This window comes from Hyla sarda, chromosome 5 (genome assembly GCF_029499605.1).
Source record: "Hyla sarda isolate aHylSar1 chromosome 5, aHylSar1.hap1, whole genome shotgun sequence".
NCBI classification, from domain to species: Eukaryota; Metazoa; Chordata; class Amphibia; order Anura; family Hylidae; genus Hyla; species Hyla sarda.
Genome location: NC_079193.1, coordinates 197,971,814 through 198,043,902, shown reverse-complemented (window position 1 = coordinate 198,043,902; position 72,089 = coordinate 197,971,814).

Here is a 72,089-nt window from a genome sequence, read left to right as displayed (position 1 = left end):
GAAATCTGCTGAAGAATATAATATACAAGTTATATAAAGGCCAGAAATAGTGTTGCTCCTTATGGTCACACACACATGGCAATGGGGTTATGAAGGGTGGCATATATGATGTACTGATGGGGTTTTGTAACTGAAATAGAGTTTGTGATGCCAGGAGTGTTAGCCACCACACTATCAAGTATAAGGGGTTGCATGTGCCAGGTGACGGTGAATATACACTCCTCAAATGTCAGGTTAGGGAAGTCACTTTTACTTTACTTTCAGAAGCTTGCTGGATAAACAGGAACAGTTCAACTTTAACCCCTTGCCGCAGAACGCCGGGTTTATACAGCGCTGCGGCACGGGAGGGTTATGAAGCGAGCTCAGGGGCTGAGCTCACATCATACCCGCATGGTCCCGGCTGCTATCAGCAGCAGGGACCCATGGCTAATGCCGGACATCGCTGTTCCGGCAGATGTCTGGCATTAACTCTTTTGACGCGGCGATCAAAGTTGATTGCCGCGTCTAAAAGGGAAAGTAAAAGTATCCCAGCAGCTCAGTCTTGCTGATTGGGACATCACGATAAAATTGCGATGTCCCGATCAGCTAGGACGCAGCAGGAGGGTGCCTTACCTGCCTCCTGCACGTCCGAATGGCGATTAATTGCTGCAAGCCTGAAATCCAGGCTTGAGCAATCAACCGCCGATAACACTGATCAATGCAAAGCTATGGCTTTGCAGTGATCAGTGTAAAAGATTAGTGTGTGCAGTGTTATAACCCCCTATGGGAGCTATAACACTGCACAAAAAAGTGAAAAAAAAAAGTTAATAAGTTTTAAGGCCTGCGCAGCTGGCCTGTATTTGTGGGAGGAGCCGGCTGCCTTTAAGAACTCACGGCCGCCGTGGGTTCTTCAGTCAAGGGTTTGTCACGTGATGTCAGCAGGAGGTGGCGTCACGTTCACACCGGTCAGCTGACTGGAAGGTCGCTCCAGCCGGCATGGTGGTGGTAAGTGGCCATGGCTGACCGGGGGTAACGCTGGCTGTTCCCGGACTCCGGAGGTAAGCCGGAGTTCAGGGAAACCCTTGGTCAGCCCGGCCCCAGGTTATTGTATTACATACCGGCATTCGGCCTCCTGCACATGCATATCATTACCGCATTATATCAACAGTCTCCTGCACATGCATATCATTGCCGCACTATGTGATAGGCCTCCTGCGCATGTATATCATTACCGCACTATGTGAACAGTCTCCTGCACATGCATATCATTACCGCACTATGTGATAGGCTTCTTGCACATGCATATCATTACCGCACTATATGAACAGTCTTCTGCATATTTTAACATTTCCGCACCACGTGAAAAGTCTCCTGCACATATATATCATTATCGCATTTTGTAGTTCTGTGCTGCTGGGAGGATCTATATGTGTCTCCGGCATACTGAGACTTGCACACCTTTACACTCAATCGGACTGGTCAGTCTAAGGCACGCTACATCAACAGCTGCGCTCACTTCCAACCTTTGTCTCTTAAACTAACTTCCTCACAGTTTTCTTTTCATTTATTTTATATTTATACTTCTGTGTTTCCGGGCAGTGTGCCTCCGCCTGTTGTGGAACTACGATTCTCACTTATACAGCGGTCGATTAAACTGCAGGGGTGGACGGAGGCATGCTCTTAGCAGTGCTAATACTGTCTTCCTTCATCCTTCCCCCCCCCCCCCCCCTTCCCCTGCAGTTACTTGCGTTTTCTCGGTGCGTTGCAAGTTGTCAGCAGTCAGGTATAATCATCTAAGTTAGAACTCCCTTTCAGGAGGGGGTTCCATCCTTAATAACAGGAAGGCGTATTGTTTAGCTTTGGTGCCTGTCAGGTTACAGAAAATTACGTTTTCATGCATTTCGCTAGTCATGCACATATTCTTTATACATAGACAGGTCACGTGGTTGTGCCGGGCACACATATAGTTGTCAGTGTTCACACTCTTATAACTTAATTTACATAACATGTGGTCCGCGTACGTAGTTGGTCAGTATATACTCAAATAATTTGTTTGCTCTTTCGGTCATATTCTTTGTTCTGGGTACATGCCCTCATAGTTGTCATACACACATTCGTAACATTTATACCATACACACACTTATGCCGTACACACGCTTGTAGGATTTAGGCTGTACATACGTTTGTATGGTTCATGCCGCATACACGCTCGTAGAATTTATGCCCTACACATGTTTTTAGGATCTATGCTGTACATACGCTTGTTGGATTTGTGCTGTACACACGCTGGAAGGTCTTATGCTGTACACACGCTGGTAGGATTCATGCCGTACACACGTTTGTAGGTTTCATGCTGTACACACGCTTGCAGGGTTCATGCCGTACACACGCTGGTAGGATTTAGGCCGTACACACGTTTTTAGGATTTATGCTGTACATACGTTGGTTGGATTTGTGCCGTACACACGCTGGCAGCATTTATGCTCTACACACGTCTGTGGGATTTATGCTGTACACACACTGTAGATTCTCATTATTCATATACTTGTAGGTTTCATACCATACACATGCTCATAGGATTCATGCGGTACTAGTAGGACATCCGCTTGTAGGGTCATGGTATACACACTCGTAGAGTCATACTGTACATACGCTTGTAGGGTTTTTACTGTACACAAGCTTGTAGAAATTAAACGGTACACTCACTTGTAAGATTTATAACCATACACTCGCTTGTAGGACTTATATTGTACTCACGCCCATGCACGTTGGTAGGATTCATGCTGGTAACATTTATACGCCACACACGCTTATAGGATTCATTCGTTCTCTACACGCTTGTAGTTTTATACCGTACACACGCTTTTAGGGTCATACTGTACACCCCCTTTGTAAGGTTTATACTGCACACACGCTTGTAAGATTCATACGGTACACACTTGTAGAGTTTTATGCCGTTTACTCGCCTATAGGTTTCATACTGTACACTCGCTTGTAGGATTATATTGTACATTCTCCCTTAGGATTCATACTGTACACTTGCTTGTAGGATTCATACTGCACTCAAGCATGCGCGTGTTTGTAGGGTGCATGCTTGTAGCATTTACTCTATACACGCTTGTACATGCTTGTAGCATTATGCTGTGTACATACTTGTAAGATTCATGCTGTACACACCTGTAGGATTTTTTCTGCCGTACACACTGGTAGGATATGCTGTACACACGCTTGTTGGAATCTTACTTTACACACGTTAGGATCATGCAGTGCATTCGCCGGTAGCATTTATACGGTACACTCGCTCGCATAATTCACAAAGTTCATGCGGTACATACCATTGTAGCATCCATACTGTACACTTGCTCGTAGGTTTACGTTGTATACACGCTTGTACACGCTTGCAGGGTTCATACTACACACACTCTTGTAGGAGTCATGTTGTACACACTCATAGGAATCATACTATGTACACGCTCATACGAGTTACACTGTACGCACGTTCATAGTATTACATGGTCCCCACGCTCGTAGGATTACTACTGAACATGCACTCATAAGGATTGTGCTGCACACCCGCTCGCAGGACTTGTATCACGCATGTTTGTAGGGTTATATTACATGGGTGCACGCCTGAATCAGGCTGCACGTGCACTCGTGGCATGTGTTCTGTACATGCGCTTGCGCTATTTGTGAAGTTCGCACGCCCGCAGTTTTTGTGCAGCGCTCATGCTCATACAGCACATGGGGTGTGGCCCCGTACGCAGGTATGTGGTCGTAATAGTTACTACTTGCCGGCATATTCTCTGCCATCGGTCGTGGTTAGCTACACGTGCGTTAGCTGGTGGTGTATACGCGTATATGGTTGGCCCGAGTATAGGTTCATCAAGTTGGTGGTACAGCCATGCATAGCGGTTCATGACAGTTTCACACGTAATCGTTCTACACGCATCTTTATATAGGCAGGGAGATATATGGCAGTTGTCGTTGCTGACACATCTTCAGAACGACAATTACACGACGCACAGGCGGTGCTTACCCATTAAACTGTTGCAGACGGGGTACGTTGCATTATCATTGTTACTGACATGCCTTCTGAACGACATTGACATTACGCACAGGTGGTGTTTACCTGTTAAGCCTGCCACCTTGCAGAAAGGGTACATTGCATTATTGTTGTTGCTGACACGCCTTCAGCACAACAATAATATGACACATAGGTGGTGTATACCCATTATGCCTGCCTCGTCTGCAGGGGGGATACATTGCAGTTGTTGTTACTGACACGTCTCCAGAGCAACGACATTATGACACATAGGTGGCGTATACCTGTTATGCATGCCACGCCTGCAGGAGGGGTACGTCGCATAATTGTTGTTACTGACACGCCTTCAGAACAGCAATAACACCACACATAGGTGATGTATACCCATCATACCTGCCACGTCAGCAGGGGGATACATTGCATATTTGTTGTTGTTGCTGACACTACTTCAGAGCAACAACATCACGACACATAAGTGGCGTATACCCATCATGCCTGCCACGCCTGCAGGGGGGTACGTTGCACGGTTGTTACTGACACGCCTTCAGAGCAACAGCGTTATGACACATGCGAGGTGATATACTCATTATTCCTCACACATATAAAAAAATAAAAAAAAGATTAAAAAAGTATAAATAGGTGTGTGTATATATATGTATATATATATATATATATATATATATATATGTAGAGAGAGTGCCTCACATTAGCAATTTCTAGTTATTGTACTGTGGGGTAGACACCGCATGTATAAATCCAGGTGTTGCTTCATATGTCAGTATTTCATGTAGTTGTATAGTGGTACTAGGCACATGTGTGGATTAGTCGTTCTGTGCATCTGGTCATATAGGTTGTTCAGTATATACGCTCACCCATGCAGTTCGTTCCAGCCACACGTTCATAGTTTGTTCGGTACATACGCTCAAAGTTTATACATACACTCATGTAGTTGATCTAGACCAGTCACGTCTACAGGTCAGACTGGTTACAAATTGAAAAGACTTAACGCAGCGTTAATGTCTTTGTATACATTGTATTCTTTCAGCAATCGGGTTATGCTACAGGGATAGCATGATGTTTCCATTGTTAATTGCCACGTCTTTAGGTATGTCATGGTCACGACCTGTTTTGTTCAGGGCGACGGTCATTCGGTTAGTTACAGATTAGTTGAGTCTTTCACGTTTCGGCCTATCACGTCTATAGGTCAGTTCAGTTGCGACCTGACACGTCTTCAGGTCTAGGGTAACGTCATCGCATGTCCATGTTTACTTAGCATCGGGGATATAGCTTGGTTCGGTGTGGTTGGTTTAGTTTGTCTTGGCTTAGATTGACGATGATAGTAGTCACATGTTGGGTGAGTCTCATTATCATGTTGCTGCACTAGGGGTCGCATTGCCGACACAGGTTTAGTTGGTGTTTACGTAGTCTTTGTGTATACACATGTTAGCACTCGGAGTTGTACATTCGGGCATAGGGTTATTCTCAGTCGAGGCTTTTCACGCCCACAGCTCACAGCGTACTTCCAACACGTAGCCGAGAATACTTATGTGATATTCATTGATACCTAGTGGATGTCTCACATGCCATTTCATTCTATTTGCATGCATCGGGTTTTGCCATTCTTCTTTGCATCCAGCATAGTACTATCGAAATATATCTGTCAGGTGTCCAGCATAACATCGCGTGGTTCCTCTGACAGGGAACCATTGTTTGCATTCCATTCCACGCCATCAAATCTACCTTGGAGAGCGCATGAAAAGGGAGGTTGCGAACCCTCTAGCAGCCGTCAGCTCTAGCAGCTGACCTAGTTAGTTGGTTGACTGGTGCTTAGGTAGTTCCCCATCGGGACCATCAGGACGGCTCATCGTTAGAGGACGTGCTGGCTTTCAGTTGTCGTCATATCCAAGGTTAGAATCACATGCGGAGGCATGGCCGTAGTTGCAATGGCTTGTAGGGATTAAATAATTACAGGTTGAGAAGGGACGGCTATGCTTTCGAGACGTTGGTTTGTAAATGTACTTTCATGCAATTATAGGGTTTTGCCCTCTTTTCCCCCAGGCATATTCTATCTGCAGCAGTTATGGCACACCTCAGACTGCTTGGTTAGTTAGGGGTTGGTATTCAGCAGTAGTAGGGTAGGTAGGTACGGTTCTCGGGCAGAGGCGACGACCACAAGTTTTAAGGCCTGCGCAGCTGGCCTGTATTTGTGGGAGGAGCCGGCTGCCTTTAAGAACTCACGGCCGCCTCACGTCCGGCCGCCGTGGGTTCTTCAGTCCCACCCACCCTCCCCTAATTTCCGTTTACTCAGTTACAGGGTATGCCCTCTTTTCCCCCAGGCATATTCTATACGCAGCAGTTATGGCACACCTCAGACTGCTTGGTTAGTTAGGGGTTGGTATTCAGCAGTAGTAGGGTAGGTAGGTACGGTTCTCGGGCAGAGGCGACGACCACAAACATCATTTAACCTCTTCCCTAATAAAAGTTTGAATCACACCCCTTTTCCCATAAAAAAAACTGTGTAAATAAAAATAAACATATGTGGTTTCGCCGCGTGCGTAACTGTCCGACCTATAAAAATATATCATTAATTAAACTGCAAGGTCAATGGCGTACACCCAAAAAAATTCCAAATTCCAAAAAAGCATATTTTTTGTCACTTTTTATAACATTACAAATGAATAAAAAGTGTTCAAAAAGTCTGATCAAAACAAAAATGGTACCAATAAAAACTTCAGATCACGGCAAAAAAAATGTGCCCACATACCGCCCCGTACATGGGACAATAAAAAAGTTATAGGGGTCAGAAGAGGACAATTTTAAATGTATACATTTTCCTGCATGTAGTTATGATTTTTTTTTCCAAAGTAATAAAAAATCAAACCTATATAAGTAGGGCATCATTTTAAAGGAGTAGTCCAGTGGTGACTCAGTGGTTTACAACTTATCCCCTATCTTAAGGATAGGGGATAAGTTGCAGATCGCGGGGGGTCCGACCCCTGGGGCCCCCCGCGATCTCTTGTACGAAGCCCCGACAGCCCGCGGGAAGGGGGCGTGTCGACCTCCGCACGAAGCGGCGGCCGACACGCCCCCTCCATACAACTCTATGGCAGAGCCGAAGCGCTGCCTTCGGCAATCTCCGGCTCTGCCATTGAGATGTATTGAGGGGGCGTGTTGGCCGCCGCCTCGTGCGGGGGTCGACACCCGCTATCTCGGCGGAGAGCCGGGGCCCCGTACAGAGAGATCGCGGGGGGCCCCAGCGGTCGGACCCCCGCGATCTCAAACCTATCCCCTATCCTTAGGATAGGGGATACATTTTTCACCACTGGACTACCCCTTTAATCATATGGACCTACAGAATAAAGATAAGGTGTCATTTGTAATGAAAAAAGTACTGCGTAGAAACAGAAGCCCCCAAAATTTACAAAATTTACTATTATATTTTGTGGCACAATGATTTTTTTTCCATTTCGCAGTAGATTTTTGGGTAAAATGACTGATGTCATTACAAAGTAGAATTGGTGGCACAAAAAATAAGCCATCATATGGCTTTTGAGGTGCAAAATTGAAAGGGTTATGATTTTTAAAAGGCAAGGAGGAAAAAATGAAAGTGCAAAAACGGAAAAACACTATGTCCTTAAGGGGTTAATGCAACATTTGCTGAAGGATACTTTTGGGAATCACAGTTGCTTTTAGGCACTATGTGACTTATAGTCCTCCTCGACTAATTTGTTGCTTGACTTAGTTATATTACAGATTTATTTGAACTTGAATTGGACAGACTGACTGAATGACTGGGACTTGACTTTAGTAAGTTGGAATTAGACTTTGGAGCTAACAATCACTGAATCTGCTCTTCACCCAGGGAATCCTGTGTTAGGGCTTACCGCCAGGGTGGGCATGTATGGACCGGAGCTGCCTGAGGCTTTCACTCTCGTAATCCTCTTCTTTTGCAATGGGGCCAGCTCACTGGCTCTTCTCCCCACTGCGGACTTGGGTCTGAACTTGAATGAACAGTCTTGATGGGCGATCTAGTCGGTGGCATCCTGTGAAGGCTCAGGAACAGATTGAAGAAGCAACTGGGTACTTTAGGCTTGTCCCCATGTGGTAAGTTATAGGTCAACTGCAGAGGTCTGAAGTTGACCTCCATTCTCCCTAACTCACTCCACTACACTAACCAGCTCCTCTTTGTCTGGGAATACCTGGGAGAGCAGGGCAGGAGCCCTGATTGGCTGAAGCAGTCATGCAATCCCTTAATCATCCTCCTGCACAGATTAGATTAACTCTTGAAAAGACAATAAGGCATAAAAGTGCATTTCACAATGAATATGACAGTGCAATAAATCATACAATATAATTCATATTAACCTGAGCAGTGGACCATGAGCAGACATATTAAAGTGACATCCACTGTGACAGGTAGACAGGCATGTTCTGCACCTGGACACCTCAGCAGCTTATGCTGAAAAGTCACCTGAAATAACAGGTACATTTAATTTTTTATTTATTTATTTAATTTACCGTATATATTTAATTGAACAAGTTTTAATAAACAAAATAAAAGATTCTCAAGAAAGTCAAAAATACAAAGCACCATGAAGGAGGTAACAGAAATCCCTAATAGTACAGTATTACTCCCCCCCCCCCCCCAACACACACATAAGCATTCACGTATGTAGTGTCCAAAAATAACAATGGAACAATGGATGACGCTCCAGGCTATGGCACAGTCTTCAACCATGCAATTGGCATATGCTTTTATTTTCATGTACTTTTGTCTTCTCATCTTTAGGATCCGGCAGCATTTAGTAGGCCTCTTGAGTATAAAAACATATTGAATGCAAGATGATGGTGTAAACTCAAATTTTACGGATGTTATTAATTTTAGTACATATCATATCATTGAAAGGAATTCTGGAGAAATCATTGAAGAGGTTTCTGCTCATAAGTCATTCATAATATAAAAATCTATAGTATGGAGATTTAGCAAACTGTTGGAACCTAGCCTTGTAGTTATTAATACAAATATTTTATTAGGGAAATATATTTAAGTTTATTAGTAACAACTGTTTTTAAGATGTGGTTTGCTCATATTTATGCATTCATCAATACATCTAGTTTATGATCTGTTATGTTCACTGCCAACCATAAACCTGTTATTACGTGTATAAGAATAGATTTATCTTCTGTATATGTCATTGCATGTCGTTAAATATGTTGTCCAGTATTAATTATTACATTCACATAAAAGTAAATGGTTTAAGGTAGTAAATGGGTCAATGGATCAATGTTTACTAAATTAAGGAAAGTCTTTAAACCAAGTGAATTATTTTATACTATCAAAAGTAGATAAATTAAAGGTATAATATATAACATAGAGCTTGCAAAATAAAATATCTATTTATTTACCTTTTGGTTTGCTAATTTTTTTAATGTATAAATCATATCAGAACAATGTGTCCATCTTGGAAAAAGAGCCAACTTAGTTTACTGGTAGCAATATATTTCCACATTTATTTTCATGGGGTCATAAAAGTAGTGATATAAAATCTGATTTTATGTATGCAAGAGAAATGTACAGAAATCAACTCATTGGTAATATATTTTCTGGGTCCATTTGAGAAAAAAAATATTTTTTACTACCTCAAGAATTCTTAAAGGATGAAATTTCATGAAATGAATGTTTTTATGAGTATCATTTTCTTTACCAATGAACACCATTTGTTCAGAGTAATGCAAAAGGAAGTAGTGAACATAAATACTCAGTCTTCCATGGGTATACTGTACATCTTTAATTTATTTTCAACAATGTATTACCCACATAAATGATATGCAATTTGGTAATATTTTTTTAAAATTATTTAATAAAAAAAATTATGAAAATAATAGTTAAAATGAACACTTCTCTCCCCATATCTCCTTGCTAAAGTAAACAGGCTCCAAACATTTTCTATAGAATTTGTCACCTGCAGCAAGGAGAGAAACTAGAAAATAAGTGCTTAGTTAAGCCTTTTTGTTAGTCGTTCTACTAATTGGTAAAGGCCTCGGCACCCAGGCCCTGACTTTTAACATGTCTCTATGACATGTTATTTATTTAATTTTAAATAAAAGTAACACTTTAAATTTAAACTTTTAGTTTGATCATGTGATAAATTAGTTTCATTTAATAATAATTCAATAAACAAATAAAACTTGTTAAAACTTTAAAAAGCTGATTGTAAGTTGCTTTATTATATAGAGATAACTAGACATGAGGTAGCTGATCTCGGCAAACATGGTTTTGTTCAAAAATTTGGGATGAGAGCGTCTCGCCAAACTTTTGAACATTGCCATGCTTGCACAAGCATGACACCATAGTAATAATAGAAGAAGGGTGCCTCAATGAAAGGAGTGTACTGGGTACACTGAGATGATGTCAGCATAGCTTAGCATACCTTACAACTAGCAGCAAGATCACATGACCCCAGGTTATCCAATCATTGCTTTGAATTATGTGCCATACAGCTCCCAGACCAATGAGAACCCAGCATAAGGGTGGGATTAAGAGGATTTTTGCATTGCAGCCACCATTTTTGGAACTACTGAACCCTTTTACAAATCCAATAAAATTTCAAAGCATGCTAAGTAAAGCATTATTCAGTGGACTAGAGAAAAAAGGCTAAAAATAGACAATGGCGGCTCACTCACACTTATTGCCATATTTATGTATAAACAGAAAAAGTGGTGTTAGCCCCTCTAGGCTACACAGTCAGACTTGTATAGAGATGTTTGGTTATATCTATAGTGGTATATACTACTATTGTATGTGTATGTGCGCAATATCTTTACGGCATTGCAAAAAGATTTGGTAAAATAAAAGATCAAAATAATAAAATGTGGCAGTATATAATATTTGCCCCATTGCAATAGAGCTATATCCTCTTTATGGTGTGTATTTAGATATTTCACACACACTTGTGATAATAAAGAATCTTTATTTATTACTTGTTATTTTTTTTTATTTTTTATTACAGTTTAAAAGTATACATGCATTGAAGAGAAAGGACAGATTTATCAAAAGTAAGAAAAAATGTAATAATAAATGTGCCAAAAGTGAATCTATATATATATATATATATATATATATATATATATATATATACAAGCAAAAAGAAAATTAGCCAGCACAACAACCTAATACACGGGTGCACACTGCTGTGGCAGATACAGAGTATACAAAAAAGAAGATTGCAGCAGCACACATTGGTCAAAAAATTGAGGCTCTTAGCGCACTTTTTTGATCAAAAACGTGTCCCCCATCCACCACGGGGAGGTGGCCTCATTCAGGATGGGACCCTAACACACATTCTGAGCCTAACACTCAGATACCAACCCACCTCTGCTGGGCATATAGCCTCTGACTGGGTGACATGCTGGATCCATATACAATTTAAAACAACACCTGGGAGAAAGGGGGAGGGGTGCACAGCTAAAGAGGGTGCCATTCCCCCTGTGTAGTAAATACAAGCAAAAAGAAAATTAGCCAGCACAGCAACCTAATACACGGGTGCACACTGCTGTGGCAGATACAGAGTATACAAAAAAGAAGATTGCAGCAGCACACATTGGTCAAAAATTGAGGCTCTTAGCGCACTTTTTTGATCAAAAATGTGTCCCCCATCCACCACGGGGAGGTGGCCTCATTCAGGATGGGACCCTAACACACATTCTGAGCCTAACACTCAGATACCAACTCACCTCTGCTGGGCATATAGCCTCTGACTGGGTGACATGCTGGATCCATATACAATTTAAAACACCACCTGGGAGAAAGGGGGAGGGGTGCACAGCTAAAGAGGGTGCCATTCCCCCTGTGTAGTAAATACAAGCAAAAAGAAAATTAGCCAGCACAGCAACCTAATACACGTGTGCACACTGCTGTGGCAGATATTGAGTATACAAAAAAGAAGATTGCAGCAGCACACATTGGTCAAAAAATTGAGGCTCTTAGCACACTTTTTTGATCAAAAATGTGTCCCCCATCCACCACGGGGAGGTGGCCTCATTCAGGATGGGACCCTAACACACATTCTGAGCCTAACACTCAGATACCAACTCACCTCTGCTGGGCATATAGCCTCTGACTGGGTGACATGCTGGATCCATATACAATTTAAAACACCACCTGGGAGAAAGGGGGAGGGGTGTACAGCTAAAGAGGGTGCCATTCCCCCTGTGTAGTAAATACAAGAAAAAGAAAATTAGCCAGCACAACAACCTAATACACGGGTGCACACTGCTGTGGTAGATACAGAGTATACAAAAAAGAAGAATGGCACCCAGCAGAGGTGAGTTGGTATCTGAGTGTTAGGCTCAGAATGTGTGTTAGGGTCCCATCCTGAATGAGGCCACCTCCCCGTGGTGGATGGGGGACAAGTTTTTGATTAAAAAAAGTGCGCTAAGAGCCTCAATTTTTTGACCAATGTGTGCTGCTGCAGTCTTCTTTTTTGTTTATTCTATATATATTTAAATATATATATATATATATATATATATATATATATATATATAAAACTCAATGTGTGTGTATGTTCCAGCATCACGTCCAAACGGCAAAAGATATTAACATGGAACTTGGCACACATGTTACTTATATGTCAACAACAAACATAGGATAAGTAATTTAATCATTACTCACCCCCATTTGCCAGGGTCGGGGGTTTTGTTTTAAGTCCCATACAAGTCTATGGGAACTATATGTTACTGCATAACTTCCAAACAGCTGGAGATATTTGGATAATACTTGGTCACATGTTACTTAAATGTATAGAGATAGAGAAAAGACAACCGCATATGGCGCCTCGTGTATTACCCTTGTGAGGCTAGCAGAACTAACAGCAATATGCTGTCTTCAGGGACCAGTACCGTCCCTTCAGATCTGTGCTCACCTTAGAAAAGAATAAAAAGAGCGTATCGCCCCACTAAAGGGGTGCACTGATGTGGATAGCTGCTGCCGGGATCAGGTCACCGGACCACGTATGTACACGAAGTCCTGGGTAAGTGTAGGAGAAGAAGAACAAAAGGACCTCTGGAATCCTGGCGCTGCCGATCAACACATTTTTATGCCTACTGATGCGGTTCTATTGATGCTGTGGTTTTCAATCAGGGTGCCTCCAGCTGTTATTGTCAACGAAGAAAGTAGAAACTGATGCAGCACTTGGATAAAAAGTTGCAGCTTTAATTTGGTCCGAATCCGACAAACAAACTTTCCACAGTAAAACCGACACCCTCCCTTGTCATACCGTTTCAAGCGCATGCGCGCTCTTCCGCAGCATTAGGCCGACATGCAGCCTGCTCCCATTTCCCTCCAGTGTGACATCACTGGAGGGAAATGGGAGCAGGCTGCATGTCAGCCTAATGCTGCTGTAATTGCCCACTGGCCCCTTGTTTTTGCTTATTACGCACAGCTTGCAATGCGGTAGAGACCCGACTCACTAGTCAGCTGATGACAAGGAGCCTGTCTGCTTCAATGGGTGGAGAGAGCAATCTACAAGTAATGCAACAGCTGGAGGCACCCTGATTGAAAACCACAGCATCAATAGAACCGCATCAGTAGGCATAAAAATGTGTTGATCGGCAGCGCCAGGATTCCAGAGGTCCTTTTATTCTTTTTCTCCTACATGTTACTTAAATGTCCACTTAAAATAGATGATGGTTAATTTAACCCTTAACTACCCCCATTTGTGAGGGTTGGGGTTTTTGTTTAATGTCCCATGAAAATCTGTGGACAATGTATGTTCCCACATAACTTCCGTAAGGCTGGATATATTTCAATAATACCTGGCACACATATTGCTTATATGTCAAATAAAAAGATATGATAGTTAAATTAACCCTTATTTACACCCTTATATAAAAGATGGGCTTTTGTTTCAAGTCCCATGCAAGCATATGGGACTTCAAGTACCTTACTCTACAAGCTCCGCTCTGCATCTCCTGGTGAATGTGTCAATCCGGTTTGAAAGCCACACCACATCTCACAAAGACACGTCCACATTTTAAGCCACACTCCTTTTATCTACCCTTTTTGTGCATAGGTCTTGCTTGCAAATCACGCCCAGTCCCGCAAATCCACGTCCAATCCTATTTTCAGCTTACAATAGAATAAACTCACACTTTATTAAACACATTATTAAAATACATTACTAATAAAAATTTCCCGAGAATTTATTTGGATCATATAGATTTTTTTTCTTTTATTTGGCGAATCGGCCAAATCAAATTTTTTAAAAATTTGCACATCTCTAGCTCTGTTACCGTGCGGCTGTCTGTATCACTTCTCCTATGCGCATGCGCTCTTGAGCAGGTGATCATTAGACTTGTAGTATTCAACGCTGCTTGTTTGCTGGTCTCCGTTTGGCGTTTCTTTGTAGCAGTTGCCCTGCAGACATTAGGCAAATGTGCTGTGTTGGGGGATGATAGTAAATTCAAAGTTACAGAAAATATCTGTGTTTGTAGTGATGTGAGGTCATGGTCCTCTGCTGGGTTCGCCCCTCCCATAGACACGGCTGTCACGGCTCCCATTGACATGAATGGAGGGGGCGTGACGTCACAAGAGGGTATGGCGTTACGTCACGTCTCCAGTCCCGGAAACCCAGATGTTTCCGAAACTGGAAACACAGCCCCATATAGAATGCGGGTGCTGCAGGGGGATCGTGGGGGGTCCCAGCGCAGGGCCCCCAGCGATCAGACATCTTATCCACTATCCTTTGGAAAGTGCATAATATGTTTTTGACTGGAATACCCCTTTAAGAGTGAACGTGGCCTAGCCATCTAAGGACAAGCTGTGTGTTTTTTCTAGGTTTAAAAGAAAAACATAGCATTTGTAGCTGGTTTTTACATAAATATACATTTCTAGTATTAAATGTGAAAGTTTACTAGTATGTAAGGGACAAATCCCTGAAAGAACAAAAAAATTACCTAAAAATTTAATGGTGTCAGCATCAGCACCAGTACAGGTAGCAGAAGCAGTAAGGTACCTGGTTGTTGTTGTAGTAGCAGCTACATTAGCAAGCAAATTTTCTTACTGTTTTCCAGGGGTTGTGTGGTTTCAGAGGATAGTGGACTGTGGACAGGTTGACTCGTTTAACGCGGTAATCCCGAGCGTGACTCGGGGTTAATTTTCCCTGCCAGGATCGGTAACCCCAAGTCACGCTCGGGGTAGAATTGCAGAGTTCCCGGCCGGGCTGCACGATATATCGCAAAAGCAATGCGATATAGCGATGCGGCCCCCGGGAAAACATGCGATTATCTGCTCTGGTTGGCTCCCGTTGCGGGGGCCGGCCAGAGCAGGTAAAGAAAAATACTAAAAGTCAGTGTTTCCCTACCAGGGGGCCTCCAGATGTTGCAAAACTACAATTCTCAGCATGCCCGTACAGCCAAAGGCTGTCCGGGCATGCTGGGAGTAGTAGTTTCACAACAGCTGGAGGCACCCTGTTAGAAAAACACTGAGCTAAGTGTAAAAGGAAAAAGTAGTAAGATAAAAAAAAAACTTTTGCTCACCTAATCCCGGACCCTGAAGATGTCATTCCCCTCCGTGCGCTCTGGTCCCTGCACTCTTCTTATTCATCTTACAGGACCTTTCACTTTTCAGCCAATCACAGGCCGCAGTGGTGTAAAGCCTGTGATTGGCTGAAGGGGAAAGGGCTTGTTCTGCAGCAAATACACTAGGTTTGAAATCTGCCCGGCAAACCTAGTGTATGCTGCTGCAGGACAAGGTGAGAAGGGGGGGGGGGGATGTGACAAACGGGGGAATGTGACAGAGGGGGGGATGTGACAAGGGGGAGATGTGACGGGGGGGGGAATGTGACGGGGGGGATGTGACAAGGGAGGGGGAATGTGACGGGGGAGATGTGAAATGGGCAGGGGGGAGATGTGAAATTCAGTGCAAAAAATTGTACCGCTTTTGGTACAAATTTCCAGACAGAATCATAATGCCAGGGAGGTTAAGAAGGAGGAAGTAGAGTCTTACAATATGACCTTGAGGCATTTTTTTTTTACTAGTTTTATTGGCACTGAAACATACATACATTATTTACAGGACACACACATTGGAAAAACCAAGCATTATATAAAAAAAAGGTACATGTACAAAACAACCGTTACAACTGTGCAAACTATCAAAATAAAACAAGAAACCTTATTAAGCAGTGCTCCCACATGACATCCCACCACAACCACAGCCACGTCACTACAAAACAGGTCTCATGAGGCAGAAATGGTAGGGGAAAGGGCAATAGCAAGAGCTAAGGTGAACTACGGGAGGCCGATCCGACTGTATGCACAGAATCATTCCAAGCATCCCAGATCTTGGAAAATTTTTGTGGGCAACAACAATGTTGGTATACCACCTTCTCATATGGTGAAATCAAATAAATAAGTCTCTGCCACATAGTGAGGGGAGTTGATCTGCCATCCATCTCAATACAATAGATTTTCGTGCAAGAAAGAGTGTTTCTAGCAGGAAAATGTGTGTATGATGCTGCCAGAGCTCCTCATCCAAAGAACCAAAGATACAGACTTCTATGGTCGGTGGTACAGGAATTCCCAACAAGGAGGAGAGGAAGGATAGCACATCACTCCAAAAGGACTGGATAGGGGGACACGTCCATATGAGATGAACAAAATCGGCACACCGAAAACAGTCTGAAGAGGGCAGGCGATGCATACAGAATAGTCAGAAAGGGGTCAAATAGGACTGATGAATAATGTTGAACTGTCTAATTCAAAGAAAGAGAGGGAAGGGACCTTAGTCTCTGGGTGAGAATAGTGTGGTGACTGGGTGCTCTATTCCCAGGAAAATCACAGTAGAAAAAAGAGTACACACACTAGTATACTGCAAAAATTCTTCTGTCTTTATATAAGAATTCTGCAATGATACACAAGAAAATTGCAGAGTGTAATCACCCAGTGTGGATCATGCAAAGTCCACAAGTAGTTACAAGGAGAGGTAATCGACTTCTTGAGCTTCCATGTGCAGCTTCACTGCTATATTTCTTTAGCCATCTCCATTCACTAAAAGACAGGAGAGATCATTTGCCTGAATTTTTGCAGTATACTAGTGTGTGTACCCTTTTTTTCTACTGTAATGTTTAACTGTATCATCTTATTGTTAGCTGCAGGTGAAACATGGAGATGAGACTTCATGATCTCCTCCCCCCTCATCCTGCAAATCGGGGATAACCGATTACCATTTTGCACGAACTGGCAGAGGATGTGTCAAGATGGTGACAGATAGTAAGTGAATGTGTAATACGGAAAGTAACCTCCTGGGGCGCTGGGACTGAAATGTGCCTATCAAAGGAAAGGAAGAAATGGAGATGTCCATCCCAACATTAGCAAAATAGGATTGCAATATGCTACGAAGTTGAAGATATCGAAAAAATTGGGTACTGGGCACTTCAAATTTTGCCTGCAACTGCCCAAAAGACACAAAGACATTCTGGTCATAAACATCCCCAATACACTGTATACCATAGCCCTCCCAAGAAAAGGGGTCCTCACCTAGAAGAAGAGTGGAGATAACATTGTTACGACATAAAAGAACTTTGGCCACTATCTCGGAGAAGTTGGAGACTTCTGGGAGAAGTTGGAGACCTCGCTAATTTGTGCAAAGGTAACATGCCAGAGGGGCATTGCGTACTGCTGGCTTCCAGAAAACCCATCAAGCAGGTAGTGCAGGCTGCATGCGCTAAATGATTCTCAGAATTAGGCATGGGCACAGAAGGCATCCAATAGTATAATGGGCTGCCCTGCTAGATAGTATAAGAAGAAATCTGGCAAAGCTGCTCCAGCCATAACTTTGGGTTTCTGCAAAATAGAGAATTTCAATTTGGCTCTGGAGTTACCCCACAGGAATGAGGATAGCAGAGAGTTTATCATTCTTAGAGACCTATTGGGAACTATAACCACACTATGTTGCAGCAGATATAACAATTTAGGCAATAAAATCATCTTAACAAGATTTATTCTGCAAGAGACAGACAACAATAACTTGCTCCAAGTATCAAATTTAGACCGAGCAAGATCTAGCAGAGGAGAGATATTCAGACTATAGTCCCTGGCCGAAGCTTTGGTAGGGGAGATACATTAAGTAAAGCTTGAGATGCCGATTGAGAAAGGGACATAACAGAGGATTTTCCCCAATTTATAGTAAGGCCTGAATAGGTACCAAAAGATTTATGATGGCAATAACAGATTGTAGGGAAGAGGGAGTCTGATCAAGGAACATCACCATGCCATCAGCATATACCCTGACAGTATCCACCCTGTCCACGATAGCAACCCCCACCACTTGTGAAGAGGAACAAAGTCTAATGGCCAATGGCTCAATTGCTATCGCAAACAGGGAAGGAGACAGCGGGAACGCCTGTCTCGTACCCGATGGAGAGACATACAGTCATGGCCGTAAATGTTGGCAACCCTGAAATTTTTCTAGAAAATTACGTATTTCTCACAGAAAGGGATTGCAGTAACACATGTTTTGCTATACACATGTTTATTCCATTTGTGTGTATTGGAACTACACCAAAAAAGGGAGGGAAAAAAAAGCTAATTGCACATAATATCACACCAAACTCCAAAAATGGGCTGTACATAATTATTGTCACCCTTTCAAAATTGTGGAAAATAAGATTGTTTCAAGCATGTGATGCTCTTTTAAACTCACCTGTGGCAAGTAACAGGTGTGGGCAATATAAAAATCACACCTGAAAGCAGAGAAAAAGGAGAGCAGTTCACTTAGTCTTTGCATTGTGTGTCTGTGTGTGCCACACTAAGCATGGACAACAGAAAGAGGAGAAGAGAACTGTCTGAGGACTTGGGAACCAAAATTGTGAAAAAAATATCAACAATCTCAAGGTCACAAGTCCATCTCCAGAGATCTAGATTTGCCTATGTCCACAGTGTGCAACATTATAAAGAAGTTTGCAACCCATGGCACTGTAGCTAATCTCCCTGGGCGTGGACAGAAGAGAAAAATTGATGAAAGGTGTCAACGCAAGATAGTACGGTTGGTGAATAAGTGGCCCCAAACCAGTTCCAAAGATATTCAAGCTGTCCCGCAGGCTCAGGGAGCATCAGTGTCAGTGTGAACTATCCATCAAAATTTAAATGAAATGAAACACTATGGCAAGAGACCCAGGAGGACCCCACTGCTGGCTAAGAAAAATAAAAAAAGCAAGACTACATTTTGCCAAAATGAACTTGAGTAAGCCAAAATCCTTCTGGGAAAACATCTTGTGGACCGATGATACCAAGATAGAGCTTTTTGGCATCATGAAATCTGAGGATTACCTAGAGATGTTGGGTCACACTGTACAGCCCAGTGTCAGAAAGCTGGGTTTGTGTCCGAGATCTTTGAGTCTTCCAGCAGGACAATGACCCCAACCATATGTCAAAAATCACCCAAAAATGGATGGCAACAAAGTGCTGGAGAGTTCTGAAGTGGCCAACAATGAGTCCAGATCTAAATCCCATTGAACACCTGTGGAGAGATCTTACAGCTGTCACGCCCCCTCCCATAGGCTTGCATTGATGGGGCGTAGAGTGATGTCACACAGGGGCGTGGCCATGACATCACAATGCTCCGGCCCCTGTGATCACCAAGAATCAGACCCGGAGCGAACAAGCTCCAGGGAATGATTAGAACGGGGTGCTGCGTGCAAGATCACGGGGGTCCCCAGCGGCGGGACCCCCGCGATCAGGCATCTTATCCCCTATCCTTTGGATAGGGGATGAGATGTCTTAGTGCCGGAGTACACCTTTAAAATTGCTGTTGGGAAAAGACCATTCCAATAAGAGAGACCTGGAGCAGTTTGCAAAGGAAGAGTGGTCCAAGCTGTAAGAAGCTTATTGATGGTTATAGGCTAAGAATTATTGTTGGTAAGAAGCTTATTGATAGCTCTGGCTCTTCCCGGCACCCCTGTGGCGGTGGGTACTTGGGTAATAATTGGAGGTTAGCGCTAGCTGATTTTAGGGGTTGACGCTAAGCCCTGGCTTAGTAATGGATTCCGTCTATATGACAGCTTCCACTACTAACCCTGAAAATTCAATTATAAAAAACATGACACATTGAAAAAAAATGTTCTTTAAAAACAACACTCCACCACAGCCGTCATTATCCATTTTATTGAAATAAAAAAAAACAAAAAAAAAAAAAACGCTGATCATCGTCGCAGTCCACCGAATCTGAAGCATGTACCGCCAGTTTGTATAGTTAATAAATGCGGATCGCAGCGGATCTCCAGAGAATGATCTGCTGTGATCCGCATAAATTAAAAAGCCAGCGGTACATGCATCTACACTGCACACCCCGCCGGCTTCTATTTACACTGTCATAATTCATAATCGCCGCTGCCGGAACACAGGAGCTCTGATTGGTGAACAGCTATTGACCAATCAGAGCTCCCCTCTCCCGGAGGTGGGGATTATGAATTATGACAGTGCATATAGAAGCCGCCGGGGTGCGCAGTGTAGACACATGTACCGCTTGGCTTTTACAGTTAATAAATGCGGATCACAGCAGGTCTCTGTAGAATGTCCTGGTGTGATCTGCACCTCAGCCCCTGGACTACAACTCCCATTATGGGCAGAGTCTGTCCATAATGTGAGTAGTAGTTCTAAAAGTCCCACAACCGGGGGATGTGCAAGTGCCATCCCTCAGCAGTGCCGCAGTACTACAACTACTCCCATCATGGGACAGACTCTGTCCCATGATGGGAGTAGTAGTCCAAGGGCAGAGGAGCAGATCGCAGTGGATCATTCTCTGGAGATCCGCTGCGATCTGCATTTATTAACTATACAAACTGGCGGCACATGCGGCTACACTGCGCTGCACGCCGGCTCGTATATACAGCTCTTATAATTCCTAATCCCCGTTGGGAGACGGGAGCTCTGATTGGTTAATAGCTATTGACCAATCAGAGCTCCTATGTCCCGGCAGCTGGGATTATGAATTATGACAGTGTATACAGGAGCCGGCAGCAGCGCAGTGGAGCCACATGTACTGCCGGCTTTTACAGTTAATAAGTGCAGATCGCAGCGGGTCTCTGGTGAATGACCTGATGTGATCTGCACCTCAGCCCCTGGATTACAACTCCCATCATGGGCAGAGTCTGTCCATGATGGGAGTAGCAGTCCTTACTGTGCCAAAATAGACACTTTGGTACGTGTCGTTTGCACATTTTTTTGGGGGGTTGGGAGGGTCAGATTATATCAGATGACTGGAGTCTGCTTGTAGAGCATAGCAGATTATATCACATGACTGCAGGCTGCTTGTAGAGAATAGCAGATTATATCAAATGAGTGCAGGCCGCTTGTAGAGTATAAGGCGGGGGAAAAAAAGTGCAGAGCTTCCCATAGAGTAGTATTGTGACAAAAGGAATGGTAAAAGGGATATCTCAATAAAGAAACTGATAACTTTTGGATGCTGTGTTTCCCAAGACACAACAATTTATAACAGCATAATGGAATATCCGTGGTAGTGGTGCTGCCTCCCGGTTATCGGTACTGTGGGTTCCCCGAACCAGTGAATACAAATCAGTGACTGGAGAGTAGAAGAACAATGCCGGGTAACAGGCGCGATCCACTGGAACAGACTTGCTTCAGACGGGTTGAAGATAAAAGTTTATTTATTAGCCAAAGATACACAAATGGGTTTTGAGGTATAGCAACCTCTTTATCAATGTGAGTATGGCGTGACAAGAGACTGACATGTTACAGCTTTAAAATACAGAAAATGGCGCCAACTCTTGATGACGTCAGAGGGATGGAACAACTGATGAATTGTGATAAAAACTTTTTATAAACAAAAGCACAATAAAAGCCGGTGAAAAAGATCTGCAATAAACATGTACAGTAGATGTAAGAAATGTGTCATCTTAAAATTATTCCATGTCTAAAGACTGTAAGTTCAAGATTGTGCTGGTGGTCTGGAGCGCTGTGAGTAAATGTGTTATGCGATGTATGCGCTGGGTTGACGCCGGGTCCCTGATACCATCAGTATATGCATTTAAGCACCTACTAGAAGTAACAGCATGCCCATAATCGTGAAGGAGCAGGTAAGTTTTGGATATTGCAAGGAGAGTACACTGGATTGCCGCCGGGTCCTAAGTGCCGACAGTATGAACTCATCAGTGCTTACTAAAAGTCACAGCATGCCCTTAGTAATGGGGAAGCGGGTTAGTGGTGCAGCGGAAGGAAGAATCATGATTAAATAAACCTAAAAAACAAATGGAATTCCCCTTTGGTGAATCAATTTGTAGTATTGATGATATGCAAAAAAATGAAGGATAATGATTGAAATGGAACTGCTAATGATGTGACTGGCAAATGAACAAAAGGCTGCTAGATAGTATTAAGAACTGGCCAACTTGTACAGCAGGGGACACGGTGAGTGATCTGCTGTAAGATCAACAAGGCAGCATATCAGAAAGCCCTAAATATAAAGAGGAACACCAAATCTACAAAAAGAAAAAAAACTAAATGAGCATTGTCTTTCCTAGTACCTCATGCCTCAACCAGACCCGGGAACAACACCAGTACCAGCTAAATTTCATCACAAGGTACTCGACATCACATCACATTATCTGTAACATTATGGCCAAACACTGGAGAATTCTTCTCCAAGATTATTTCCTCAAAGACAGTATTCCAAGGAACCCTAGGATTACTTTCAGGAGAGCCACCATTATCAAAAATACATTTGTTCCCAGCCGTTTATAAGAATGTGGCCCTAAACTGTTTCCTTGAAATACAAAAGGGCTCCGAAGCGAGAGAGCGCCATATGCATTTGAGGCCTAAATTAGAGATTCGAATAGGGGTGGACTTGGATGCAAGTGTTGCAATTGCCTCCTCTACAAAAAATATTCTACGCCAGTGATTCCCAAACAAGGTGCCTTCAGCTGTTGCTAAACTCCCAGCATGCCTGGACAGTCAGTGGCTGTCCGGCAATGCTGAGAGTTGTTGTTTTCCAACAGCTGGAGGCTCTGTTTTGGAAACACTGCTGTATGAAACAGTTGTCATTTTTATTGGGGGGGGGGGGCAGTGTATGTGTGTGTATATGTAGTGTTTTACCCTTTCTTTTGTGTAGTGTAGTGTTTTTAGGGTACATTCACAGAGGTGGGGGTTTATGGTGAGTTTCCCGCTAGGAGGTTTTTCCACCACAGCTCAAACTTGAAGCAGGAAATTCACTGTAAACCTGCGCCCGTGTTGAGTTAGGTTCTGTTACCTAACTATTTTCTATTTTCCATCCAGTGTGCCTCCAGCTGTTGCAAAACTACATGTCCCAGCTTGCACTGATTGCCAAAAGGCATGCTGGGAGATATAGTTATGCCATGGAGACACGCAACTACAACTCCCAGTATGCCGAGACAGTCGTTTGCTGTTCTTGACTGCTGGGAGTTGTAGTTATGCAAGATTTGGAGGGCTATAGTTTAGAGACCAACTCACAGTGATCTCCAAACTGTGGCCCTCCATATGTAGCAAAACTACAAATTCCAGCATGCCCAGACAGCAAACTACTGTGTGGGCATGCTGGAAGTTGTAGTTTTGCAAGATCTAGAGGGCCACAGTTTAGAGACCATTGCACATTGATCTCCAAACTGTAGCCCTCGAGCTGTTGCAAGACTACAAATCCCAGCATGCCCAAACAGCAAACAGCTGTCTGGGCATGCTGGGAGTTGTAGTTTTGCAACATCTGGACAATGGTCTCCAAGCTGCGGTCCTCCAGATGTTGCTAGGCAGCAACTCACCTACTGGCTTCTGTCGTCAGCAGGATTGCCACCGCTGCACGCATTGGAGGATCGCCGCTCGCTGCCGATTGTTGCCCGCTGCTGTAAGGGACCTCCACCGCCGCCCACAGGACAGTTCCCCCGCTCTGCCCGGAATACCGTGGATGGGCAGAGTGGGGGAACTGAACTTTAACCCCCCTGCCCCCATCTGCTACTGGTTGGTTGCTTCTGACCAACCAATAGCATGGCACCCCTGCCACCTCACTCCAATCCCCCTTATTTTCCGGGTCGCTGGAGACCTGCATGACCCAGAATCACCGACATGGGGGGGTCTCAGGACACCTGTGCACACTGCATCCTTAAGGGGTTAAACAATAACAATAACATGTTACACCATAACCTCACCACCACAAGCCTGAAACATTGATACAAGGCTGGACATATCCATGCTTTCATGTTGTTTATGCTAAATGCTGACCCTTCCATCTAAATATTGCAGCTGCAATCGAGACTCATCAGACCAGAAGGTTTTTTTTTTTTTTAAACCTGTACGAATTGCAGCCTCAGTTTCCAGTTCTTAGCTGACAGGAGTGACACCCAAAGTGGTCTTTTGCTTCTGTAGCGCATCTGCTTCATGGTTCAACTTGTTGTGAGTTCAGAGATATCATTCTGAATACCTTGGTTGGAATAAGGGGTTATTTGAGTTTCTGTCATCTTGAACTAGTCAGCTTACTATTCTCTGACATCAAGAAGGCATTTTTGTCCACACAACTGTTGTTCAGTGAATATTTTCTCTTTTTAGACCATTCTCTGTAAACCCTAAATATGGTTCGGTGTGTGTGTGTGAAAATCTTAGTAGATCAGCAGTTTGGAAAATATACAAGCCTGTATGGCACAAACTACCACACCAGATGAATGAGTCTTCCTGACTCTGTAATCTGTTAAAATGCAACCCATCTTTGCAGGTGGACTCACTTAACTTACAAGATCCATCCTAGAGAAATTGTTATCAGGCCCTAAATCCTTGGGGCAGCTTTGGCTTGCAAACCGTCGATTTGCAGTTAAGAATCTCAGCACAGCATTAGATAAACTATAGTAGTGGTCAGGTAGTTTATTAGATTAGTCTATACCATCCTCCTATAATACTTACTTATGTTACTTACTAGGTCATGCAGATGCTTAACATGTCTTTTTATTTGTCTAACTTCTGTGTTTGGCCAACAGATCCCCCTATTCTGCTGCTCACTCATTTTGACATCCACTGCTCAGAATGGAGCAAGTCTAAGGCAAGTATTGAGCGTGCCCTCACTCATCATGTAATTATTTCCTTCTTGTGTTTGCTGTGCTGGATTTCTTCTTCCAATCACTACAGGTTGCTCTCAGGAGTCTGATAGACAAGATAGGTGTGAGCACAGAGGAGTGCCTGTCCTGCCCTCACGTCCTAGACTTTGCCCTAGTTGGTTCTTCAGCTGGAACAAAGATGATAAAGCAGCCAGATAAGATCATTGGGCCATAATGAGGGTACTCTAAAAGAAGACTAAGGTTATTCCATTACTAGAAGGTCTAATTAGAGCAACAGATGGGTGGAAAAAGGAGCAGGCTAACACCAAGAAAAAGAAGATAAAATAGAAAAAAACAAAAATACGTTTTCATTCCTTGAAAAAGGTTTTGGCTGCAGATTCCTTTAACCCCTTAAGGATCCGGGGTTTTTCCATTTTTGCATTTTCATTTTTCCTCCTCACCTTTAAAAAATCATAACTCTTTCAATCTTTCACCTAAAAATCCATATGATGGCTTATTTTTTGCACTACCAATTCTACTTTGTAATGACGTCAGTCATTTTACCCATAAAAATCTACGGCGAAACGGAAAAAAAATCAATGTGAGACAAAATTGAAAAAAAAACACACCATTTTGTAAGTTTTTGGGGCTTCCGTTTCTGCACAGTAAATTTTTCGGTAAAAATGACACCTTCTTTTTATTCTGTAGGTCCATACAGTTAGAATGAGACCCTACTTATGTACTTTTTTATTTTTCCGCGTATGTGGCGGTATGAGGGCTCATTTTTTGCGCCGCGATCTGAAGTTTTTAGCTGTACCATTTTTGCATTGATAGGACTTATTGATCGCTTTTTATTCATTTTTTCATGATATAAAAAGTGACCAAAAATGCACTATTTTGGACTTTGGAATTTTTTTGCGTGCACGCCATTGACCGTGTGGTTTAATTAATGATATATTTGTTAAATAATTCAGACATTTCCGCACCCGGCGATACCACATGTTTATTTTTATTTACAGTTTTTTTTTATGGGAAAAGGGGGATGATACAAACTTTTAATAGGGGAGGGGTTAAATGATCTTTATTCATTTTTTTTTCACTTTTTTTGCAGTGTTATAGCTCCCATAGGGACCTATAACACTGCACACACTGATCTTTCACATTGATCACTGGTTTCTCATAAGAAACCAGTGATCGATGATTCTGCCGCTTGACTGCTCATGCCTGGATCTCAGGCACTGAGCAGTCATTCGGCGATCGGACAGCGAGGAGGCAGGTAGGGACCCTCCAGCTGTCCTGTAAGCTGTTCGGGATGCCGCGATTTTACCGCGGCTATCCCGAACAGCTCCCTGAGCTAACCGGCATGGTTTTACTTTCATTTTAGACGCGGCGTTCAACTTTGAACGCCGCGTCTAAAGGGTTAATAGCGCGCAGCAGCCACATTAGCCACGGTTCCCGGCCGTTGTTAGAGGCCAGGCCCGACCCGCTATGATGCGGTTAAAAGGAGTTCTATGTGTAGTATTTGCTTAGGTTTTAGTAGGATTTAGAAATGTTTGTAGCCAATTTCTCATAACACATTACAACACAAATATTAATAGCAGATGAATAGCCTAACCCATCTTCCCCAATTGCCATTTATGACAAGATGGGAGATAGGAAATGTTTCCAGATCCTGGGCTTAAAATAAAGGCATATGTGGCCTTGAGGAGAATACACTGGAGGAGTTCCACAATTTGTTAATTAGGGGTGGAAACCTTAATAGAAAGTAGACCGGACCTTTTCTTATCAGGTAAGTTTGCATCTTGTAAATGAGTAGACCACCTATAAAGAGATGTACAGTATATCATGCCTGTACATTACTGCATCTCTACAGGGGACTTCATTCTGTTTTTTATGACATTAAGTCCTCCTTATCTCAGCATGTTACCTGTATAAAATACACCTGCCACAAAAACAATCAATCAGAATCTGACCTCTCCACCATCCCCAAGGCCAAAGAGCTGTCCGAGCATGTAATGGGACAGGATTTTAGACCTGAACAAGTCTGGAATGGACTACAAGACCATCACCAAGCAACTTGTTTAGAAGTTTATTACAGTTGGTGCCATTATACGCAAATTGAAGAAACACAAAATAACTGTCAATCTCCCTTGGTCAGGGGCTCCATGCAAGATCTTACCTTGTGTGGTTTCAATGATTACAAGAACAGTAAGCAATTAGTCCAGAACTGTACGTTCTCATGATCTTGTCAATGATCGCCAAATAAACAAATCCTTATTAAATCCTGAAATCCTACAGCGACTGTAAGGTTATTCTGCTCAAAAAAGCACATGTACAAGCCCTTCTAAAGTTTTTCAATGAACCTCTGAATCATTCAGAATTTTTTTCATTTAACAAAACTGTTAGTTACAGTTTATGTTAACCGTTACAAAATTTCCATTTACAATTTTTTATCAAGATCATTGTTACCTCAAACCTCCTCCCTCCCATGCCCCTTCCTTCCAATTACTGCTGGAGAAAGGGTAATAAAACAATGAATATGCCCCTCTCTCTTTCACCCCGACTCCACACCGCCCGACACCAGTCTCTCTTATATACTTTGTAATCAATTTCATATTCTCAGACAACTTAGATACATTAGGAGGGGATGGAGACAACCATCTTCTAACTGTTAATAGTCACACATAAAATAGGTATATCAACAATGTTCTTTTTTGTAATTTTCAGTTTAGAGTCTTCAGATGTTTATAAGCAAAATTCAGACAGACCTGTGCATGTGCTTTCTTGAGCAGAGGGACCTAACAGACGCTGCAGGATTTCAGTCCTTCATGGTGTAGTGTTTTACCAATTATTTTCTTGGCAACTTTAGTCCTAGTTGTCTCGAGAACATTGACAAGATCCTCCTGTGTAGTTCTGGACTGATTCCTTTTCAATCCCTTCATCATTGAGATGCCACAAGGTGATATTTTGCATGGAGCCTCCGACAAAGGGAGACAGACAGTTATTTTGTGTTTCTTCTATTTGCAAACACTCGCACCAACTGTTTTAAACTTGAGATTAGGGACACACTTATTAGGGGAGTGTTCCTAATATCAACTCATTACCTGTATAAAAAATACCTGGGAGCCAGAAATCTTGAGGATTGATGGGGGAAAAAATACCTTTTTCACTGAATAAAATGCAAAACATTACATAATTTACTTCATATGTATTTTTATTGTTATTCTGTCACTCACTGGTCAAATAAACCTACCATTAAAAATATAGACTGATCATTTTGTTGCAGACGCAATTTGGCCATCATTTTGCAAATGCATTGTAAGAAATAAAATATGCCTGAAAAAACACTGTTTAAACCTAGCCTTAGAAGCAAAGGGTGCATTCATCGAACTTTCCCCCCAAAATTGGTAAAAGCATGTAAGAAATCATGGCATAGTGTCCAAATGCAGCATGAATCTAAAAAGCAGCAAAGGTGCCAATACGGAAGAGTCTTAATAACAGGTATTACTTTAAACTGTAGACATTACATTTCATGTTAAATATTTCCCTAAAGGGGTACTCCGCCCCTGGCATCTTATCCCCTATCCAAAGGATAGGGGATAAGATGTTAGATTGCCGCAGTCCCGCTGCTGGGGACCCCGGGGATCACCGCTGCGGCACCCCGCCATCATTACTGCACAGAGCGAGTTCGCTCTGTGCGTAATGACGGGCGATACAGGGGCCGGAGCAGCGTGATGCCATGGCTCCGCCCCTCATGACATCACGGCCCGTCCCCTTAATGCAAGTCTATGGCAGGGGGCGTGATGACCGCCACGCCCCCTTCCATAGACTTGTATTGACGGGGGCGGGTCCTGATGTCATGAGGGGCGGGGCCATGACATAACGATGCTCCGGCCCCTGTATTGCCCGTCATCACGTGCAGAGCGATCTCGCTCTGCGCAGTGATGATAGCGGGGTGCAGCAGCAGCGATCCCCGGGGTCCCAAGCAGCGGGACCGCGCCGATCTAACATCTTATCCCCTATCCTTTGGTTAGGGGATAAGATGTCTAGGGGCGGAGTACCCCTTTAAAGCTACTTCCAGTGTTTTCCAATACACTAGTAGAATAAATAAAGCTATACAGGAAAGCACATGCAGGAATGCATCGCTACAACATTACAACTTGAGCAACTCACTGTGACTGAGACGTCGATTCTTATAACACTTAAGAGACAGTCATACTCCAAGTGAATGGATTCATACAGTGATTCATACATTTTCGTATTCACTTTTATTAAAACGCTCTTCAAGAATCCACAATACAGGCTGTGTCGTACTCCATCAGATTAGGTATGCACCATGGAAGAGAAAGCATCAGAAACACTTTTGAAAAAAGCCAGAAATAAGAGTAAAGGGAAATAATTGAAAACAAATAACGTGACAATTGTGAAAAGTCATATTCCTAATCCTGGTCTGTGAGTCTGAGGGATTAACTTTACTGCAAACAATGTCTTAAATTAATCCTACTTGATGTGGCAAAATATCAAGACCTATGAACAAGACATCAGAACTCTAAAACGAGTTTCTTTCTACTTTCAGTAAATCTAATGTATTCTATAAAAAAAAAGCAGTGTAGAAAATATGCATGAAGCAGATATTTATTTTCATATGGTTAATGACTATACTGTACCTGTGTTAAAACTACACCAAGATCAATTTCTCATATAACATTAATGCCCTAAAATAAAATGTAATGTATCAGCTCGCTGCTTTATTGATGACCAGCCGCAATTGATTTCTATTTGCAAATTACATGCTGAAAAAGGTAATTTACTTGAAAATAAGAACTGCACTCCATGAAAATTATAGTGTGTTTGTTGCATATATTTTCAATCTCTTTGACAGTCTAGTTTTTTTCAGGCTGATTAAAGCAGCCTATTAAGGGACCATTGAAGCTTAATCATATAATTTATAGGCTTCCTTAAGACCTAACTACTAAAGAAACCACTTATGCTTGAGCTGTCACGTTGGAAGTCTCGAATATGATTAACAATTATTGTGCAGTCACTTCAGTGTTGCTGGAGAAGGATACCGACTTACATTTAAATATATATTACACCAATGTGCTGCTTGTTTTAAATGTAAATCTATCTATATATATTTATGTAGTGCTATATTACTTTCATATGCATATTTATTTCTCTTTTGTATTCCAAATTATATAAACAGGGCCAAAGAATAGAAAAAAAAAAACAAAAACAAAAAAAACATGTACATGGGTATGAAAGCACGCAATATTATTTATACCCAGAAGGCAGATATGAATAAGCAGGCTAAAAGTAATTTCACTAGTGATGACTGGACGACTTCACAAAGAATTTTTCATTAATCCCATTTTAATGCTTTATTGAAGTCAGCCACATAAAAAGAATTATTTATGTTTTGTTGGTCAGCTTTGAGAATATAATGACTTGTGAAGGTATTTTGTATAACATAACAAAATTACATTGGTTTTAACTCATGAGTCTTGCTTCATAGTTATTATTGCCCTCTTAAACATACTGTAGACCTAAAACAGTATTATTATAAAATGAATTTCTCATGAGAAACATGTCTAACTCTTTATCCATTATAAAGAATATTTGCTTTTGTTCCTAAAATGTTTATTTGCATTTGATATGATATCTAAATTTAGATATAATACAATAGATAGATCATGACTTCTCATTGAAACAGTATAAACATGCATGACAGTTATTTCTTTGCCAACAATAATACAATGCATGCGTAGTGAGTGAGAAAGCCATGGCTGTAGAGACCTGACCCATGACATTACTGTTTGGGTTGAGAGAGAAAAACTGAACCGTGTATTCTCCATCAGTGACAGAGAGGACAATTGTATTGATATCAGTGTGAAGTCAAACAATTTGAAAGACAGCTGGGGCTTAAAGGAGTACTGCATTCCTAGACACTTATCCTCAATCCGCAGGATAGGGGATCAGTGTCTGATCACAGGGGGGTATATTGCTGGGCAATCTCCCGCATGGGGACCCGTCATTGCCACGGCTGCGTGACTAATGCACGTGTCGTCGACCTCAGTGAACGCTGCATTTCTGCCTCTCCCATAGAGATACATGAAGAGGACATGTCGGCCGACACACCTCCTGCACAAGAGAGCTGCTGCAGAGCCAGGGCCCCATTCAGGAGATCACGGGGGATAGGGGATAAGTGTCTCTAGCTGCAGATCTTCTTTAAGAGTACCTGGCACAAGACATGTATTACTGTGATATAAAATACCATCAGTGATACCAGACAGAAGCTGAGTGGCCGTAAGGTAGCACAGAGAGTTAGTAAAGTCTAGCCTGCTGTTAAATCTACAGAAAGAGATCATGTAAAGTGGGTTTGTAGTACCAAGGTGTAGTACTGGAACATTTCACTCTTGGTTTAAGGGAAATTGTTAAGACTGTATGCCATCTTACTCCTGGTTAATGGAAAAGAGACTGAGAATATGCTTAAAAAATTTGCCGCAATTCTTCTGTTATTACTGCAGCTATTTTTCAAATATATACATGGAATCAAACCATCAAGTTTGAAATAGCTCTGTTTATTATATGAGTATAGGGGGAGATTTATCAAAACCTGTGCAAAGGAAAAGTTGCCCAGTTGCCCATAGCAACCAATCAGATTGCTTCTTTCATTTTCCACAGGCCCTTTTGAAAAGGAAAGAAGCAATCTGATTGGTTGCTATGGGCAACTGGGCAACTTTTACTCTGCACAGGTTTTGATAAATCTCCCCCAGAGTCTTTCATAATTTGCTAACAAAAGGACTGGTGGAGATCAGGGCCAGGACGTCTACAGGGTTGGCCGGTCCAGTACTCAGTTAACTATAAGTACATCTTAATGATGTGCCTTTAATTAATTGCGGCACTCTGCTGTTTGACAGTGAAGAGTCATTGGCCATAGGGGGCTACTATTACTACCTAAAGAGAGCTACTATTAAAACTTAAAGGGGTACTCCGGTGAAAAACTTTTTTTTTTATTTTTTTTTTTAAATCAACTGGTGCCAGAAAGTTAAACAGATTTGTAAATTACTTCTATTAAAAAATCTTCCTGTACTTATTAGCTGCTGAATACTACAGTGGAAATTATTTTCCGTTTGAAACACAGAGCTGTCTACTGACATCATGAGCACAGTACTCTCTGCTGTCATCTCTGTCCATTTTAGGAACTGTCCAGGGTAAAAGGAAATCCCCATAGCAAACATATGCTGTTCTGGACAGTTCATAAAATGGACAGAGATGTCAGCAGAGAGCACTGTGCTCGTGAGGTCAGCAGACAGTTCTGTGATTCAAAAAGAAAAGAATTTCCGCTGTAGTATTCAGCAGCTAATAAGTACAGGAAGGATTAAGATTTTTTAATAGAAGTACTTTTTAAAGATTTAAAGATCCTTTTTAAAGATTTTCTTGAATATATTTAGACATGGCCTGAGTTTCAGGGATAGACAGAGGGTAAATTCTTCCCCAAGGAGGAGTGGTCCTGGGCAATAAGTCTATAGGACGATCATAGGGACGATGAGGTGGCAATACTTCAGCTTGTTTCTAACCGAAAATGCCAACATAGTCCTGAAGAAACGAAGGCAAACTGGGCAGAGGAGTAGAAGGAGGCACCCACTTAGACGGATGAGAATGAATGCAGTGACTGTTGCAATAAGGTCCCCAAGGGAAAACTTCTCCAGTTTTCAAATCCAGCTGCGGGGCATGGATCTACAACCAAGGAAGGCTAAGCAGGAGAGGACAGTGAGGAAGTAGATAGAAGGACAAGTTCTCCTTATTCAAGACTCCGACCTGCATTGATATCGGTTCTGTGTGGTATAGCACTGTACAGTCCAGATTTTCTCTGTTAACCATAAAGATGTACAAGGGCAAGGGCTATACTTTCAGGGATCATTTCTAAAGTCTTTGAAGGGAGAAGAAAAAAAAAAAAAAAAGAAAAAAAAAAGATGTACAAGGGCTTCAAAAGGCGAGACACCGGCAGATGATACCTATGTACTATGGAGACATCAATAAAATGTCCTGCAGAACCAGAATCCAGGAAGGCAAGAACGGAAATATTCTCTTTGGAGGGTAGAGAAAGCTGGACCAACAAATTCAATCATGGAGAGGTGGTGTTCACACCTAGGGAAGCCTCTCCCACAAACCCTAGATGCGAGCGTTTCCCTGTGGCTGTGGATGTACAGGACAATCTTTGAGGAAATGATCTGCACTAACGCAGTAGAGACATGGATTATCAGCTCGTCGGCGAGTTCTTTCCTGCAGAGTCAGGCGAGACCGATCCACCTGCATAGCCTCCACTGCGGGAGGCAACGTAGAAGTTTGCAGTGGTTGCTGGAAATCTGGTGTCAGGTAAGGAAAGAGCCGAGGTTGTGCAGACTCCCTTTCTTGATGTTGTTCCTCACATCGCTAAGAGAAATGAATTTCAATCCGGGAGGCCAGCTGTATAAGATCATTTAAGGTAGTTGTCAATTCCCGGGCAGCAAGGAAATCTTTAATATGGCTAGAGAGTCCTCTTTTGAAAGTGGCGCAAAGAGCTTTATTCTTCCAGGATAACTCTGAAGCCAGGGTACGGAATGGGATGGCATATTCGCCCACAGAGAAGTTACCCTGAGAATGTCTCAGCAAGGCTGTTTCAGCAGAAGCTTGTGCAGGTTCTGCAAAAACACTTCAGCATTCCGTCAGGAAAGCCTGAAGACTGGCTGTGGGTGGGTCACTGCGATCCCATAACGGAGTAGCCCAGGCCAGAGCCCTTCCAGTTAACAGACTGACAACAAAGGCAAGCTTCGCTCGTTCAGTAGAGAACTGTTTTGCCATAAGCTCTACGTGCATTCAGCACTGAGTCACAAATCCACAGCAGGACTTGGGATCCCCTTCATACTTCTCGGAAGAGACAAACAGAGCTTGGATCCAGTGGTGACTGCTGGAGTGGGAGGCATTACCGGAGCAGGAGGAGGCTGTGGTTGCTGCGGTTGTTGCTGGGCAGAAAGCAGCTGCTGCATCATGGCAGACAACTGGTTTAACTGCTACACCTGCTGGGCCAAGCGCTGCGACTGAAGAGCCACTATGGTGGCGAGATGCGGATTCTTTGGCAGATGTACCCCTGAGGGATCCATGTCCGGATCTTGCTGTAACGATGCTGGATGTGGATCCACTGACCTGAGTGACTGATGACACAGGCTATTTCGGGGAGCGGACTCTAAGATGCCGCTGGTCTTCATTAGAGCCCACCGCAAGGCAGGATGGATTTGGTGCGGAAGGTGACACCCAGGTTGCTACCCCCGATACGACTCGACCACACAGGTAGCTGGGCGAGGCGAAGTACAGTAGGATGAGGCAGAGGCATAGTCAGACTTAGCAGAAGGTCAAGGCAGGAGGCAAAGCTGCATAGTCAAACAATGTAGCGGAAGGGTCAGAACACGAGCAAGGCAGTAAGAGACAGTATAGAACACTTAATCTCAGGCAAATGGCACTGACGATCCAGCAGGGTAGAGTGGGAGGTGCAGGGAATTATAGAAAAGTGTCAGGTGTTTCACATAATTATGGGCGTACTGGCCCTTTAAATTTCAGAGCTCCGACGTAGGAGATGGGGACGCGCGCTGAAGCTGAGAGGCAGAGGTAGAAGCAGCAGAGAAGTGTAGAAAGTGACGGGCTGGGATTCGCATGCAGGAACGTCCCACGATGCGAATCCCAGCCCCGCCGGCAGCAGGAAAGAGTCGGACAGTGTGCTTACGGCCAGGGTAAGCAAGGTGTAACAATGATACGTATGATGATAATATTCCTCCTTATGTACTTGTGTAATTTGGCTCCTCCCCTTATTGCTCCTCCTTTACATATTCACACCCATTACCAAAATGAGCTGGTTAGTTCAAAATGCCTATTTTCAGTCCCAGTCCAGCCCTAGTGGACATTTATTGTGTTGTTGTATTATAGTAAGATTATCTTTGTTGCCCATAGCAACCAGAGCTCAACTTATTTTAACAGACCAATTTAAAAAATAAAAGCCAGGCTCTAATTGGATGCTATGCAACAAAGAAAATCTTACTATAAGAAAGTTATTGATGTGCCATTGTACCAGTGAAGTGGTTTTCTACTAGATCCCTTGGCACATTATCAACAACCTGAAAATAATCATACTACACAAAGGACTACTTATATTCGGTCCCTCATATAGCCTGACAGAGAATGGAATGTAATATATCACTCCAGAGAATAATTTTATGTCTGACTATGGTAATTGCATGACTGGTGCTTAATTTTATGCATTCTTTAAAATAGAACTGGAAGATGGTAGGGAGATTCATCAAAATCATTACAGAGAAAAAGTTGACCAGTTGCCCATAGCAACCAATCAGATTGCGTCTTTTATTTTTAGAGGCCTTTTTAAAAGTTATAAAGTAATCTGAATGGTTGCTATGGGCAACTGGTCACCTTTTCCTCTGCACAGACTTTGATAAATCTCCTCAATAAATTATTAATAAGGAGAATAATGCCCATACTTTTAGATATACAGCATATGGAGGAATTTCAGTTCAGGAATTATTTTGAATACTATGGTCCTTCCTAAAGTTAAACTACATTTTAAAAGAATGTCTAAAGGGTTACAAGGAATGTAGTAATTGGTTCTAATTACCGTGGGAGCTTAGCTCAGTGGAGATGGGCAAACAGTTTAAGGGTGCGTTCACACGCTAGTAATTAGCAGCGGACAAAATCTGACACTATTGCGGACTGTCAGTGGACTCATTTAAATCAATGGTAGCGTAACTTGCAGCGGATTTCCCGCAGCGGAAAATTCGCTGCTAGTTACTAGCGTGTGAACGCACCCTAAAACACCAGTCAAAGACACAGTTCAAATTCAGGGCTTTTCCTGCAGTTTTTTTGTTCAAAAACAACAAAAGGCCAAATTCACATTGGCACAAATCAAAACAAAACCTACTTTTTTAGCACTAACTAAAAGCAATAACTGGCCCTTATTACCCCACAGCACCGGCACTTGTCACAAAGTCCGCATTTAAGGCTCCAGCCTTCCGGAGTACAATCGGAGTTCTGGTGACTGTCTCACACTACTCATTTATCTATTTCTGGTATTGTGAAGATGTACTGATTTGCTATTCTCTTCTGGAATTAAACTCATCCAATCAGACTTTTAAGTATTAGATACCATATTAAAGAAAATGTATTGAAAATGTATTGTGATTGTATTCAATGATAAAATGTGCTATCCTTGTTTTATCGTCTTGTGCTTTATAGCTGTTTTACTCATTCATGCATGAACATAGGTTCATGAAGCTATATTGATATTCAAATTGGAAATACAAGGGGCTGGTCCCCCAGAAAAATTAAACATCTCAATCATCTTGTATCTCAATCATCAAACCTATTTCATTGAGATGATAAGTAGGGATGAGTGAATCGAATCTGACGAATCAGAATTCGTTACGAATTTCATGAAAAATTTGCTTTGCAACCAATCCGAATATCGCCATGATTCGATCGCACAAATCGCTTAATTAAACTCCATTAAGTGTGGTCCAGGCTTCAGGGCATCTAAGATGGCGGCTTCACATATCAGGACATGGGGCAAGAAACTCTGGGAAGGCGGGAACACGGGTAGGCGGGATGACCTTGAATCACATGCAGCATGCAGCCTATCAACAGCCAGCCACCCATTGTGATGTCACAGCCCTATATAATCGTCAGCCATCTTGCGGCCATCACATCAGCGTACTTTTCATGTGCTGAATCCAGTCACGTCAGTTTTTTTCCCCAAACGCTGTTTAATAAACTGTCACAGTAACAACCTAACATTATATATATCATATATACAGTACAGACCAAAAGTTTGGACACACCTTCTCATTCAAAGAGTTTTCTTAATTTTCATGCCTATGAAAATTGTAGATTCACACTGAAGGCATCAAAACTATGAATTAACACATGTGGAATTATAGACAACAAAAAAGTGTGAAACAACTGAAAATATGTCATATTTTAGTGGAAAGTGTCCCCAAGTGTCACAAAAACCATCAAGAGCTACAAAGAAACTGGCTCACATGCAGACTGCCCCAGGAAAGGAAGACCAAGAGTCACCTCTGCTGCGGAGGATAAGTTCATCTGAGTCACCAGCCTCAGAAATTGCAGGTTAACAGCAGCTCAGATTAGAGACCAGGTCAATGCCACACACAATTCTAGCAGCAGACACATCTCTAGAACAACTGTTAAGAGGAGACTGTGTGTGAATCAGGCCTTCATGGTAGAATATCTGCAAGGAAATCACTGCTACGGACAGGCTACAAGCAGAAGAGACTTGTTTGGGCTAAAGAACGCAAGGAATGGACATTAGACCAGTGGAAATCTGTGCTTTGGTCTGATGAGTCCAAATTTGAGTTCTTTGGTTCCAACCACCGCGTCTTTGTGCGATGCAGAAAAGATGAACGGATGAACTCTACATGCCTGGTTCCCACCGTGAAGCATGGAGGAGGAGGTGTGATGGTGTGGGGGTGATTTGCTGGTGACACTGTTGGGGATTTGCTGGTGACACTGTTGGGAATATATTCAAAATTGAAGGCATACTGAACCAGCATGGCTACCACAGCATCTTGCAGTGGCATGCTATTCCATCCAGTTTGCGTTCAGTTGGACCATCATTTATTTTTCAACAGGACAATGACCCCAAACACACCTCCAGGCTGTGTAAGGGCTATTTGACCAAGAAGGAGAGTGATGAGGTGCTGCGCCAGATGACCTGTCCTCCACAGTCACCAGACCTAATGAGAACCTTCATTAGAGGACCTAATGAAGGCAAAAGGGCCAACAAGTGCTAAGCATCTCTGGGAACTCCTTCAAGACTGTTGGAAGACCATTTCAAGTGACTACCTCTTGAAGCTCATGCCGAGAAGGCCCAGAGTGTGCAAAGCAGTAATCAAAGCAAAAGGTGGCTACTTTGAAGAACCTAGAATATGCCATATTTTCTGTTGTTTCACACTTTTTTGTTATGTCTATAATTCTATATGTCTATGTTAATTCATAGTTTTGATGCCTTCAGTGTGAATCTATAATTTTCATAGTCATGAAAATAAAGAAAACTATTTGAATGAGGTGTGTCCAAACTTTTGGTATGTACTGTATATATATATATATATATATATATATATATATATATATATACTGAATACGCAAAAAAACACAAAATGAGATGAGTTTTAGGAAGATTGCTTAATAAGACGTCAGCATTTTATGGTTATATGAGCTGCGTGAAAACTGATGGCAGCATTCTGTCGTTCAAGTCTTTCAGTCTTACAAGTCCCTGTAAGTGTGAATCTGTCATCCAACACTCGAAGAGTTTGTGGACAGTGTAGGAATGATCCTGATATATTCTGTTACATTTGCGGTTGTTTTACAACACCCAAAAAAAGGGCAAATATAACTGACTTTGCGCGTGAAGCTTACCACGCATATTTTGAGGTTAAACTGGGTGACGAGGAAAAACCTTGGGCACCACATAACGTGTGCAGGACATGTGTTGAAAATCTGAGACAGTGGACTAAGGGTCAGAGAAAAAGTCTAAGCTTTGGAGTTCCAATGGTGTGGCGGGAGCCTCAAAACCATGTTGATGACTGCTACTTCTGCTTGGTAAATATTACAGGCATGAACACACTGACATAATCTTCATTGATTCTTCTAGAACAACAAAGTGGATATACAAAATGTCCTTGCTTCTTCTGCCTTTGGGATAGCTGAGCAAAGGCAGAACATTATACAAGGACAGAATGGCCAGCCGGAGTGAATTTTGTGATTGGTGAAAATAATATCAAGAATGAACCACTTGTTAATCTACAGAAAAGTGTTGCTTCCCCCACTGCATATAAAATTGGAACTTATGAAACAGTTTGTTAGAGCTTTGGATCAAGATGGTGAGTGCTTCAAGTACATCTGTACCAAATTCCCTGCTCTTTCATACGAGAAGTTGAAAGCTGGCATATTTGATAGCCCGTAAATAAGACTTCTAATCAAAGACAGATAATTCCTTAACCCGTTAACGACGAAGGACATATATTTACGTCCTCCGCCGGCTCCCGCGATATGCTGCGGGGTCACGCAGTCATATCGCGTCGGTCCCGGTGGCTATCAACAGCCGGGACCCGCTGCTAATACAGGACATCACCGATCGTGGTGAAGCCCTGCATTAACCCTTCAGACGCAGCGGTCAGAGCTGACCGTCGCATCTTAAGTTAAAGTGAAAGTATCCCGGCTGCTCAGTCGGGCTGTTCGGGACAGCCACAGTGAAATTGCGGTGTCCCGAACAGCTTACAGGACACCGGGAGGGCCCTTACCTGCCTCCTCGGTGTCCGATCGGCGAATGACTGCTCCGTGCCTGAGATCCAGGCAGGAGCAGTCAAGCGCCGATAACACTGATCACAGGCATGTCAATACATGCCAGTGATCTGCGTAAAAAATCTGTGTATGTAATGTTATAGGCCCCTATGGGAGCTATAACACTGCAAAAAAAAGTGTTAACAAAGGTCATTTAACCCCTCCCCTAATAAAAGTTTGAATCACCCCCCTTTTCCCATAAAAAAAGTGTAAATAAAAATAAACATATGTGGTATCGCCGCGTGCAGAAATGTCCAAGCTATAAAAATATATCATTAATTAAACCGCACGATCAATGGCGTACAGGTAAAAAAATTCCAAAGTAAAAAAAAAGCGTATTTTAGGTCACTTTTTATACAATTAAAAAATGAATAAAAAGTTATCAAAAAGTCCGATCAAAACAAAATTGGTACCGATAAAAACTGCAGATCCCGGCGCAATAAATGAGCCCTGTACGAGGAAAAATAAAAAAAGTTATAGGGGTCAGAAAGGACATTTTTAAACGTATACATTTTCCTGCATGTAGTTATGATTTTTTCCAGAAGTACAACAAAATGAAACCCATATTAATAGGGTACCATTTTAACTGTATGGACCTACAGAATAATGATAAGGTGTAATTTTTACCAAAATATGCACTGCATAGAAACGGAAGCCCCCAAAAGTGACAAAATGGCATTTTTTCTTCGATTTTGTCGCACAGTGATTTTTTTTCAGTATAGGTTTTCAATGGGGATTTGCTCCTACTCTGGACAGTTCGTAAAATGGACAGAGGTGTCAGCAGTGAGCACTGAGGTCAGGGAGAAAGGAAATTCAAAAAGAAAAGAACTTCCTGTGGATCATAACAGCAGCTGATAAGCACTGGAAGGATTAAGATTTTTATATATAAGTAATTTACATTCTGTTTAACTTTCTGGCACCAGTTGATTTAAAAAAAAAAAATGTTTCCCAGTGGAGTTCACCTTTAATACCATGAAAACCAGAAAAAAAGGATGCTTGGTCTGCTTTTTCTGACGTGGTTGCAGATTTCCTTGGTAACTTTAGGGCCGGAAATCATAGCCTTATAGTTCAAAATTTGTTGATTGCTTTTCAAAGATTGGGAGTAAACATGAGTGTCAAATTGCATTTCCTTCATAGCCACCTGAACTACTTCCCAAATCTTGGATCTATGAGAGAGGAACAAGGAAAACGCTTTCACCAAGACATGAAAACCATAGAACATAGATATCAAGGCAGATGGGACACAAACATGATGTCAGACTACTGCTGGTGTTTACAGCTAGTGATGAGCGGCAGGGGCCATATTCGAATTTGCAATATTTCGTGAATATATGGAAGAATATTCGTCCAATGTTTGCGAAAATTTGCATATTCGCTATGTCCGTTCCCTTTTTTCCATGCGTAATAAAATTTGCATAGTGCACATGCGCAATTACATCTTTCACCTAAAGGAAGGGAGGGATCAGTGTCCTGTGGAAGTACCGATATTCTCAAATATTTGCATATTTGCACATACGAAATATTTGCGCTCCACACCGACACAGTAAATAATATTGGAGCCTTCTTTGGACCACAAGCTGGAAGCAGGGAGGGATGATCACTTTTTTTTTTTTTTTTTTAATACAGTACACATCATTGTTGTGATGTGTACTGTGAAGAAAAAAACTAATATTCATCATTACAAATATATATTGTAGTATTCTAAATATATGCTAAATCGCGGATTGCGGATATTCGTGGTAAAAATTTGCATTTCGAATTACCTGAATATACCTATTCCAGAGCATCCAAAAAGAGAAAATTTCTCCCTAACAAATTTAAATCTTGTCTTAAGTAAAAACTATTTTCATTATTTGCTTTCAACAAATATATCACATGCCATCGCTTCAGCAGAAGTTCTTGTTTTCCCTGATATTGGACATTATAACCTCTAATCATATAGTTGTTATTTGTGAAAAAAATTGACGTATTGCATATTTTTGGAGTTCATATTTGGAATCAGCACCTTTCATTTGGGTAGAATCAGCAAAAACACTTAAAGGGGTACGACCGTGGAAAACTTTTTTTTTAAATCAACTGGTGCCAGAAAGTTAAACAGATTTGTAAATTACTTCTACTAAAAAAAATCTTAATCATTCCAGTACTTATTAGCTGCTGAATACTACAGAGGAAATGGTTCTCTTTTTGGAACATAGAGCTCTCTGCTGACATCACGAGCACAGTGCTCTCTGCTGACATCTCTGTCCATTTTAGGAACTGTCCAGAACAGCATATTTTTGCTATGGGGATATTCTCCTACTCTTGACAGTTCTTAAAATGGACAGAGATTTCAGTAGAGAGCACTGTGCTTGTGATGTCAGCAGAGAGCTCTGTGTTCCAAAAAGAAAACCATTTCCTCTGTAGTATTCAGCAGCTAATAAGTACTGGAAGGATTACAATTTTTCAATAGAAGTAATTTACAAATCTGTTTAACTTTCTGCCACCAGTTGATTTAAAAAAAAAAAAAGTTTTCCACGAGAGTACCCCTTTAAGTCAATAGAACTTTTAAATAAGCTTAAAACTATTTTTTTTTAATGCAAAATATAAGAAAATAAATCCAGACTTGACTGCAAACATAGTAATAAGTAGGGCACATGATGTCAAATACGCCTTCTGTCAGTGTTTAACATATTTACTGCATTCGGATAATGTATCACTAAATACCATCTCAAATTGACTCATTATGCCGGAATACAATTCTTATAGTGTTGTGGTTATATAATTTGTGGAATACACACTTTCTACTTTGTCTATAATTTTTGTAACCTAGTCAACTGGATAATGATCTCTCTCATATCTATAAATATCTTGATTATAGAGGTGTTATGCATTTTATTTCAGAGATGCCTTCAGGGTATTCACAGAAAGCATGCAAAATGGAGGAAATGTCAATTTTCTTTGAGAATGTGACATTTGCCTCTCTAGGTTTAGCATGGTCATCTGGGAAAATAATGACTTGGAAATCCAATTTCATCCTTTCTATTTTATTAAAAAAAAGGTTTATCAGTTTTGACCTCTCAAGACAGGTTATTTACAGTCAGCTCTGCAACGTGTGTTTATAAAATCTGCTGCACTGTGGTTTATTCCTGCATGTATTCACATTCATTAATGTTTAATGTATGTTGTTGTTGTTTTTACTTCTCAAATATCTTAATAACATGCAACTGAATAGATTGCAAACAGTGTGTCTTTTGATTATATATCCTCAATTATAAAAGGGGTATTACCGTGTCGTAAAATTATGACATACCGCTGAGATATACCATCATTTTAGGATTGGTGACGCTTGTGTAGAGCTTCCTCTCCTTCACTGTAATTTTCACATACAACAGCAGCCCATGACCAAAAGACTTTGCAGAGAACTAAAACGTAGCTCTACTCAAATACATGTGACTGACACCACCAGATGTCTAGGCACTGACTGATCAGGGGATGCAGTGCCACACCGGCATTGTATCCTCTCCTATCATTGAATCCTCTCCTGATTGGAGGGAGGTTCAAGAAGTCTGACCCCACTGATGATGAAGTGATATACTAGCAGTATGCCATTGGTTTATAAGACTGGAAATCCACTTTTTGTTGATGTGTGTTAACAGAAAATGGATAATACATCAATGTTTGCATGGCAACAGTTTCAAGGGTTTATCTGGCAATCCAAAAAAATACTTAACACCTGAGTAAATGCTTGATAAACATGCTTCCCATGTGGTTTTATTGAGAAAAACAAACAAAAAAAAAACCAAACAAACATATTTGCCTTTTTAGGTACTAGAATTACCGTGATGCATCTATCCATCAGTGGCATCCAGCCCTGTTCTAAAGTTACCTCCCATTGTTCCCCATTTTTATCATTTTTAACTTTTTTATCATTGCAATGTTACTTTAGAGCAGTCTTTTTATTTGTTATCTGCGCCTATTAGTTGTGTCTTCTGTTAGCCTTTCAGTGGGATGCTGAGGCAGCTGATGTCAGGTCAAGTAGTTGGCTTCAGTTACTCTCCTGTGCCCCCTGAGCATAGTAGAGTGAAGATATATCTTGTCCTATCTATCTATCTAAACAAGCAAAAATCCAGCAGCACACCCAAAGGTCATTCGGTGAAACACAAAAGTGCTTTATTGACCCATGTCACAAACTCAACATCTTGACGGTGTGATACAGTTGAAACGTCGTGTTTGTGACATGGCTCAATAAAGCACTTTTGTGTTTCACCGAATGACCTTTGGGTGTGCTGCTGGATCTTTGCTTGTTTGGAATCTGTTCACACAGTCTGCGACTGGAACTGCTTTTTCCATTTGCACCCCGCCCTCTGCTGATGTCTATATTTTGGTTGTGCTGCCTAGTCCTTGGTTTTGTATCTGTCTATCTCTCTATCTATCTATCTATGTTGGATAACCACAAGTATTTGGATTTAAAGGGATACTCTGCCCCTAGACATCTTATCCCCTAAGCGCTGCGGAATCTGTAGGCGCTATATAAATAAATAAAATAAATAAAAATAATAAATCCCCTATCCAAAAGATATAAACTTGCATTAAGGGGTGGGGTGTGATGTCACGAGGGGCCGTGACGTCATGATCCTTCAGCCCCTGCATCATCAGTCATCAGGCATGGAGTAAAGCTCGCTCCGTTCACTAGATGACAGGGGTGTTGCAGGAGAGATCACTGGGGTTCCTAGCGGCGGGACTCCTGCAATCAGACATCTTATCCCCTATCCTTTGGATAGGGGGATAAGATGTCTAGGGCGGAGTACCTCTTTAAGGTCTATGCACTCTAAATAAGTATTTAAATTTAAGCTCTATGCATTCCATTATTTAAAATAAAAAAAAAAAGTACTGGTCATGTGATAACACAAAACCCTCTATATACTCCTTTTCCCAGCAATTTCTATATCACTAATTCAAAACTGCCATGCCTAAATTTGTGATTAAACCATATGTTTTGAATAAATAATTATTTTTCCACTGCTTTTTCCTACCTATTTGTGTGCTTCTATGAAAAACAGGCATGCTTAAATCTAAAAAAAATTAGGCAATGTGTTTTCTGAACTAACAAAAAAAAAATATTTTTAATATTTTTTTCACTAATTATATGTGTACCACTAACAAAAACTGCCACGCTTCGAACTGCAACAATAACACAATTTGGGGGAGATTTATGAAAACCTGTCCAGAGGAAAAGTTGATGAGTTGTCCACAGCAACCAATCAGATCTTTCATTTTTGAAAAGGCCTCTGAAAAATAAAAGTTGTTGATACTGTTTCTTTAAGGGTTTGTGCATGGCTCTGATTCTTATCCTTCTCCAATCTCTGCTGGGCACTGTATATGTAACACTGCTCCAACCATTCCCTAAAGCCTGAGCAATATTTATGGACATTTATCAACGGGTTTAGTCAGGTTTTCTTTACTATAATTGTCGCAAAATTGTCGCAACTGTGACTACACGATTTTTCATGCGACATTTTGACTGGAAAGCGAGAAAAGCAAGTTTTCCTAAAATTTACTATGTAGTAATAATTTTAAAATGGACTACAGGTAGTCAGGTATTTATTAACTGCGACAGTCGCAACTGCGCAAAAAAAAGTCGCAACAGCGTTAAAAATTGACTAAATTTACTCCAGCTCAAATATGGAGCAGAAAAAGCTACTACCAAAGTAAAAAAGGAAAAATTGCTTACGTGAAAGAAAATTATCAACAGGCTGAAAGCAGTTGATAAATATGTCGCACATAAGCAAAAAAAAAAGTAAGGAAAAAATTACTAAAAAAAAGAATACATAAGCAAACATTGATAAATGTCCCTCATTGTGTTTCTACATACCAAAGGTGTTTGTTTGATGTTGATGTGATCGTGTGTTTAACCTAAGCTTGTTTCCTGCCTCTGCCTGATTCTGTTGTACCTTACTGACCTCCTATGCTTTACCTGGACCATTGATCATGCCTGTGCTCTCATCAAGCAGGCACCACCTGGCTGCATCTGAGCTCCTCAACACTGCTATGACACAACTTAGATCTGCTACATCGAACCATGTTTGTTGTGCTACCACAACCTATAGTATCAGCTTGCACCTCCTGCCTGTATCCTGAGGGCTTGGCACCAGAGCATTCTGGCCTGCCTGGCCAGCCTCTACTTAACCCAGGACCACTCTTGTTGAAAGTGATTTGGCATCATCTCTTCAGCTGGAGTTGGATAAAGGGTAAAAACTAGAGAAGAACCTAGATTCAACTCCCAAGTTTGGCCCAAAGCCAAACCAGTAAGTGGAACAATGGGTCCACATCCATTACATCCACATCCACAAGCATTACATTAACAGAGAGACAATTTCATAACGCAGTAATAGCAGGTCTAAGCTAGATTTATATGCAAGAGAGAAAGCAAGATTGTATGCCTGGTCTGTGTATCTGACCATTTGTAAGACTGTCAGCTTCCTTTAGATGATCCCTGGTGGACCTGAAAGGCAAATCAAGGCTTTCCTATCATCTCTCGCCACCATAAACTTCTGTTAAGCTGTCCCTTGTGTAAATACTAGTACTGTATGTAAACTGTGGCTCCTGAATGCAATCTTCTGCTCCTCCTCCTTCTTCTTCTCCTCCTCCTCCTCCCCATCATCATCATGAGCAGCAGTTTAGTGCTTTAATGCTGTGATGCTGCTATTTCTTTAATTTCTACTCACTTTTCTTCGCACTTTTACAACCCCCATTTCATGGCATAGCATGTAAGAGTAAGTACTTTTCTATAATTGGCCAAACTAAGAGAAAGGAAGTATATTTTGTGTATACTGCTGACAAACAGCCCAGTTCTTGTCTCAACCCTTGAAATGTGAGAGAGATTAAGAAATAGCTGTGGTTTTTCAGGAGATTGAGAAATAGGTTTTATGGGGCTCATTTTAAACAGTTGAAGGGGTACTCCGATGTAAAACTATTTTTTTTTAAATCAATTGGCGGCAGAAATTAAACAGATTTGTATTTACTTCTGTTTAAAAATCTTCCAGTACTTATCAGCTGCTGTATGCTACAGAGGAAGTTATTTTCTTTTAGAATTTCCTTCCAGTCTGACCACAGTGCTCTCTGCTGACACCTCTGTCTATGTCAGGAACTGTCCAGAGCAGGAGAGGTTTGCTATGGGGATTTGCACCTGCTCTGGATATAAAATAAAAACAACTATTGGCTGCTGTCACGATTCGGCTTACAGGTTGTGGATCCACTGTGTCAGCGAGGGATTGGCGTGGACCGTGCCGGTGGACCGGTTCTAAGTGGCTACTGGTGTTCACCAGAGCCCGCCGCAAAGCGGGATGGTCTTGCTGCGGCGGTAGCAACCAGGTCGTATCCACTAGCAATGGCTCAACCTCGCTGACTGCTGAGAAGGCGTGGGACAGAAGGACTAGGCAGAGGCAAGGTCAGACGTAGCAGAAGGTCGGGGCAGGCGGCAAGGTTCGTAGTCAATATGGATAGCAGGAGATCAGGTAACACAGGCTTGGACAACACTAAACGCTTTCACTGGCACAAGGCAACAAGATCTGGCAAGGGAGTGCAGGGGAAGTGAGGTGATATAGCCAGGGAGCAGGTGGAAGCTAATTAAGCTAATTGGGCCAGGCACCAATCATTGGTGCACTGGCCCTTTAAGTCTCAGAGAGCTGGCGCGCGCGCGCCCTAGAGAGTGGAGCCGCGCGCGCCAGCACATGACAGCCGGGGACCGGGATGGGTAAGTGACTTGGGATGCGATTCGCGAGCGGGCGCGTCCCGCTATGCGAATCGCATCCCCGCCGGCAATGTCAGTGCAGCGCTCCCGGTCAGCGGGTCTGACCGGGGCGCTGCAGGGAGAGAGACGCCGTGAGCGCTCCGGGGAGGAGCAGGGACCCGGAGCGCTCGGCGTAACAGCTGCCTTGTAGCCTAATCAGCACTAAAAGAGTTCATATTGTACATACAGTGCTAGAATAGGAGTTTTCAGTTCAGTTTTTTCTATACCCCACAGGGAGAAATATCCACTACTAACAAATTCTTTTTTTTTTAAATGGCAGAAATTAAATGGATAATCTAATTTGCATACTGACAGCTCTATTGTGAAGTTTGAGAGCGAATGATTTATGAAGCTAAAATATGCAAAGTACCCACAGGGCAATCTAAGTGTAAAGTTGAACACAGTGAAATAACAGCAAGTAAACTTTTAAAGGACTTGCAAACCCTCATGCCATTAACCATTTGCCACTAATGTATGAGGGCAGAGAGTATATAAATGAAAAGAATCTGCAGGCGGCATAAATATCAGGGTTGTGAACTTCTCAAATGAGCTTTACTGACAATAGTTTACAAATGTGCTGACAAATCATATTTCTAATTACAAGTTTCCTGCAATCTGGTAAAATTATACAGTCTATAAAAGAGGATTGAGTAGAATCTAGGGGAAGAGGGGAATTTGAGAGCGTTATTTTATAGTGAGATCACATTATCAGCAGAGTGTCATATTGTGGTACATAATGAAATTGAATTATAGTTTATATTTAAATGATAAATATGAGTGTTCCTTATTTATTGCTCAATGAGTCAGAGGAAAGAAAATACAGTAAATGTACAGTACAAACTCAATAAAAGAAAACTATATCTTATCAGGCACATTTCCTGCAGTATCTTACTTTGTAACATGTTTTTGTTTCCTTCTCCCCCTTTTTTTTTTCTGTTAGTGTCCTCATCATTATCATGAAGGGTGCAAATGGACATAAATGCTGCAATTGACTATAGTATCTATGATGTCAACAGTTTCTTTGATCACTGACACAATATAAAAAAGTCCCCTCCAGGGATGAAACTACAGACATAAGGCAAAATAGTGTGGGGGGGGGGGGGGGGGGGGGAGCGAAGAAATAGCTTTTGTAGTAATTGAAATGTTAAAAAAAAGATTGGTGATTATGTCAATAGTGTAGAACTATTGGGGGCATTTATGATTGTCTTTAGAGCTGTTTTTGTGTGTACATTTGTAGCACATTTGGCACAGCATTGCACCTCAGCTATTTCTTATGACTTAGGACCCGCAGCTAATACCGGACATCCCCAATCGGGCTGATGTCTAGTATTAACCCTTTAGATGCCGCAATCAAAGTTGATCGCAACATCTAAAGCCAGAGAAATCCAAACAGGCTAGGTCAGCAGAGCTGTTCGGAGCCTGCCTCAGTGAACCGCCACAGTGATCCCAAACAGCTTAGAGGACAGAGGGAGGTGTCTTACCTTTTTCCCGACTGTCCCATTGGTGTTTGGTTGCCCAAAGCCTGAAATCCAGGCTTGAGCAATCAAGGGCAGAAAACACTGATCAATGCATTCCTATGGCAATGCATAGAACAGTGCCTGCAGCCACTGCATAAAAAAGTTAAAAAAAGGTAATAAATATGATTTAACCCCTTCCCTAAAAAAAAATCTGAATCACCCCCCCCCCCCCTTTTCCCATAAAAAAAAAGTGTGTAAAGAAAAAGAAAAACAAACATATGTGGTATCACTGCATTTGTAAATTTCCAAAATATAAAAATATATTAAACCGGATGGTCAATGGCGTTAATTAAACCGCACGGTCAATGGCGTACGCGTAAAGATATTCCAAATTCCAAAATAGCATATTTCTGGTTACTTTTTATACCATAATAAAATTTATAAAAATGTATCCAAAAAGCTGATCAAAATAAAAATAGTTATGTTACGCCGAGCGCTCCGGGTCCCTGCTCCTCCCCGAAGCGCTCGCGGCGCCCGCCCGCGAATCGCATCCCAAGTCACTTACCTGTCCCGGTCCCCGGCTGTCATGCTCTGGCGCGCGCGGCTCCGCTCTCTAGGGCGCGCGCGCGCCAGCTCTCTGAGATTTAAAGGGCCAGTGCACCAATGATGGTGCCTGCCCCAATCACCCTGATTAGCTTGCACCTGTTCCTTGCCCATATAACCTCACTTCCTCTGCACTTCCTTGCCGGATCTTGTTGCCTTGTGCCTTGAGAAAGCTTTACTGTGTTACCCATACTGTGTTCCTGACCTCCTGCTATTTCACCATTGACTACGAACCTAGCCGCCTGCCCCGACCTTCTGCTGCGTCTGACCTTGCTCTTGTCTACTCCCTTGTACCACGCTTATCTCAGCAGTCAGAGAGGTTCAGCCGTTGCCAGTGGATACGACCTGGTTGCTACCGCCGCTGCAAGACCATCCCGCTTTGCGGCGGGCTCTGGTGAATACCAGTAGCAACTTAGAACCGGTCCACCGACACGGTCCACGCCAATCCCTCTCTGGCACAGAGGATCCACCTCCAGCCTGCCGAATCGTGACAAGTTACTGATAAAAACTTCAGATCACAGCTCAAAAAAATGAGTCCTCATACCGCCCTGTTCGTGGAAAAATAAAAAAGTTATAGGGGTCAGAAGATGACAATTTTAAACGTATTGATTTTCATGCATGTAGTTAGGATTTTTTCCCGAATTTAAAACAAAATCAAACCTATATAAGTAGGGTATCATTTTAATCGTATGAACCTACAGAATAAAGATAAGGTGATATTTTTTCCAAAAACTTTACTGCATAGAAACGGAAGCCCCCAAAATATACAAAATTTTATTTTTTCTTCAATTTTGTTGCACAATGATTTTTTTTCCATGTCATTAAAAAGTAGAATTGGTTGCGCAAAAAAAAAAGCCATCATATGGATTTTTAGGTGCAAAATTGAAAGGGTTATGATTTTTAAAATGTACAAAAGGTCAAAAACTGAAAAGCGCTTGATCCTTAAGGGGTAAATGTAAGTCTATGGGAGGGGGCGTGATGTGGGAGGGCAGCCCTCTCAAAGACTTGTATTGAGGGGGCAGGACGAGACGGCACGAAGGGACGTCATTGTGCTCCGGCCCCTGTATCCCCCTGTGGGGACATAAAAAGTGGGAAAAAAAAGTTGAAAAGTGAAAAAATAGAAAGTGAAAAAAAGTGAAAAATCCCCTCCCCCAATAAAAACGAAAATTGTCCCTTTTTCCCATTTTACCCCAAAAAGAGTAATTTTTTTTTATAAACATATTTGGTATTGCCGCATGCTTAAATGTCCAAATTATCAAAATATAATGTTAATGATCCATAAAGTGAATGGCGTAAACTTAAAAAACAAAAGTCCATAAATGCTGCTTTTTTATCACATTTTATAAAAAAAAATAATATATATACATAAAAAGTGATCTAAAAGTTTTATATATGCAAATGTGGTATCAATAAAAAGTACAGATGACGGCGCAAAAACGGAGTCCTCATACCACCCCATATACGGAAAAATGAAAAAGCTATAGGTTGTCAAAATAGGGTCATTTTATGTTTTTGATTTTGTACAAAAAGTTTGAGATTTTTTAAAGCGGTACAAAAAATTGAAAAATATCTAGGCACTGGTATCATTTTAATCGTATTGACCCAGAGAATAAAGAACAAAAGTCATTTTTGCTGTAAAGTGTACAGTGCAAAAACGAAACCCTCCAAAGTGTGCCAAATTGTTTTTTTCAATTAAATTTCCTCCCTAAAAAAATTATTCTTTGGCTTTGCCATACATTTTTTGGTAAAATGAGAGGATTCATTACAAAATATAATTGGTCACAAAAAAAAGCAAGCCCTTTTATGGGTCTGTAGATGGAAATATAATAGTTATGTATTTTAGAAGGCGAGGAGGAAAAAAATGAAAACGCTAAAATAAAATTGGCCTGGTCCTTAAGGTCCTGATCGCGCGTTGTCCCACCGCTGGGGACCCCCATGATCTTGCATGCAGTACTCCGCTGTCATCAGGCCCCAGAGCAAACATCCGCTCCGGGTCTGATGACAGGGCCGGTGATCGTGACATCACAGCCCCGCCCACATGTGACGTCACACTCCACCCCCTCAATGCGTCTATGGCAGGGGCGAGACAGCTGTCTTGCCCCCTGCCATAGACTTACATTGAGGGGGCGGAGCGTGACGTCACATGGGGCGGAGCCGTGACCTCACAATACTCCGGCCGCATGATCGGCAGTCATCATCGGCGATGTTCGCTCCGGGGCCTGATGAAAGTGGGGTGCTGAGTGCGGGATCACGGGGGTCCCCAGTGGTGGGACCCTGCGCGATCAGGCAACTTATCCCCTATCCTTTAGATAGAGGATAAGTTGTCAGCACGGTAGTATCCCTTTAAGGGGTTAAAATAGTGAAAAAGAAAAAGCTTGTGTAAATATTGAAAATTTGAAAAGATTATTAAATATTCTCCCTCTTTGGGAGTAGAAACCATTGGTTATGGTGTCTCAAAATAGTGAGGAACTGGTAAATAGTGAAGAAGAAATAGCTTTTGTGAATATTGAAAAGTTAAAAAAGATATCACAAATTCTCCCTTTTTGGGAATTGCAACAGGTTTTCTTACTGGCAAGTGAAAAAGATGCAATGGCTTTCTCCAAGCTTTCAAAAAATTCTCCTTTTTCGGGAGTTACAACAGGATTAGTCATACAAAATGGTGAAGAAGAAAAATATATATCCCTTTTTGGGGTAAGGGGTTGTCCAAATATTTCTCCTTGTATGGGAGTTGCAACAGGATTGGTGTCCCAAAATGGTGAAGACAAAATAGCTTTGATAGTAGTTTGGCTTACCTGATGGCATGACATAGCCGCCACATCATTCCTCCTCCTCCCTCCACAGTCCATGGATGCCCTAAGCCTGGAGAAATGATCTTCTTCTAGATTATTCTTCACTTATCTTTCTTTGCTGTTTATTTTCTTGTTAAAGTTTTACTTACAAGACAGCCACTGGCATTAATTTACATTTTTAGTAACCAGCAGGCTGAAGCTTTGATACTCAGTATGAAATATGGGTCTAAAACTATTTCAGACCACACCCCTTTAAAAATAAAAGTAGATGACAGTACATCTTGTAAACAGATATGCCCAGTATTTAAGATATGCTCACATTGGCTCATAATACTTGACAAGGATGAATTTATTCTTGCATAAATAATATTGGGATTCACTTAAGGTATACGCTAGAGGTATAAAAGGCAGAAAATGGATTATAAGAAAGATCCTAGTAGTGAATTATTTGAAAATCTTAGAAAAGCTCAAAGTAATTTAGCCAAATCCTTAAAAGGGAAAGTACAACATAGATTGTTTTTTTCAGGGGCTGAGATACTTTGTGGAGGTGGAAAACCCAACTAATTTCTTCAAAATATAGTCAAAACCCAGGAGGAAAGGAAAGCAACCGAGGCCATCTCATTGGGAAATAGTAAAATATTAACTGATCTGCAAGTTTTTAAAAGCTAATTTTCTTTGCACTCTATACTTTTAGTTGTTTGGCTAACGATGAAGGATCTCCAACGTTTTAGGGAAACTGTAATGTGTGGAATCGGGTTCTGAGTACAAGGCGACATTTTCCTATATTCTTTGTAGCATCATGCATTGTTGTGATTATGCCCGGTCCTATCAGTGGGCTTAAACCTAGAGCCTATTACATCTCTGTTTTCATCGTCCACGCCCATCGCAGGTGTCTTCTCAAGCCTTGCTTGTGTTCAGTCTTTCGGGACTAGCTTTCATACTGTTTCTGGCTTGTTCTTTCCTGTGTTTTTTTACCTCAGCTTCCTGTATGGTTATTCTCTGCTTAGCTATTTGGTACCTATGCTGCTATCTCAGTTTTAACCTGGCTAGTTAGACTACTTTATTTTTGTTTGTTTATTCCCTGTTTTTTTATTGTATTTTGTGCCTACTAACCTTTTGTGTTCTGACCAGATTCAATTACCTCCATACAATCTTGTTTATTGTTTCGGAATGTTTTACACCCATGTGCTTTATTCCAGAGCAGGGACATTAAACCAGCTGGGGATCAGCTGTCTAGAGCAAATATGCAAGTAGGCAGGACAAGTGGTCCTAGATGAGAGCAGGGTTACACTTGTAATAGCCCCAAGTTAGACACAACACAAAGGGCAGAGCTCAAGAAGGATAATACTTGTGGGGACTTGTTGGATGTAACGTTTTCCACTGCTATGGTCTCATCACCAGGACTGAATGGTTTACTGTTCAAGTTCTATAAAAAATATGTGAATGCCCTTGCAACTTTACTTACCTCCTAAGTCCTAAAAAAAAATCCTGTATGGAAGGATGTCTCCCAAAATCTATGTTGGAAGCCTTTGTGATTCCTATTTTAAAGAAAAACAAAGAACCTTATTTGGTTGAGGCATACAGACCAATATACTTAATCAATACAGGTGCAAAGATTTTTGCTTAACTTTTAGCGGTAAGAATTGCGAAGGTCATTAACATTCTAGTTCATGAGGATCAAATGGGATTAATCCCAGGGAGATTATGGGCCTTTGTTTAGAGAAATACTTTGCTAACATTAAGCTGACTTGGGGGGGTGGGCACTTCATCCTGTCATTGGGTGCAGTTGAGGCCTTTGACAGGACTGAGTGGCAATTTCTTTAATCCTGTTTTTCTAATTCTGGATAACTCTGTTTAGGGGTAGAGCATTGAATTACAGGGAAGCTAAGGTATTCAGAGAGGAAATTTTTCTACTGTACTTTGCACTTAAAAAAGTATAACAATATAGTCTAAGCTTTAGCCACCTCCACTCAGCTCTCACACAAATTGTTTTGTTGTGGTCAAGTCAATTCTATGCAGACAATTTTCTGAAGTCTTGGTAAAGAACACAGATTTGCATCCTTATTTCCACTATGCTATAGGTTTAGACAATGGTTTATGGTTCAGATATTGTTTCATACTTATATTACAAACTAAGGATTAGTCAAGCTTCTTTGTGGAACAAAAACAAAAACAAAAAAATAACATGGCTGACAATGGCATCTGGCAGATAGCTATTTCCTATGTCAGAAGGTATTGGAAGTATAAATAGCAAAATTTACATCAGAATACCTGTTCATAGTTACTACCCCAACAAGGTTTTTATTCCAGTTCTGGCTACTGCAGTTGTAAAAATGTTGAGGACTAATTTGCTATATTTGTGTTATGAAGTTGGTCTAAAGTAGTCTGGTTCATTATATTAACTATCCTTGTGAATGGTTTTTATTTGTCATAAATTGGCTGGCCTACTGTGAATTTATATGATATTAGCCGTTTTCAAAGCACACCAGTACTAATTGCATGAAATGTGTAGATTTATTGCCTTTACAGATTATTTTCCATCTGCACAGTGGTTCCTTAGGGATCCTGTTTTATAGCATCTTTTGCTTATTAACCCATGTGAGCTGGACTGTGTAAATTGCATCTGCTCATTACCATTTTTCTACATATTTACAATTGTGCTTTTTTCCAGGCAATTAATTTCATTTGACAACGGTTTATTCGATATTAAACTATGTATAAGAGACAACTTTCTGTCAATTTGTAACAGATTTCTACAGAAAATTCTTGGCAGTAACAGTACGAGGATTATCATATACCAAATTACAAAGAATGCACAAAAATAATTACAAAAGTACATTTCGATGAGAATATACTAATGCATCATATAGTGAAACACTAAAGAAAAACTGAATTTATTGTGAGCGAAGCTTCAGAACCAAATGGAGAGATCTGTCAAGCAGAAGAAAAATGAAATTAAATGTTGTTATCAAATGTATTAAATATAAAACCTACAAATTACTGACACCTAAAAACTGTATACAAAACAAGTCAATGTTTTCAAAGGATTACATACTAACAAATATATCCCTCCCTATTAAAATAACACACCCTTAAAGGGGCACTCCACTGGAAAACATTTTCTTTTAATTCAACTGGTACCAGAAAGTTAAACAGATTTGTAAATTACTTCTATTAAAAAATTGCAATCCTTCCAGTACTTATAAGCTGCTGTATAATCCACCGGAAATTCTTTTCTTTTTGAATTTCCTTTCTGCCTAACCACAAGTGCTCTCTGCTAACACCTCTGTCCATTTCAGGAACTGTCCAGTGCAAGAGAGGTTTGTTATGGGGATTTGCTCCTATCTGGACAGTTCCTAAAATGGACAGAGGTGTCAGCAGAGAGCACTGTGGTTAGACAAAAAGGAAATTAAAAAAGAAAAGAACTTCCTGTGGATTATACAGCAGCTGAAAAGTACTGGAAGGATTGGGATGTTTTAAAACAAGTAATTTAGAAGTAATTTTTAAAAGTAAAATCTAAGTAAATCTATTTAACTTACTGACACCAGTTGATTTAAAAGAAAATGTTTTCCAATGGAGTAGATCACCAAAAGAGAATAATTCCTTACATAGGATATCAGTGTACTTTACTTAACTGGGACATCCTGGGGGGTCTGTGTGTGCACCCCACCACCACCTTAACTGGTGTTACAAATCTATAGGGTTGTGTATGGGTTCATTCTTTAAGCTGTGATCTGTAGTTTTTTAATGGTGTCAGAGTGACTTAGATGGGACTTTTTTTATTTACTTTTATTATTTTTTACTGAAATATGATCAACATTTATTATTATTATTATTATTATTTTTTATATACAATTCACCGTTTGGGATACATATTGTTGTATTTTCAAAATTTGGACAATTATGCACTCTGATACCAAACATGTATTTGAATTTTTATTTGGGTGGCTTGTTTACATGTTAACCTCACCATGACGAAAGGCATACAGGTACACGCTCACACCCTGGGGCACTCCAATGGAGAATTTTTTTTTTTTTTTTTTTCAAATCAACTGGTGCCATAAAGTTAAACAGATTTGTATATTACTTCTATAAAAAAATCGTAATCCTTCCATTACTTATCAGCTGCTGTATGCTCCAGAGGAAGTTGAGTTATTTTTTTCTGTCTGACCACAATACTCGCTGCTGACACCTTTATCCATGTCAGGAACTGTACAGAGCAGGAGAGGTTTGCTATGGGGATTTGCTCCTACCCTGGACAGTTCCTGACATGGAAAGAGGTGTCCACAGAGAGCACTGTGGTTAGACTGATAAGAACAACTCAACTTTCTCTGCAGTTAACAGCAGCTGATAAGTACTGGAAGGATTTAGATTTTTTAATAGAAGTTATTTACAAATCTATTTAACTTTATGGCACCAGTTGATTTGAAAGAAAAAAAAATAAAGTTTAACACCAGAGAACCCCTTTAAGGACAGAGGGCATACCAGTATGCCCTGATTCCATTAATGGGGTTTAACCCCTTAAGGACCAGTTTTTTTTTCCCTTTTTGCACTTTAATTCTTTCCTCCTTACCTTCAAAAAATCATAATTCTTTCAATTTTGCACCTAAAAATCCATATGATGGCTTATTTTTTGCGCCACCAATTCTACTTTGTAATGACATCAGTCATTTTACCCAAAAAATCTATGACGAAACGGAAAGAAAAATCATTGTGTGACAAAATTGAAGAAAAAACACCATTTTGTAACTTTTGGGGGCTTCCGTTTCTATGCAGTAAATTTTTTCGGTAAAAAGTACACATTCTCTTTTATTTTGTAGATCCATATGATTAAAATAATAACCTACTTAGATAGGTTTTATTTTGTCGTACTTCTGGAAAAAATCATAACTACATGCAGGAAAATTTATACGTTTAAAATGTCATCATCTGACCCCTATAACTTTTTTATTTTTCCGTATATGGGGCGGTATGAGAGCTCATTCTTTTCTGAAGTTTTTACCAGTACTATTTTTGTATTGATCAGACTTTTTGATCGCTTTTTATTCATTTTTTCAAGATACAAAAAGTGACCAAAAATACCCTATTTTGGACTTTGGATTTTTTTGTGCATACGCCATTGACTGTGCGGCTTAGTTAATTATATATTTTTATAATTCAGACATATCCGCATGCGGCGATACCACATATGTTCATTTTTATTTACACAGTTCTTTTTATGGGAAAAGGGGGGTGATTCAAACTTTTATTAGGGAAGGGGTTAAATGATCTTTATTAACTTTTTTTCACTTTTTTTTTGCAATGTTATAGTTCCCATAAGGGCTATAACACTGCAACACTGATCTTTTACATTGATCAATGGTTTCTCATAGGAAACCATTGATCGATGATTCTGCCTCTTGACTGCTCATGCCTGGATCTCAGGCACTGAGCAGTCATTCGGCTATTGGACACCAGGAGGCAGTAAAGGGGACCCTCTTGCTGCCCTACAGCTGTTCGCGATTTCACCTCGGCGATCCTGCACAGCCCGCTGAGCTAGCCGGGGGTAGTTTAGTTTCACTTTAGACGCGGCAATCAACTTTGAACACCATGTCTAAAGGGTTAATAACTCACAGCACCGGGATCTGTGCAGCGCTGTTATCCACGGGTCCTGGCCATTGTTAGAGGCCGGGCCCGACATGCCGTGGCGCCGCATTATAGAACAGGAGCAGACTCAGGGCGTACAGGTAAGCCCTTGGTCCTTAAGGGGTTAAACAATTCTCACGAGCGGAGAACGCTTTACATCCGGTGGGTCCCGGTTGCTATGGGCAGCCAGGACCCATGGTTAATGCTGGGCACTGCCAATCGGGCCAATGCCCGGCATTAACCCTTAACCCCTTAACGACCATGGACGTAAATGTACGTCCTGGTTTTGTGATACTTCCCGCACCAGGATGTACATTTACGTCCTGTGTATGACCGCGAGCATCATCCATAGGATTTCCCATTGATTTACTGCCTGGCACCACCCTCCCAGGGGGCAAATCTACCACTTGTCTGTTCCTGAAACCCAGGCCATGTCAACCTACATCCAGGAGAACCTTCAGAAGGGGTTTATCAGGAAATCCTCTTCTGCTGCCGGAGCCGGGTTCTTCTTTGTCGAAAAAAAAGATGGGTCATTGCATCCTTCCATCGATTACCGAGGACTGAATAAAATTACAGTAAAAAAAAGTTATCCCCTTCCTTTAATCTCTGATTTGTTTGATCGCCTGCGAGGTGCCAGGATTTTCTCCAAACTGGATCTTCGTGGTGCCTATAACTTGATTCGTACAAAAGAAGGGGACAAGTGGAAGACTGTGTTTAACATTTGAGACGGACATTTTGAGTACCTTGTAAGGCCATTTGGTCTTTGTAATGCGCCAGCAGTCTTCCATGAGTTTGTCAATGACATTTTTTGTGACCTTCTCTACTACTCCTGTGTCGTTGTCTATTTGGATGGCATTCTCATCTATTGGCCCAATCTTCAAACTCATCATCTCCATCTCCGTCAAGTTTCACAGCGTCTCCAAGACAACCAACTCTATGTAAAACTTGAAAAGTCTTCTGTTTTTGGGGTATATTGTTACCAGTCAAGGACTACAAATGGATTCTACAAATTATCATCTGTACTGGAGTGGCCTCAACCTTCTGTTCTGTAAGCGATTCAGCGCTTCGTTGGCTTTGCCAATTATTATCGGCAGTTCATTCATCACTATTCCACCTTGGTTGCCCCATGGGGTCTCTTACCAAGAAGAGTGTCAATCCGAAAGTCTGGACTCCAGAGGCCAAAGAAGCGATCAAACACTTAAAGTCTGCCTTCGCTTCTGCTCCGGTGTTGTCAAGACCTAATCCGGACAAGTCATTTACTTTTGAGGTGGATGCGTCTTCAGTTGGTGCAGAAGCAGTCTTGACACAAAGATCTTCCAAGGGAAGGTCTGTGACTTGCAGATTTTTCTCTAAGACCTTCTCTCCAGTGGAGAGAAATTATATTATAGGAGATCGTGAGCTTGTGGCTATTAAGTTGGCCTTGGAAGAATGGCTACATCTCTTAGAAGGCTCAGTGCATCCAATAACCATCTATACAGATCACAAGAACTTGCTCTATCTTCAGTCAGCCCATCGTCTCAACCCTTGACAGGCTCGCTGGTCACTGTTCTTCTTCAGGTTTAACTTTTTTATCCATTTTCATCCTGCAGAGAAAATGTTTCTAGATCTTCTGAGGTACAAGACCTGGAATCACATCTTCAACATATTGTTCGTCCTGATCGTCTTATTTCCGCTGCACAAGCAAGTCTTCAGCATCTGCCCCCTGGGAAGACTTTTGTATCTCCTCGTCTGAGACTCCGAATCTTGAGATGGGGTCATTCATCTCTGTTGGCCGGTCATGCCGGTATCCGTAAATCCTTGCAACTAATTTCCAGTATTGGTGGCCCACTCTGAAACAGGATGTCATTGACTTTGTTCGTTTCTGCTCAGTCTGTGCCTGGTACATACCATCATGTGCCAAGCCTGCCGGTCTTCTACATCCTTTGCCTGTCCCTGACCTGCGCTGGACTAACATTGCAACTGACTTCATTTCTGACCTTCCTTTTTCTAGCGGCAATACGGTCATTTGGGTTGTTGTGGATCGATTTTCTAAAATGGCTCATTTTGTGCCCTTGCCTGGTTTACCATCTGCACCTCTACTAGCTAAACTGTTCCTTTCCCATATCTTCTGTCTCCATGGATTACCAACACATATTGTCTCTGACCGGGCAATCTACTCACATCTTCAAGTTAAGTTGGATTTCTCCTTTGCATATCATCACCAATCTAATGGTAAAGTTGAGAGGGTGTACCAGATCTTGGGAGATCACCTTCGCTACTTTGTTTCTGCCCACCAAGACAACTGGGCTGAACTACTACCCCGGGCTAAGTTTTCTTACAACCATAGGCATACCGAATCCACAGGAACTTCACCCTTCTTTGTGGTCTATGGACTTTATCCTCATCCACCTTTGCCCTTGTCTTCTCGAACTAGTATGGAACTCCGCCTCCATCTGGAAGAAGATTTGTCTCTTCCTTCTTCGTGCCATGACCCGTATGATATCTCAAGTGGACAAGAAAAAGCGCCCCCTCCTAAATACTCACCCGGGGACAAAGTGTGGTTGTCATCAAAATATATTCGCTTCAGAGTACCCTGATACAAACTGGGTCCACGCTATTTGGGTCCTTTCAAAGTCAAGTAATGTCTAAATCCAGTGGCTTATTCTCTTCATCGGCCTTCCTCCCTTCGGATCCCAAATTCTTTTCACGTCTTCCTCTTGAAACCTGCCATCCATAACCGCTTCTCTAAAAGGGACATTGTTCTTACTTCCATCTCGGGTACCTCTGATGTATATTCTGTCAAGGAAATTCGTAAAAAGTTTTATGATTTTTAGAAGGGGAGGAGAAAAAATGAAAGTGCAAAATCGAAAATTGGCCTGGTGCTTAAGGTGAAAATGGGCTTTGTCCTCAACCCCTTAAGGACTCAGGGTTTTTCAGTTTTTGCACTTTTGTTTTTTCCTCCTTACCTTTTAAAAATCATAACCCTTTCAATTTTCCACCTAAAAATCCATATTATGGCTTATTTTTTGCGTCGCCAATTCTCCTTTGCAGTGACATTAGTCATTTTACCCAAAAATGCACGGTGAAACGGAAAAAAAAATCATTGTGCGACAAAATCGAAGAAAAAACACCATTTTGTAACTTTTGGGGGCTTCCGTTTCTACGCAGTGCATATTTTGGTAAAAATTACACCTTATCATTATTCTGTAGGTCCATACGGTTAAAATAATACCCTACTTATATAGGTTTGATTTTGTCCCACTTCTGGAAAAAATCATAACTACATGCAGGAAAATTTATACATTTAAAAATGTCATCTTCTGACCCCTATAACTTTTTTATTTTTCCACGTACAGGGCGGTATGAGGACTCATTTTTTGCGCCATGATCTGAATTTTTTATCGGTATGATTTTTGTTTTGATCGAACTTTTTGATTTTTTAATAGTATAAAAAGTGACCAAAAATGCGCTTTTTTTGACTTTGGAATTTTTTTGCGTGTACGCCATTGACCGTGCGGTTTAATTAATGATATATTTTTATAGTTCGGACATTTACGCACGTGGCGATATCACATATCTTTATTTTTTTTACACAGTTTTTTTTTTTATAGGAAAAGGGGGGTGATTCAAACTTTTATTAGTGAAGGGGTTTAATGACCTTGATTAACACATTTTTTTAAATTTTTTTGAAGTGTTATAGGTCCAATAGGGACCTATAACACTGCACACACTGATCTCTCATCCTGATCACAGGAGTGTATTAACATGCCTGTGATCAGTGTTATCGGCGCTTGACTGCTCCTGCCTGGATCTCAGGCATGGAGCAGTCATTCGCCGATCGGACACCGAGGAGGCAGGTAAGGGCCCTCCGGGTGTCCTGTAAGCGGTTCGGGACGCAGCGATTTCACCGCGGCGGTCCCAAACAGCCCGACTGAGCAGCCGGGTCACTTTCACTTTCACTTTAGAAGCGGCGGTCAGCTTTCACCGCCGCTTCTAAAGGGTTAATACCGCACATCGCCGGGATCGGAGATGTGTGGTATTAGCCGCGGGTTCCGGCCGTTGATGAGCGCCCGGATAGACGCAATATGATGCGGGATCGCGGCGCGATCCCGCTTCATATCGCGGGAGCCGGCGCAGGACGTAAATATACATCCTGCGTCGTTAAAGGGGTACTCCCATGGAAAACTTTTCTTTTTTTAAATCAACTGGTGCCAGAAAGTTAAACAGATTTGTATATCACTTCTATTAAAAAATCTTAATCCTTCCAGTACTTTTTAGGTGCTGTATACTAAAGAGAAATCCAAAAAAGAAATGCATTTCCTCTGATGTCATGACCACAGTGCTCTCTGCTGACCTCTGCTGTCCATTTTAGGAACTGCCCAGAGAAGGAGAAAATTCCCATAGCAAACATATGCTGCTCTGGACAGTTCCTAAAATGGACAGCAGAGGTCAGCAGAGAGCACTGTTTTCATGACATCAGAGGAAATGCATTTCTTTTTGGATTTTTCTTTAGTATACAGCCCCTAAAAAGTACTGGAAGGATTAAGATTTTTTAATTGAAGTGATTTACAAATCTGTTCAACTTTCTGGCACCAGTTGAATTTTTTTTTTTAAGTTTTCCACACGAGTACCCTTTTAAAGGGTTAAAAAAAACCTTTTTAATTTCTTTATTTACACCTATAAGCCATGCTTAGGTTGCTGATACTGATCATTTCCATACTATTTTATAGTATTGATAATAGAGATTGATGCTCTGCAGGTAGAGTCTGCCAGAGGCAGACACTAGTAGAAGATTGCTCTGTGGCAGGTAAATAGTCCTAGGTATCTACCACTATGGCCTCTAGCTGCCATAGAAACTGGTTAACACCCTGCAAATATGTTGTGGCGGGTGTCGATCGGGCATCTGACCTGTCAGGCAAGCGTTTCAATGGATAATAAATGAGTTAATTCATGGACATCAGCTCTTCTCCTTGCTTCATATACATAATGAACTGCATGACATATATGTATGGCAATGCACATTAAGACAAAATTAAACGTGCAATATATTTAGATCAAATGTCACAAAGAGGATAAAGAGCTTACTCGGGATTAGAAAACATAGCAGTTTTCTTGCAAAAATGCCAACACATCTGTCCTCAAGTTGTGTGTGGTATAACATCTCTGCTCCATTCACTGTAATGGAATACCAATACAGAATAATAAGTGAAGCTGTTTGTGGAAGAAAGAGATCTTGGAAAAACCTTTTAATTTAAAAATCTTTATGATTTATGAGAAGTATTTATGCCCATATTATAAATACCGGAATATATTTTCTTCTATAACCATTACAATAATGTGGTGCATGGACTAAACTAGTGTCCTATGAAAAATAGGACAACGTTTGGGTAATATGTCAATGTAACTAGATACCAGTCTTACACAGATGCTCTGTCGACCATATACAGTCATGGCCGTAAATGTTGGCACCCCTGAATCTAAAAGAAAATGAAGTATTTATCACAGAAAAGGATTGCAGTAACACATGTTTTGCTATACACATGTTTATTCCCTTTGTGTGTATTGGAACTAAACCAAAAAAGGGAGCAAAAATGGTCTGGACAAAGTTATTTGCACCCTTAACATAATATTTGGTTGCACACCCTTTGGAAAAAAAACTGAAATCTGTTGCTTCCTATAACCATCAATAAGCTTCTTACACCTCTCAGCCGGAATGTTGGACCACTCTTCCTTTGCAAACTGCTCCATGTCTCTCTTATTGGAAGGGCGCCTTTTCCCAACAGCAAATTTAAGATCTCTCCACAGGTGTGCAATGGAATTTAGATCTGGACTCATTGCTGGCCCCTTTAGAACTCTCCAGCACTTTGTTCCCATCCATTTCTGGGTGCTTTTTGACATATGTTTGGGGTCATTGTCCTACTGGAAGACCCAAGATCTCGAACGCAAACCCAGCTTTCTGACACTGGGCAATACAGGGCGACCCAAAATCCATTGGTAATCCTCAGATTTCATGATGCCTTGCACACATTCAAGACACCCAGTGCCAGAGGCAGCAAAACAACCCAAAAACATCATTGGACCTCTGCCATATTTCACTGTAGGTTTCTTTTCTTTGTAGGCCTCATTCCATTTTCGATAAACAGTAGAATGAAGTGCTTTACCAAAAAGCTCTATCTTGGTTGCTATCTTGATCTCCACAAGACGTTTTCCCAGAAGGATTTTGGCTTACTCAATTAATTTTGGCAAAATGTAGTCTTGCTTTTTTATGTCTCTGTGTAAGCAGTGGGGTCCTCCTGGGTCTCCTGCCATAGTGTTTAATTTCATTTAAATGTCGACTGATAGTTGGCGCTGACACTGATACTCCCTGAGCCTGCAGGACAGCTTGAATATCTTTGGAACTTGTTTGGGGCTGCTTATCCACCATCCAGACTGTCCTTCGTTGACACCTTTCATAAATGTTTCTCTTCCTTGCACGCCCAGGGAGATTAGCTACAGTGCCATGGGTTGCAAATTTCTTGATAATGTTGCGCACTGTGGACAGAGGCAAATCTATATCTCTAAAAAAAAAGTTGACCTGGCAAATTCAACAAATTTTTCTGAAAAAATTAGCTTCGGTATGAATTTATTTGCAGCAAATCGCTATTGAAAACGGCTATTTCTGGGCTACAAAGAGCCTCAAAAGGGGTGCAGAACACTTTGCCTTGTCGTAACACTCATAGGGAGTGTGTTATGTTAGTGAAATAATACTGTTATTCAGTATGACATGCAGATTACAGGCATCACTATTAGAATCCCTGTTGCAGAGCGGCACAATGACAGAGCATGGAGGTGGCATCAGTATGAGGAGACCATATGGCGGCAAAATGAGACAGCCTGTAGGTGGAGGCAGCATGAGGAGACCCTATTGTGCTTAAATGACACAGCAGGGAGGTGGCAACAGCCTGTCGAGACCATATAGTAGCTGAATGACCCAACCTGGAGGTGGAAACAGCTTGACGAGACCATAGGGTCTCACAATTGAAAACAATAAAGATATTTTTTTAACATTTAAATTGAAGATTTCAAATAGATGAATCAAAATTTTTTTATTTAATGTGCCAGCAGCATGAGGAGACCACATAGCGGCACATTAACACAGCCTGGAGTTGGAGCAGCATGAGGAGACCATAATCTGGCAGAATGACACAGCCTGTGTTACGCCGAGCGCTCCGGCTCCCCCTCCTCCTCCGGAGCGCTCGAGGCGTTTCCTGCCCTGCAGCGCTCCAGTCGGCAGTGCTGACCGGAGACACTGCTCAGCTGTGCCCGGCGGGGATGCGATCTGCCTAGCGGGACGTGCCCGCTTGCGGATCGCACCCTGTCCCTCTCACCTGCCCTGTCCTCCTGCTGTTCTGTCCCGGCGCGTGCGGCCCCGCTCTCTAGGCTCTCTGAGATTTAAAGGGCCAATGCACCACTAATTGGTGCCTGGCCCAATCAGTGTTAATTGGCTCCTACCTGCTCCTTGCTTATAAAAACCCACTTCCCCTTCTTGTCCTTGCCGGCTCTTGTTGCCTTTGTGCCCTGTGAAAGCGTTTAGTGTGTTCCCAAGCCTGTGTACCCAGACCTTCTGCTGTTGCCCCTGACTACGACTCTTGCTGCCTGCCCTGACCTTCTGCTACGTCCGACCTTGCTCTTGCCTTGTCCCTGTGTACCGCGCCTGTCTCAGCTGTCAGTTGGGGTTGAGTCGCTATCGGGTGGAACGACCTGGGGGTTACCTGCCGCTGCAAGTCCATCCAGCTTTGCGGCGGGCTCTGGTGAAAACCAGTAACCTCTTAGACTCCGTTCCCCTGGTACGGCCCACGTCATCACCCCACTGACACAGAGTATCCACCACCAGTGTCCTCGCTGCATACCAGTCCGGATCCTGACAGCCTGGAGTTGGCAGCAGTGTGAGAAGACCATATAGTGGCTGAATGACACAGCCTGGAGGTGGCGGAAGCATGAGGAAACCACATAGTAGCTGAATGACACAGCCTGGAGGTGGCGGCAGCATGAGGAGACCATATAGTGGCTGAATAACAGCCTTGAGGTGACGGCAGTATGAGTAGACCATATAGTAGCTGAATGACACAGCCTGGAGGTGGCGGAAGCATGAGGAGAACATATGGTGGCAGAATGAGACAGCCTGGAGCTGGCATCAGCATGAGGAGAACATATGGTGGCAGAATGAGACCATGTGTAACACTTACCAAGAAGGGAATTAATAGTGCGAGAGTAGGGCCTTAGAGGGTAAGTTTTTACCACCGTCAGTTACAATGGACCATACATTGTTCCCTTCCACCTTTTAGATGTCTTTGATTCTCATTAATACTTAGGGGTGTAGGTGGCACATGGTGTTTTTTGCACATCTTTCCTTTTCTTAGATATAAAAAAATTGGGGTCCATATATATTATCCTAAGGAAAGTTAAAGGGGTACTTCGGTGGAAAACATTTTTTTTTTTTTTTTTTAATCGACTGGTGCCAGAAAGTTAGACAGATTTGTAAATGATAGTACTGGAGAAAAGAATAGGCTGCACTCACCATAATATTTGTTCTGTGCTTTATTCCAACAGAATCATGGGGTATATACAGCACGTGGGTTCATGACAAGCAACATAAGTTTCACGCTTACTTAGCACATCCTCTGGCTCAGATTTGTAAATGATTTCTATTAAAAAATCTTTACCCTTCCAGTTGTCACAGTGAGTGCTCCCGTCTCCACCTCCAGACCGGAGCGCCCGCTGCCTGTGTCCTCCGTGCTGGGGTCCCGGCGTCTCCCGGGAGCGCGGGTCTCACTGTGGCAGGGACGCGGCTAGCGTGGCGGCTGGTCCCCGCTCACGCGCCGCCTCCCCGTTCATCTCACCTGCTCCCCGCGCTGCGCTCCTTGCTCCTGGGTCCCGGCGCACGCGGCCCCGCTCTCTAGGGCGCGTGCGCGCCGGCTTCAGTAAATTTAACCCTTTAAGAACTCAGCCCATTTTGGCTTAAGGACTCAGACAATTTAATTTTTACGTTTTCATTTTTTCCTATTCGCCTTCTAAAAATCATAATTCTTTTATATTTTCATCCACAGACTAGTATGAGGGCTTGTTTTTTGCGCGACCAGTTGTCCTTTGTAATGACAGAACTCATTATATCATAAAATGTATGGCGCAACCAAAAAACACTATTTTTGTGGGGAAATTAAAACGAAAAACGCAATTTTGCTAATTTTGGAAGGTTTCGTTTTCACGCCGTACAATTTATGGTAAAAATGACATGTGTTCTTTATTCTGAGAGTCAATACAATTAAAATGATACCCATTATTACATACTTTTCTATTATTGTTGCGCTTAAAAAAAATCACAAACTTTTTAACCAAATTAGTACGTGTCACGATGCCGGCTGGCAGGTAGTGGATCCTCTGTGCCAGAGAGGGATTGGCGTGGACCGTGCTAGTGGACCGGTTCTAAGCCACTACTGGTTTTCACCAGAGCCCGCCGCAAAGCGGGATGGTCTTGCTGCGGCGGTAGTGACCAGGTCGTATCCACTAGCAACGGCTCACCTCTCTGGCTGCTGAAGATAGGCGCGGTACAAGGGAGTAGACAGAAGCAAGGTCGGACGTAGCAGAAGGTCGGGGCAGGCAGCAAGGATCGTAGTCAGGGGCAACGGCAGAAGGTCTGGAAACACAGGCAAGGAACACACAAGGAACGCTTTCACTGGCACTAAGGCAACAAGATCCGGCGAGGGAGTGAAGGGGAAGTGAGGTGATATAGGGAAGTGCACAGGTGTAAACACTAATTGGAACCACTGCGCCAATCAGCGGCGCAGTGGCCCTTTAAATCGCAGAGACCCGGCGCGCGCGCGCCCTAGGGAGCGGGGCCGCGCGCGCCGGGACAGAACAGACGGAGAGCAAGTCAGGTAGGGGAGCCGGGGTGCGCATCGCGAGCGGGCGCTACCCGCATCGCGAATCGCATCCCGGCTGGCAGCGGAATCGCAGCGCCCTGGGTCAGAGGACGTGACCGGAGCGCTGCCGCGGGGAGAGTGAAGCGAGCGCTCCGGGGAGGAGCGGGGACCCGGAGCGCTCGGCGTAACAGTACCCCCCCCCTTGGGTCTCCCCCTCTTCTTAGAGCCTGAGAACCTGAGGAGCAGACTTTTGTCTAGGATGTTGTCCTCAGGTTCCCAGGATCTCTCTTCAGGACCACAACCCTCCCAGTCCACTAAAAAAAATTTTTTCCCTCTGACCTTTTTGGCAGCTAAAATTTCTTTGACCGAGAAGATGTCCGAGGAGCCGGAAACAGGAGTGGGAGGAACAGATTTGGGAGAAAAACGGTTGAGGATGAGTGGTTTGAGAAGAGAGACGTGAAAGGCATTAGGGATACGAAGAGAGGGAGGAAGAAGAAGTTTATAAGAGACAGGATTAATTTGACACAAAATTTTGAAAGGACCAAGATAGCGTGGTCCCAACTTGTAGCTAGGGACACGGAAGCGGACATATTTAGCGGAGAGCCATACCTTGTCTCCAGGGGAAAAAACGGGGGGAGCTCTTCTTTTCTTATCCGCGAACTTCTTCATGCGTGATGAAGCCTGTAAGAGAGAATTTTGGGTCTCTCTCCATATGATGGAAAGGTCACGAGAAATTTCATCCACAGCGGGCAGACCAGAGGGCAAGGGAGTAGGGAGGGGGGGAAGAGGGTGACGGCCGTACACCACGAAAAATGGGGATTTGGAGGAAGACTCAGAGACCCTGAAGTTATACGAGAATTCGGCCCATGGGAGGAGATCTGCCCAGTCATCCTGGCGGGAGGAAACAAAATGTCGCAAATAATCACCCAAGATCTGGTTAATCCTTTCTACTTGTCCATTGGACTGGGAATGATATGCAGAAGAAAAATTTAATTTAATCTTGAGTTGTTTACAGAGAGCCCTCCAGAATTTAGACACGAATTGGACGCCTCTATCCGAGACAATCTGCGTAGGCAACCCGTGAAGACGAAAAATGTGTTCAAAAAATTGTTTAGCCAACTGAGGCGCAGAAGGAAGACCAGGAAGAGGGATGAAATGTGCCATTTTGGAGAATCGATCAACGACCACCCAAATAACAGTGTTGCCACGGGAAGGGGGTAAATCAGTAATAAAATCCATACCAATCAGAGACCAAGGCTGTTCGGGGACAGGCAGAGGATGAAGAAAACCAGCGGGCTTCTGGCGAGGAGTCTTATCCCGGGCACAGATAGTGCAGGCTCGCACAAAGTCCACAACATCCGTCTCCAGAGTCGGCCACCAATAGAAGCGGGAGATGAGTTGCACAGATTTCTTGATACCCGCATGACCTGCGAGATGGGAGGAGTGACCCCATTTGAGGATTCCGAGGCGTTGGCGAGGAGAAACAAAGGTCTTTCCTGGAGGAGTCTGCCTGATGGAGGCAGGAGAAGTGGAGATCAGGCAGTCAGGTGGAATGATGTGCTGCGGAGAGAGTTCAACTTCTGAGGCATCCGAGGAACGAGAGAGAGCATCGGCCCTAATGTTCTTATCGGCAGGACGAAAGTGAATCTCAAAATTAAATCGGGCAAAGAACAGAGACCACCGGGCCTGGCGAGGATTCAGCCGTTGGGCAGACTGGAGGTAGGAGAGGTTCTTGTGGTCGGTGTAGATAATAACAGGAGAACTTGATCCCTCCAGCAGATGCCTCCATTCCTCAAGTGCTAATTTAATGGCTAGAAGCTCTCGATCCCCGATGGAGTAGTTCCTCTCCGCTGGAGAGAAGGTCCTAGAGAAAAAACCACAAGTGACAGCATGCCCGGAAGAATTTTTTTGTAGAAGAACAGCTCCAGCTCCCACTGAGGAGGCATCAACCTCCAATAGGAAGGGTTTGGAAGGGTCAGGTCTGGAGAGGACGGGAGCCGAAGAAAAGGCAGACTTGAGTCGTTTAAAGGCGTCTTCTGCTTGAGGAGGCCAGGACTTGGGATCAGCATTTTTTTTGGTTAAAGCCACGATAGGAGCCACAATGGTAGAAAAATGTGGAATAAATTGCCTGTAATAATTGGCGAACCCCAAAAAGCGTTGGATAGCACGGAGTCCGGAGGGGCGTGGCCAATCTAAGACGGCAGAGAGTTTGTCTGGATCCATCTGTAGTCCCTGGCCAGAGACCAAATATCCTAGAAAAGGAAGAGATTGGCATTCAAACAGACATTTCTCAATTTTGGCATAGAGTTGGTTGTCACGAAGTCTCTGAAGAACCATACGGACATGCTGGCGGTGTTCTTCTAGATTGGCAGAAAAAATTAGGATATCGTCCAGATATACAACAACACAGGAGTATAACAGATCACGAAAAATTTCATTGACAAAGTCTTGGAAGACGGCAGGGGCGTTGCACAGTCCAAAGGGCATGACCAGATACTCAAAGTGTCCATCTCTGGTGTTAAATGCCGTTTTCCACTCGTCCCCCTCTCTGATGCGGATGAGGTTATAGGCGCCTCTTAAGTCCAATTTAGTGAAGATGTGGGCACCTTGGAGGCGATCAAAGAGTTCAGAGATGAGGGGTAAGGGGTAGCGGTTCTTAACCGTGATTTTATTAAGACCGCGGTAGTCAATGCACGGACGTAGGGAGCCATCTTTTTTGGACACAAAGAAAAATCCGGCTCCGGCAGGAGAGGAGGATTTACGGATAAAGCCCTTTTTTAGATTCTCCTGGACGTATTCGGACATGGCAAGAGTCTCTGGGGCAGAGAGAGGATAAATTCTGCCCCGGGGTGGAGTAGTGCCCGGGAGGAGGTCGATAGGGCAATCATAAGGCCTGTGAGGAGGTAGAGTCTCAGCTTGTTTTTTGCAGAAAACATCCGCGAAGTCCATATAGGCCTTAGGGAGACCGGTTACTGGAGGAACCACAGAGTTACGGCAAGGGTTACTGGGAACCGGTTTTAGACAGTTCTTGGAACAAGAGGACCCCCAACACTTGATCTCCCCAGTGGACCAATCCAGGGTAGGGGAATGAAGTTGAAGCCAGGGAAGTCCAAGGAGAATTTCCGAGGTGCAATTGGGGAGGACCAAAAGTTCAATCCTCTCATGATGAGATCCGATGCTCATAAGAAGGGGCTCCGTGCGGAAACGTATGGTACAGTCCAATCTTTCATTATTTACACAATTGATGTAGAGGGGTCTGGCGAGACTGGTCACCGGGATGTTGAACTTGTTGACGAGAGAGGCCAAAATAAAATTTCCTGCAGATCCAGAGTCCAAGAAGGCCACTGTAGAGAAGGAGAAGGCAGAGGCAGACATCCGCACAGGCACAGTAAGACGTGGAGAAGCAGAGTAGACATCAAGGACTGTCTCACCTTTGTGCGGAGTCAGCGTACGTCTTTCCAGGCGGGGAGGACGGATAGGACAATCTCTCAGGAAGTGTTCGGTACTAGCACAGTACAGGCAGAGGTTCTCCATACGGCGTCGTGTCCTCTCTTGAGGTGTCAGGCGAGACCGGTCGACCTGCATAGCCTCCACGGCGGGAGGCACAGGAACAGATTGCAGGGGACCAGAGGAGAGAGGAGCCGAGGAGAAGAAACGCCTCGTGCGAACAGAGTCCATATCTTGGCGGAGTTCCTGACGCCTTTCGGAAAAACGCATGTCAATGCGAGTGGCTAGGTGAATAAGTTCATGTAGATTAGCAGGAATTTCTCGTGCGGCCAGAACATCTTTAATGTTGCTGGATAGGCCTTTTTTGAAGGTCGCGCAGAGGGCCTCATTATTCCAGGACAATTCTGAAGCAAGAGTACGGAATTGTACGGCATACTCGCCAACGGAAGAATTACCCTGGACCAGGTTCAACAGGGCAGTCTCAGCAGAAGAGGCTCGGGCAGGTTCCTCAAAGACACTTCGGATTTCCGAGAAGAAGGAGTGTACAGAGGCAGTGACGGGGTCATTGCGGTCCCAGAGCGGTGTGGCCCATGACAGGGCTTTTCCGGACAGAAGGCTGACTACGAAAGCCACCTTAGACCTTTCAGTGGGAAACAGGTCCGACATCATCTCCAGATGCAGGGAACATTGGGAAAGAAAGCCACGGCAAAACTTAGAGTCCCCATCAAATTTATCCGGCAAGGATAAGCGTATCCCAGGAGCGGCCACTCGCTGCGAAGGAGGTGCAGGAGCTGGCGGAGGAGATGACTGCTGAAGCTGTGGTAGTAACTGTTGTAGCATAACGGTCAGTTGAGACAGCTGTTGGCCTTGTTGCGCTATCTGTTGTGACTGCTGGGCGACCACCGTGGTGAGGTCAGCGACAACTGGCAGAGGAACTTCAGCGGGATCCATGGCCGGATCTACTGTCACGATGCCGGCTGGCAGGTAGTGGATCCTCTGTGCCAGAGAGGGATTGGCGTGGACCGTGCTAGTGGACCGGTTCTAAGCCACTACT